Genomic DNA, 72089 nt, shown 5'->3' on the forward strand with positions numbered 1-72089 from the left:
AAAGAAAGAAAGAAAGAAAGAAAGAAAGAAAGAAAGAAAGAAAGAAAGAAAGAAAGAAAGAAAGAAAGAAAGTAAGAAAGGAAGAAAGAAAGAAAGAAAGAAAGAAGGGAAGAAAGAAAGGAAGAAAGAAAGGAAGAGAGAAAGGAAGAGAGGAAGGAAGAGAGGAAGGAAGAGAGAAAGGAAGAGAGAAAGAAAGAGAGAAAGAAAGAGAGAAAGAACGAAGGAAAGAAAGAAAGAAAGAAAGAAAGGAAGGAAGAAAGAGAGGAAGAAAGAGAGAAAGAAAGAAAGAAGGAAAGAATGAAAGAAAGAAGGAAAGGAAGGAAGGAAGGAAGGAAGGAAGGAAGGAAGGAAGGAAGGAAGGAAGGAAGGAAGGAAGGAAGGAAGGAAGGAAGGAAGGAAGGAAGGAAGGAAGGAAGGAAAGCACGCCGTAATATGTTCGTTCCAGATAAGGTACCTCGTTAGTGTTACTCTAAGGTACAGTCTTGGCCAGAAAACCTCAGGCCGCTGTGAATGGGCATAGAGCGGCTGCGTTCCGCAATCGTGGCGCTGCCAACGCCGACGTGAGTCGCCGCTCCCTTGCTCCGAGGATAAGGAGGACGACGGGAACATGCCCCTCAATCTCGGGCGTCCCTTGATAACAGCGCCCGTGAAAACCCAGTGCAGCTTTCGTTCTGCCTGCTGCGGGTTGTCTTACGGCCGCCGCGCAACGCCGCTTTGTGCGAGTAAATGCGGCGGCCAGGGTGACTGCCAGGCACTGGAGCACTTTTGGAGCAGCCGTCAAGGTGTATACAACGCGCTATAGCACAGAAAACAAGAGTGATTTTTCATTACGTTTTCATTTTTTTTTTATTATACGCTTATTCACAACGGATTGTCCACTTTGATACACTTGTTTTATAAAGAGCAGGATGAAAAAGTAAGGGAGGCGTTCATCATCTCCTGGCCGTAGTAATCACGTAATCGTTGAGGTGATGTAAATTATCGCAAGATTATACTCTCGTGGCTGTAGTCTCCATTGCGCGATTCGAATTAAGGGTTATAACTCATGTTACCGGGGCGCCCAGTGAGCACATGATCCACTTGCACCTCAATATGTGTGCTTGGATATGTGTGTACTGCGCATTTATTAAAACAAACCGCAGCGCCGAGCGCAAATATGCAGTGGTTTCTTAGTGGGAAGTGCATGTGCTCTACGACGTATCGCGAATATTGTGTATTACGGTGGTTAAGTAACCTTTCAGCAGGGAGCCCTTTGTAGTCGAAACTAGGCCTTCTGCTCATGTTTTCATGATCATGAACGATGAGCAAATGGCCCACATACCTCAACGCAACTTGGTGCCAGACATGGGTGCGCTTAGACAAGTCAAGGTTATATTTTAATCTTGTGTCTCCACTGCATGCAGTAACTGATTGAAAGCATGAACCTTCATCTGTCGGCTCAACACAATACGCAAAATATCCATCAGGATAATGCGAAGGATTGGGCTTCTGAATGTGTAGGACGTGAATATCATAATAAAGAATCTTGGCGATTAGGCAATTCTGAATGCCACAGCGCGTTTCAAGGACACGTGCTCAGTGATAATCTTATATTTGTATAACTTTCAACTTATCTGTTAGTCATTCTGTTTTTCATTTCTGTGTGCCCCACCCCTTATGTAATACCCTCTAACGAGGGTCTTTAAGGTATTAAAGTGAAGTGAAGTGAAGCTCTCTATTCACCGCATTTAGTCGCGCAAAGCGCCGTTGCACGGCGGCCGTAAGACAAACACGCAGAAGGCAGAACGAACGCTGCGCTAGGCTTTCGCGGGTGCTGTTATCAAGGGACGCTCGAGAGTGAGGGGGTGCTACCCTTGCCCTCTTTATCCTTGGAGCTAGCGAGCAGCGGAGCGCGGCGGCCAGCGCCGCGATAGCCGGAGCGCTGCCGCTCCTGGCCATTCACAGCGGCCTGAGGTTTTTTGACCAAGACTGTACCTGTAATCTTGAACTTCTGAAAATGTCGTGCTGGGAGACAACAGGAGAAAGACTGGCTGTTTCGTTAGTCATTCCCGTAAATACTGTCTTGTTAGCATTAACGTTCATCCCGCAGTTACTGATATCGCGTAGGTTAGCGTTGGGTAAAACCTGATATTATGTACCCTGAGTTCCATTAAGCAAAGCACAATCGTCAGCAAACAACCTAATTTGAGCAGGATGAGTGATGACATCAGTAATGTAATTTATAAATATAAAGAACAATAATAGCCCAAGGACACTCGTTCGTGGGACACCAGAAGTGACTGAAAGTTGGTTAGACCAATGACCATCGATGCTTACACATTGACACCGGTTAGATAAATAAGAAGACACCCAGTTAACAGTGAAAGAAGGAAGAAAGACTGCTTGAAGTTTGTGAGTGAGTTTACAGAGCATAAATAATTTAAAAGCTCTGCTAATATAGGTGCACTTAATTTCATACTTCCTCAGCACATACCGCCGACCCGCTACAGGTGGCGCTTCATGGCTCGCTCATATTGAGTGCTTACTCGAATCCGGAAAATTTTATGAAAACCATTCTCTATCATCGGTGATATTAACATGCATATGTTAAGATACGAATTAACGGAGCTTTAAAATGTGATTGCGTCGTGCGGTTGCGTAATCAATATAGCTGGACCAACTCTTCGGGCGTCATTACATTGGGCAGACAGGAAGATGCTTCAATGAGAGGGCGAGAGAACATAGATTATGCGTACGCAACAAATAAGGAAGTAACCTAGCCAACCATTGCAAAGCATGTGAAACAGAGCAAGAGAACGGATGCTATCAAAAAATAGATAACAGAGAATTCTTAACATCAGCTCAAGGAAAAACAGAGCGTGAAGTCATGGAGGCGTATTTTATAAGAAAAGCTGGGAAAAAGTGCGTCAGCGCACCTTCTATTCATTTACTTGACAGTGAGGTTGAATTCCTTCATGGCTATCTGTAGGTGTGAACCCTGTCTTAAGACTGCTTTCCGTAAGCACCCTTTCTTGTTGTCAACTGGAATGGTCCCGGATTTCTTCTGCTTTTTCTTGCTTCTATTCCTTGGCGTTTTATTGGCTTTTACTTCATTTGTTATTTCCATTTCCCATATTTGCATACCCCATTCAACCCCCCCCCCCCCCCTTGTTGTTTTAGCGTGGAGCCCTCTACACTCGTGTTTTATACTTCTCGTTTTATCCTTTTCAGTTTCGTTCTTTCTGTCTTTCTTCATATACATATATTTTATAGTTTCCTAGTTTTTAAATTTTTTTTTTTCATTTTTCTATATATAGTATCACAGCCCTTGTCTGTTTTCGGCCTAATTTTCTGCTATCTTTTACTCTCCTTGCCATGCTCATAAATGTAATTTCCCCATTGTCATTCTGCCTTTCTTCACCACACGTTTGTCTTAATGTGGAGCCTTGTACACTCCCTTCATCTTTTAGTCGGACTATTTTTATCTCCTCATTCTTGCGGAGTTATTTGTTTAGCTCTTAACCTTGACAAGCTTGAAAAGCGCATTTTTGCAGTATGTTTCAGTACGCGATGTCTCTTTTCTGTTCGTTGGTTCCCCCGGCACCGTGTTTTCCCTTTCCTATCTTATCGCAATTTTTGCTTATTTTTCACACGCTGTAATCTTTATTGTGCTCTTCTTTGCGCATGCTCATAGCCTGATGGTGGTGATCGCCTCCTATATATTAGACGTGGTGGCATTTCGAAAATAAAGTTGCAAGTTAGCGCCCGTCCTGTCCACTTCTGTGTCGTCCGTGTCCTTTTTGCGCTATGTTTTCTAAGTACTAACACCCGTCTCAGTGGCCAAGCAGCTTTAGTGTTCAGCTGCTTGCTCATTCCAAGGTCGCGGGTTCGATACCGGCCGCGTCTGCCGTAGTTCCACTGAGGCAAAACATAAAAACGGCCGCCTACTGTGCGATATCAATGCACGGTTAAGTGTTCTGCCTCCATTACATATATGTAAACCAATCGCAATTCATCAGAGTCTATATCTACACGTTTTCTTGCAACATCGGTGATAATATTTCTCTTTTCTCGCAATGCGTCGCATGTCCCGTAAGGCACATATTGACAATGAGGTAGGTGGGCTAAATTATTCCGCGGCCCTCCACTATGGCGTCGCTCATAATCGAAGTGTTGCTTCGGGACGTTAAACACCACAAACAACTAATAATTAATTACGCCCAGTTGTTCTACCTCCATTACATAAATGTAACCCAATGCAATTCATCAGTCTATATCTGCACGCTTTCTTGCAACATCGGTGATAATATTTCTCTTTTCTCGCAATGCATCGCGTGTCCCGTAAGGCACATATTGACAATGACTTCAAACCGATTTACTTCTGAGCTAGCTGTCGCGATGCAAGGGAACTGCTTCAACATAGAAAATATCAATCAGATATCGTTTAAAAAATTTAAAGCCCTAGTCATCATCACAATCATCATCATCCAGACTATGCCTATCGCAGGGCAAAGGCCTCTGCCACGTCTCTCCAATGAACCCTCCCCTTTGCCAACTGCAGCCAAAGTATCCCCACAAACTTCCTAATCTCATCCGCCCACCTAACTTTCTGCCGCCCCCTGCTACGCTTGCCTTCTCTTGGAATCCACTCCGTTACCTTTAAGGACCAGCTGTTATCTTGTCTTCGCATTACATGCCCTGCCCAAGCCCATTTCTTCCTCTTGATTTCGACTAGGATGTCATTAACCCGCGTTTGTTCCCTCACCCACTCCGCCCGTTTCCGGTCTCTTCAAGTTACACCTATATCACTTTTCTTTCCATAGCTCACTGCGTTGTCCTTCACTTATACTGTACCCTTTTCGTTAGCCTCCACGTTTCTGTTCCTTAAGTGTCTACCGGTAAGATACAGCTGTTGTATACTTTTCTCTTCAGGTAGATTGGTAAACTACCATTCATGATCTGAGAGAACCTTCAACATGCGCTCCACCCCATTCTTATTCTTCAAGTTATTTCCCGCTTATAATCCGGATCAGCGGCCACTACATGTCTTAAGTAGACGTATTCCCTTACTACGTCCAGCACCTGGCTACCAATTGTGAACTGCTGTTCCCTTGCGAGACTGTGAACATTACCCTGGTCTTCTGCATCTTAATTTTTAGACCCACCGTTCGGCTCTGCCTGTCTAAGTGATTGATCATGCTTTGAAGTTCATGTCCTGAGGGACTTATCAAGGCAAAGTCAGCAGCGAATCGCAGATGACTTAGGTATTTGTCATTAACTCTTATCCCCAACTGTTCCCAATTCAGGTCTCGGAATGCCTGCTGTAAACAGGCGGTGAATTGCATTCACGAGGTCGTGTCTCCCTTCCGGACACGCATCTTTACTGCAATTTTATTACTTACTTTAGGAAGGACTATGGTAGCTGTACAGCCGTTATAGATATCTTTCAGTATTTTCACATAAGACTCTTCTACACCCTGATTCTGCAATGCTTGCGTGGCTGCTGAGGTTTCCACTGAGCCAAATGCTTTCTCGTAATCAATGAACCCTACACAGTGTTTCACCTAAGATTTTACACGACTTTTCAATACAGGCTTTTTCAGTTAGAAGAGCGCTTTTTTTTTTCGGCATAGCCTTATTAGCGGGGTAGTACGTCAGAATGCAACTGAGACGTTTGAACTAGCAGGCTGGTTAACTAATATGGAATCGTTAAGTTTTTAACTATTACTGTTAGGCTCCTTAATTACTAGGAGGCGCATAGCCCACCGTAAGTAATATCCATATCAGTTTTTAGGATTTAGAAAACGTAGTTACCCTCGGCGCTATGGCCCAGCAAATTCTGCCTAAATCGCGCCAAAATACACGTGCTTTCGTGAAGGTTGCAAGCAAAGCAACCCCTCCAGTGCACGTAACTCGTCGAAAGAGACAAAATTTGCTGAGCCACAGCGTTGAGGGTAACTGCGTTTTCGGAATTCTAAAAACTTATATGGATATTACCGTGGGCTGCACGCCTGTCAGCAATTAAGGAGCCTAACAGTAATAGTTAAAAAAGTTTACTATTTCATATTAGTTAACAAGCCTTCTATTTTGCACGTCTTAGATGCATTCCCATGTAATACACCGCTGGCAATGCTATGCCGAAAAAAGCGGTGTTCTAACTCAAAAAGCCTATTTTTGAAGATTGTGTAAAGTCTTAGGTGAAACACTCTTTACATACGGGTTCGTTATATTCTGCTCATTTCTCTATCACCTGATTGGTAGTGTGAATGCTGTCTATTGTCGAGTATCCTTTACGAAAGCCTGCCTGCTCATTTGGATGATTGCAGTCTAAGATTGTCCTCATTCTATTTGCGATTACCTTAGTAAATATCTTGTAAGCAACGGACAGTAAGTTGATCGATCTGTAATATTTGAAGTCCTTGGCGTCTCCTTTCTTATGAATTCAGATAATGTTAGCGTTCTTCCAAGCTTTTGGTACGCTCGAGGTCATAAGCAGAGGAGGGCCTCCTCACGAGGGTGAGCCCTGATAAGGGCGTCCTCCTCATCCTCACCTCATGAGGATTTCACTCGATGAAGTGAGGGAGGATGAGCGCATGAAAACTAGTGACGACGAGGGTGAGGCAGGAAACACGTGAGGAGATGGCGTGGAGCGAGGGAAGACAAGGTGAGGTGAGAGCGAGGGAGGGAAGCCATGATGAAGTGAGGGCGAGGAAGGGCACGATCAACACCCTCCAGAGGGTGTTGGCAAGATGCGGGGTCTGAGGGCGACGGTGGTGGCCCAAAACCGTACTCCGGGCTAACGTTTTTGGTCTGTGCAGCCCGTTATGAATTCCCGTTTTAGAACCCTATTTCTTAGGGTGAACGTCCGCGTAGAAGACGTCGTTTCTGCAGTCTGGAGTTACACGAGGCGAACACGAAAGGCGGCGAGCCGCAAGCCTTGTCCGTCGCCGCGCCCGTGTTGTAAATAAAAGAAACAAAGGAAGCGCCCACGAACAGCCACAGCTAAGCTTCGAAGGGAAAGGAAAAACGCAAGGAACAGCGAAGAAGAGGTAACGACAGCCATAAAACAGTCGGACCACTTAGTGAGCGAAGGCTTACGGAGTCTGGAATAACCCAGCGAGCGGACTGCGTGACATTGACTGAAGGAGTGCGCGTTGATGAGGAAATATGTGCCGACGTGCGGCAATAGTTGCAACGTAGTGATAATAAATTTGGCCATGTCTGCTCGAACCGACGCGCTTAACGTGAAAGTGGATGATGAGGTGGCTGTCTCGAGTTCGACCCATCGCGGCGCTGATGTAGCGTCTCTCGTTGTTATCATAGTTGCGTCACGCCGGCGCCGCCGCTGGTTATGCAATACTTCTAGCCATTCGGCCTCTTGAGTGGGAGCTGTGTGTTCTGCGACTTCAAGGCTCGTATCAGGGTTATTGTACGCAGTTCTTCTTCGAGAAAATTTGGCATAACAAGAAGTGAGGCTACCTGATGCAACTATGTTGTTGTTCTTCGTTGACCACTTGTTTGCTGACCCGGCGACACATGTTGCAATGGCCGAAGAGGATGTTTTCTTCAACAGTACCCATTTATCTACAGTTACGTTACAAAGTGGTCGGCAGGTGCACCCAGTTAAAGTTACAAATTCAAACTCTCAAGCAGGCCGCAGACCACACCAAGCGGGATCCGCGTCAGCCTCCGACTATTCAAGAATCAAACAAACAAGCCACAAGCTTAACACTGCGGAATCAGGTCAGAGCCCGCCACCAGGCGAGGTATCTGCATCCTGCTCTCAAAGAGGTCGGAATCCGCAACAAACCGGATATCCACCAGCCTCTGAGTCACGACCTGATCGGACCGCCTCGTTCGGTCACCGCAACGCAACTGCCCATTAACTTTCTCTCGGGCGCGCGCATTCCGTCCATTGCGCGCCAGTTTCTCACTCCTAACTAATCACTGGTCTTCCTGCTCTCTCGCGAAAAAATTAAACATTACAAAAACAAGGCAAAATCATACTGCACACGCGCCACTTTCACCAGCCGGAGTTAAGATAGAGAAATCCCCGCTCGTGCTTGGCACCTCGGGTCGGCCAGTGCCCGAGCACCCCCAGCTCGACTTGTTTTTCGGCCGGACGCGAAGGCTCGGGTACCCAGCATGCGGTCTCCAGAAGCCTTCTCCGACTTCAAACGCAATGAGGGCATCCTCTGGAACAGTGTGATCGCGCGAAAGGCGATAATATGCGGCCCATTGAAATCGCGTTATTTTCTATTGAAATTCACAATTTTTTAAACTGTACTGTGAATATCTGCACTAAAACTGAAGCTATTAAAGACTTCCCGAGTCCAAAATAATATGCCATTTGGAATTCAACAAAAATTTTCGACATCAAATTTAGTCAAGGCGATGGCAATACTTGATTAGTATCTAATTCGTTATTAGATAAGGCTGATCAGTGAAGGTATCGAACATCCCTTCATCGTGAACAAGGACGTTGAAGAAACTACAGACGAGGACGATGCGGCACTGACAACTGAATATGCGGTTTTTCAAATAAATTCTTCAGTTGTCAGTGCAGCATCGTCCTCGTCTGTATATTTCTTGGTTTGGTTTGGTTTATAGGGTTTAACGTCCCAGTAAATTTTCACAGGTTCTTTATCTTCCTCGCACCAGGGGTGCCCCGCCAGAGAAGGTTGGTTTAACTCTCAAGACTCAAGCTTGATATTCGCACCAGGGGTGCCCCGTCAGAGACGGTCTCAAGATGTGTTGACACGCAGGGATAAAAAAGGGAATAACTGAAGATTTATATACAAATATTTACAGAATATACAAGTTAGATACAACGGCAAAAAGACAAACAACCAAAAGGCGGTACTGGCTAGTACTAGGGGAGGCCCCTACTCGGCGTAGCCGAAGATGCGTAGCATCTCACCTTAGCGCAGAACCCCGCTTCCGGCTCCGGGGCCCGGTTTTAAAGCCCTAAAGGCCCGGCCCACATTTCGTAGCTTCCAATCATGTTACTCTGCTCACATGATTGGTTTACCGAAAGCATGGTCAGCCCTCCAGCTTCCGTAGGGCAAAACCCCCTTTCCATTGCAAAATAAAAGTAAAAACAAACACAAATACACATTCGTGCCAGCACGTGCGCGAATCGGTTCCGCGGGGTGGGGGGACACCCGTACTTGCCGGCGCGTTCGCGAGCGGCCGCGTTCCAGGAAAGGAGACGCTTCGCTTTGAGCGCCCCCAGCCGCGTTCCGATGACCCCGCGTACACTACCGATCCCTTACAGTCCCAAAGCGACTAAGGCTATGAGAGACGCCGTAGTGGAGGGCTCCGGAAATTTCGGCCACCTGGGGCTCTTTAACGTGCACTGACATCGCACAGTACACGAGCCTCTAGAATTTCTCCTCCAAAAAAATTCAACCACCGCGGTCGGGATCGTACCCGCGTCTTTCGGGTCAGCAGCCGAGCACCATAACCACTGAGCCACCGCGGCGGCTCTGTATTATTCTTCAACGCCCTTGTTCACGTTCTGCTGCTCAATTATACGATCATGCACCAACTAGCTCACCAACCCACCTTATTAACCATGAACCTGAGGCTCCCTTCCGGGTCATCTCAGAGCTGACTCTTGACTGAAAGAAGTTGGTCTCTACTTGAAAAAGAGTTTGGAGCTTTTGAATGTCGATGACCCTTTTGTGAATTAGAAGCTCGGAGAAAGTCGTCGAGTTTTTGCAAGGTCTTCAAGAGAAGAGCAGTGAATTGGACAGGGCACTCTTGAGTGGTCTTGACAGTAAAGAGGTCATAAGGACATTCAGATATGTAGATGATTACTGGGTAGTGCTTCCGAAGAGCGACCTAGATACTTTTGGGGCCGGAAAGAGCTCTGCAAAAAATTTTCTGAATGTCTTAAGCCACTGAAGATCACAAATGAGCTTCCTGTACAGGGCACCATTCGATTCCTTGACCTAAAACTGGTATCCTTGAATCATGTTTGCTGGATGTATGAGCCTAGGGGTTACGAGCCTCTCCTGCCCTTTTCATCCGCAGTACGAAGCTGGTCAAGAAAGGTGCGGTGAAGTCATGCATTTCCAAAACAGTGAATAAGTCATACACTTCCTTAATGAATACAAGTTTTAACCAACAGGTCGATCGCCTTCTGGCAGCTGTTTATCCGAGACACTTAGTAATCGCGCTTGCAGAGGGCCTGCACAGACTACTCAAAGACACAAAAAGTACAGCTAAGAGCGAGGGTGGTAACAAAACACTGGTTGTGCCGAATAGCCACCAGGTGTCGCATGCTCTCAGGAAGACTGACCCGAATGTGGGACTCAAGGTTCCCATGTCTGCACCTGAGAAGTTATCCCGCTTGTACAAAGCCACCTGCCCTGACAGCACTCATCATAATCATTGTTCCATTAGGCACCCGAACCCGTTTTTATCATGCACCGGAAACGTCATGTACAAGATACCGCTTTCGTGCGGCAAGTCGTACATTGGAGAAAGTGGTCGTTGCCTATATGAACGCTTACGCGAGCAAAACAGGAATGTTAGGGTTGGGGGATCCGAACATCTGGCACGTCATTGCAGTTTTCATAGTGCGAACATTGTTTCGAGGAATGCGTAGTGATAGGGAAGAATGCACATAAAAGAACAAGAGAGATAATTGAAGCCTTTGGCGTGGAAAATTTCTGATTTAAAATTGTGTAACCAGTCCTTCCTTATCACTATTAGAAAAAGAAATCGCCTTCTTGGATGCAGGAAACTGTGCGAATTTGTGAAACGTACTTACATGTGTTAAGTCTGGTTTTGGTTACAATTGGCTTAGTGTTGTTTTTTTCTTTCTACACGTCTGATTTCACATCGTCACCCTGATAACCCTTCATGTGCACCCCCCCCCCCCCCCGCCCCCGCTCTTGATTGTACCGTCATAAACTCTCTAAGCGCGAATAAAGCGTTCAGTGGAAGTTAGCGCTTGTGTTCTGTCTTTTGCGCTATGGCACCTCATGTGAATTACCCACTAGCCCAAAAAATCCCCCTTCTAAGAGAAAGCTGAACCAGCAAAGCGGTCCATGGATTCCAGTTTTCATCGCCAGATTGACCGCCTTACTGAAGCTGGTTACCCCTCGCACCTGCTTTTATCTGTGCGAAGGTAGAAAAAGAACCTCAAACTCGATCGTGTCGATGCTGAACAAGGTGGCGAGAGTAGGGAAGCGAAAGAAAAACGAAGGATTCAGGCCGTGCCTTATGCGCACAACGTATCCCATCGCTTGGAAAAGGCTGGTGACAAAGGAGGCGTTAATGTCGTTCTAACAGCCCCAAAGAAACAGAAAAGCCTCTGCCGGCATGTGAATGCAGATCAGCCAAAAAAGCACCAAGGGTGCACAGTAAACCACCATAATCGCTGCGCGGAATGCGCAGAAGCCGTGGTGTATTCAATACCTTTAAAATGTGGGAAAGAGATGTTGGGCAGACGGGCAATTGCACCAACGAGAGACTGAAGGAGCACAACTTTAACGTTGATCAAGCCTGCAGCCATTTAGATATTCATGTAAGGGATTGCCTGTTCAAAACATGTGCCGCGGAATTCAACCAATGTAAAGTGTTGAATAAACACACCGACTTGTTGGTCCGCGAGATTATTGAGGCCGCCGAGATAGCCAAACGAAGGGACCAATGCGTAAGCAAGCCGTCCATAATGCCAACAAAAAAGGAACTTCAGCTGCTGTGCGAGCAGTAATCTTGCTCTGAGTGTGCAGGACGACCTGTGTATCATGGTGTGAAATGACGTGTCTGTGACAAGTGTGTGGTCAGTGCGAATGTAAGATGTGTGCTTTCCAATTAAACGTTGTTAAAAATTATCGCTCGTTGTGCGTGCTTCTCTTCTCGTGTCCCGTCTACGTCCTGCGCTTTTAAGATCTGGCTGCATGTATACAATGATAAATCCTCGAGACGAGACGATTTTGCCGATGTATACAGCATGTTTACAGCAGCCGAGAGTTAAACTGCATGCCGCCATCTGCCAACCAACTACGTTGCTAGGTTCAAACCAGCGTTGCCAGATTGGAAAGTGGCGGCGATACCAGAACCTCGTAAATTTTTCACCAGATTTCACCAGAAACTAAAATTACATTAAAAAAAAAAACAAAAGTCAGCCTTCTTCGAACACTCATTTTATTAATAACAAAGAATCATTTCGTTTAGCCTTCAATCATCACTTTTAGCGTCATAGACGTCTGAACGGAACCTGCGTAGCATATCGTCTGTGATGACGAATTTCACGCAGCACATCTCCCTAAGGCCAACATTGTGCGAATCCGTACAATGGCATCCAAAGTTTTCAGTGACATCTTGTTCCGGTACTTCGTCTTCACACACGTGACTTGGCCGAAGACCCGCTATACCACCTCATTGGACACTGGGCTCGAAAGACAGGCCAGTGCATACAATGCCAGTTCTTTGTAGGGTTTTTCCCCCAGGGCGTTCTCATGGTAGGCGACGGAACCTCGCCAGGCACACCGATTGATTCGCACAAAAGCGCCCCATCCTAGGAAACGATGAAATAAGTAAAAATGTCAGCAAATTCCTGGAGCTCGTGGGCAGTTCGCTGAAAGCGCAGCAGACTGAGGCTGCCACACTCAGGCGGCGGCAGTGGGTTACCCACGCGCCTTTTTGGCTCGCGAAACCTGCACCTTCTGCGGATGATCAGTGCCGGTAGTTGGTTGTCTCGGCAGAGTGGTTTTCCCCAGATACCACCAGTTTTTGTCTGGTGTAGTAGTTCGCCTACTTCGACACCAGGAGGTCTAAAATTTCACCAAATTTTGGAAATCTGGTGGCGAATTTCACCACATGGCAACGCTGGTTCAAACTCCGTTCTTTCTAAACAGCTGGCAATACATAAACAGTTGTGTGATGGCGGCGTTCATGCGTTGGTTACCCACTGACATGCATGGGCTCAATGCGCAACTTTCCCTCTAGAGTAAGTATATTAACTCTATGGCGCCGGCACCGCCGCACAAGGATATAGTGAGCTAACAAGGGCGCAAAGACCGGGCCGTGCGGGCGGCACGGGTCAAACAGGAAACGCGGTACCGCAGTCAACATTTTCATCATGAACCGCGACTATGTCAGATGATCAGAGTGTAGAGTAAAACTTGTATAAGTTATACCTCGTAAAGCTGTTGAATTCCTATTTTTTTAGCCTTGTTTCCCGGAATGAAATCCGCTTTCAGCTCAATGAGGTATCAAAGAACTGGCTGCAGCACAAAAATATTTCTATAAAATTCCACTGTCAAATAAAAGTAGGGAACAGGGGAATTCTTTCCTTCACACTGTGCGTAGTGCAATACAGTTGTATCTTCTTCCTATTTTCTATTTTCGCTGGAGCTGCGATATAGGAAAGTGGTGGCGCAAAGTTCGGGGGGCAAAGCCAACCACTGCAGTATTACCATGGTAATAAAGCAGCAGCTCAACCACCTTGGTCTGAATCATCACTCGCTCGCCTTGCATTGTACTAGGTGCTAAAAACCAAAAGTTGTACAGCTCTCCAAATAATGGGAACATCTCTTGATTTATTTTTGTCCCTGGTGAGACGTGTGACTGCGTAATCGCCCGCCTGGTATTATGAATCAGAAAATTCTTGCAGGCATGGTGGGGATTGATACCCAGCGTTTCGGTAATGCTCAGACGTGCAAGCAAAAAATCATGGGTGGTTTAGCAAGGGTTTAGTCACAAATTATCATGCGCTAGCACCCTTATCTCTGGTTTTGCATGATTTGTCTTGCCTTTCTATGCTTTTGCTTGACTTGAACTGGATTACTTTTTTTTGGTAGATCCTATGATGTAAGTTTACGTGATATCCCATCATCTTAGACATACTGCAGCAGAATTTATCCTCCTCTATATTCACAGCTCCCTTGGGAATCCAAGACTCGAGAGTCCGAGATTCGTGGTGTTAGTTGTTACCATTGTTCAGCCCAAACGCTGCATTTTAGGCCACCCGTTTGAGTTTCATGTACCTTGAATGTTTTATATTAAGCGAAAGCATAAGAGATTCACCGCAGCAGAAAGTCGGCATCGCACTGGGGGAAGACACTAAAGAAATAGAAAAACATCATAGCGAAGGAGCGGGATTCGAGCCCGCGGTGGCGCGAACAGATCTATTCCGCTGGTCGCTGCTTCAGACCACAGCGCCATCCCGCAGCTTTTTTTTTAAGCATGGTATTTATTGCATTGAAAATATATTCTGTTTACTTTAGCTAAATTATTTACAAAGCTTTCAGGAATCGATACGAAAGACACCGCAAAACGACCGAGCAACAGAACACTAGACGCGAGGCAAGCCTGAGCACATCACCAAGAGGGTGTGCCACTCTAGTTTGAAGTCGGTCGGTTCACACCCTTCCCTCAGATGAACAATCATTTGGCAAAAATCTTCACATCCTGCCTGCACGAACTGTTGTTGTTGTTGTTGTTGTCCTCTAAATAATGGCGCGTACCCACTGCGGGGGATTGGCCAAGACACAGGCGGCAACTGATATGTACTCAGAATGTTAAACAAGTAAATAAATGATAGAGAAAAAATAAAGTAATAATGATAATAATAATTAGGAAATAAATGAAAGATATTAAGCTGTGTAATTGAAATAAGCTAAACAAATACTGTGAGATCGGTGACTGAAATAGAGAACGGGGCTAAATATTCAATGTTTTGGAAAGCTTTCGTTGCACATAAATATTGATCATGAGAAAGAGCAGAGCTTAAGACGGCAGCCGTTTAGTGTTTGTAAGGAAGTTTTGCATGGCGGAGAGCACATTCCAGTTACTGTGCCCAAGGGAGGAAGCCCCAAGAGACAGAGCAACCCCGGCACGAACTGCGAGGCTTTCGAGCTGGGCTTGCGATATCGTTGTCTTCTTCTCCTACCCGCGTTCACGCGCGTTAAACTGGCCGTCTCTCCGGCTGTAGTTTGAAAACGTGGTCTTCATCTTCCATCTGTGCGCGTGGAAGCGCCATCAGACGAGCATGCAGCAAACCGCACGAATGGCGGGAGATTAGAAACAGTGAAATTCAGAAGGCCCGGACTACTCAGGTCGCTGTCAGGCAGGAACTGATAGCCACCTAGCACGGATCATCTGCGTTTTACCTTCTGACGAAATAAATGTTTTGTAATCCAATACTATCGCAATGCCATTGGGTAATGGTAATTAGGCAACCTACAGACTCCTTGTTCTGAGCCTATTCTGTGCTTACCACTTATTTAAATTGTCGTAGTCAGTGCTACTGCATTGTTTTCTGAATATTCTTGGCGTATATTAGTTGTTGTGCACTGACGAAACAGCAGGCTGACTCACTTAAGCAGTGCATTTAGTTAACAATGAAATGTTATAAGGGCAGAGCACATGTATGCCGGCAGTGCGTGCCAGAAGTAAAGGCAGGGTGATAATTTGGGGCTCAACTTGTAACGGTCACGGTTTTGTCGCACGTATAAGCTCAAACAACACACACGTACACACACACCAATATAAGCAACCACCTTCTCGTCCAATAGGGCCTTGAGGGCTTGTCTTATATATCTATTACTCAGTAATATTGTCAGAAGTTGCCGACTGCACAAAATAACTCGTTTCAAAATAACCAGTAGTGAGGGTGAGGACGAAGGAGGGCCAGCAAATTTTTTGAAGTGGGGGTGAGGGAGGTACGGATGGTTTTTCAAAGTGAGGAAGAGGGAGGTCCATGGATTCAAAAGTGAGGGTGAGGGAGGAAAAGTAAAAATGAGGACATGTGCCCACCTCTGTTCATGAGGCATTGCGTATACAGGGCGGCTAGTTTTTCTAGCACAATCTAGCCTCCGTCCTTCAAGAGTTCTCCTGTTACCTGATCCTCACCAGCTGCTTCCTCCCTTTGCATTGCTCCTAAGGCTTTTTTTACTTCCTCTTTCGTTGCTGGCAGGATTTCCCATCGCTAGGCGCTACTGCCTCTCTCATTAACGTGCTGATTACATTGGCTACTGTGCAGATTTGTGTGGAACTCTTGTGTAGAAAACAAGGGAAATGGTATCCAGCCTCCCGTCTAATCTGCAAACAATCGTGCAATGAAGAAGAAACATGATAAAACAATTCAGTAGCAACAATGACGAAAACAATCAGCACGTGGAAGGAAAGGAACCGAGCAAGTATGACACAACCACCTGCTCAAAAACCAAACTAAAACAACCTAGGGCGACACTGACAGAAACGATAATTCTTTATGAAAAATGGACACAGAAGGCGTGCTGACACACTTATCTGGCTCCGTACTCGAAATGGCACGAGGTTCGACAATTTCTCTTTCCTATTGCCCCTTTCTTCGTCCTATAATCTATGAGCGCTTTAGTTTAGGATAGCAGTCTTTACAACTGCGACAGTGAACGGGCAGGCAAGGTCCTCCGGGCTTACTCAAGGAATGCGCATGCTCTTGCAAGCGAATGTTTAAACATCTGCCACTTTGGCCGATACAAACTTGACCATAGCTGAGGGGAATCTTGTACACCACCCCCGTTGCTCATCAGACATACTTTTTCGAATGCCTCATGCCACAAATTAGGGGCTGTGAAGTGTGCTTCACCCCAATTTGCGGATTTCAGGAAAGCTTGCAGGGCGGCGCAGACATGACCCCATCACCGCCATACCTGCCTCAGATCTTCAGGTTATGGGAAATCTTAAGAAGATATGGTAAGAGTACATGCTTATTTCGGCTAGCTGGCTCGTGGGAAAAGGTGTCTTTTTTTTGGCAGTCCTGCGAAGCTTTTTGAACAGAGAATCGGCCACAGATCTTAACAGTGAGCCGGAAAGCCCACCTTTTCGAATCGCTCAACTTGAAGATAAAAAATTACCGACGATTACGTTACTTCCTAATACGAAATTTGAGCGCAGCAAATAAGCTGTTTCACCTTTTCGATAGTGAGTCAACCCCAGCTGCGGAGTTGGTTTCAGGGACAACGCCGCCGATGCCGACACAAACAATATGATACCCTCGCTTCCGCAGCGCTAAGAACCAGGTCTAGCCGTGGGAAGGTGGTCACGTATTCGTCGACGTGCCGGGGCCTACGTGAAATAACCGGCGCGTCGGCAACTGAAGAGCACCCTATCCGCCACACAAGAACAGGGGGGGGGGGGGGGGCCTTTCCTCCTCTTTCTGCATGGCGGCGACGGTGTTCTATGCAGTCACGTTATCTTGACTCTCTAGAGGCGTCAGCGGCATCCAGCGGTATCAGTCGGTCGCTGCTAGCGCTCGGGGGATGAAAGGGGGGCGGAGCTGGTTACGAGGCCGACGACAACGCCGACGACGACGCGAAACCCAGGAACGGACGCCAAAGAGCTGCGCTCTAAAACTGGGATGCACTTTGTGATGGCATGATTTCGAAAGCGCAGATCTAAAACATGAAGACGCCAAGGGCCGTTTGACATGCTTTGAATGGGATAAGTCTAAGGGTAGTAAAACTTTCACGATTGTTTGCAGATGACACGCGAGACTGATCAATGCAAGCGCTGCTGTTCTTCAACAAATGTTCAGTTGTTAGTACTCTCCTGTGTTGTTGCCTGCCTCTGTCCCGTCCTGTTTTGCGGTTTTCCTCCTCCTGCAGTCATTTGATTCTGCTAACCAAGATATTCTGTGTTATAAACTGTACAGGTTGGGAATTGTAGGCGTAGCATTAGACCTCCTTAAAAGCTGTTTGCCTATAAAATGCTAGTTCGTAAACCTCAATGGAGCACATTCATAGAAACTAGAAATACATCTTGGGGTACCATAATGTTTCATACTAGGGGTCCCGCTCTCTTTTTGACACATTCGAACACACAACCTCCGAGGCCGTGGGCTCGGACCTCAACCACGGCATGGCTGTTTTTTCTTCTCCTTCATAATTAATTCTATTTAAGCGGCAGAATAAACACAGTATTATTCTCCTGTTAATCAATACCGCAAATTAAAAAATAATAAATATATAGAAACATTCCTCTATGCACCTCGGTTTCGCTGGCTTCCCTCAAACATATGACAAAAAGAGCCCCCTCATATTCCTTTTCCTTGTCTGCTCAATATATATATATATATATATATATTGTAAACATTTATTGGTAAACAATATTTAGGCAAATATTTAATGCTAGTCGACGTTTCGGACAGAGCCTGTCCTTTTTCAAGGCTGAAGATACAGGGCTCTCTTCTCTTCTTAAAGGGTTTCCATCTGTACAGGTATCGCGCACATGAACTAAAACAACAAGCAAACGATGCGGGACAGAAGAATGGCTAAAAAAAAAGAATAAATACAAGAAATAAAAATACAAGAAAACTGAACGTAAAAAAAAGAAAAAACGGAACTGGAAAGGGTCGCAAACCCACGTTTGCGATCGCGGGGAGAAAAAAACAAAAAAAAAATGGCTGAGGCTTTACTTGGTTAAGCCTGGAGAATGCGAAGCATCATCGTGTCGCGTAATTTGGAGGCGCACAACCACAGCGACGGCGCGAGGTGGGCCCCCGTTTCTCCACTGTCGTGACGTCATCGTGTCACGTGGTGTGGCATCATCGTGTCACGTGATTTGGAGGCGCACAACCACAGCGACGGCGCGACGTGGGCCCCCGTTTCTCCACTGTCGTGACGTCATCGTGTCACGTGGTGTGACGTCATGTATCACGTGATTTGGAGGCGCACAACCACAGCGACGGCGCGAGGTGGGCCCCCGTTTCTCCACTGTCGTGACGTCATCGTGTCACGTGGTGTGACGTCATGTATCACGTGATTTGGAGGCGCACAACCACAGCTACGGCGCGAGGTGGGCCCTCGTTTCTCTACTGTCGTGACGTCATCGTGTCACGTGGTGTGACGTCATGTATCACGTGATTTGGAGGCGCATAACCACGGTGAAGGGCTGAAGTGGTAGCTAAAGTAGTATGCTTCGCATAAAAGAAAAAGGCGGGAGGGAACCGCGCCTCTTTCTGTTGGGTGGCGGGCGACAACGTGGGTGGCGGGCGACAGCGCCTCTTCCACCCCCTTCCAGTTCCATTTTTTCTTTCTTTTCTTTACTTTAAGTTTTTCTTGTATATTTATTGCTTGTATTTATTCTTTTTTTGAGCCGTTCTTCTCTACCGCATCGTTTGCTTGTTGTTTTGATTCATGTGTTCGACACCTGTACAGATGGAAACCCTTTAAGAAGAGAAGCAAGAACCCTGTATCTTCAGTCTTGAAAAGGACAGGCTCTGTCCGAAACATCGACTAGCAATAAATGTTTACCTAAATGAAGCGTTTCTCAATTTCATATATATATATATATATATATATATATATATATATATATATATATATATAATATGACATTTCGAAGAGTAACTACACACCTGGTATCTATTTATTTATTTATTTCGTGTACCCTCAGGGCCAGAGGCATTATTATTTGCTGCTGACGCTAGTTTATTTTTTACCGGTGAGCATCTGCATTACGTGCATCAGGGAGCAAATATTTGCATATCTGAGGGGTCTTTCTGGCCTCCGGATAATTAGTTTAGTGATTTATCTTGGGCCCCACATAACCATTTACTGGCCGACCTTGTTCGTTCTGTATGCTGCATGAGCCATATAGCAGCACTCATCCCTTACTGGCTCAGAAAATAAAATTGTTATATACACATTATATTTTACTTGACTACTATACGAAATATTAGTATGGGGCAGTTCTACTAAATAAAATTACGACAGGCTGCTTCTGTTGCAAAAACGCGTTCCACATATATTTGAAAACTCTAAATGCCGGATCAATGAACTGCCAGTCCAACCACTGTTATTGTACTATGATTTTTGCCGTCTTGCACTGTGAATTACTGGTAAGATAAGATATTAATCCACAAGAGAAAATTTTACATTTAACAGACAGATATGCCTTCACAATACAGCCTTCGAACCCATACACATCAAACAAAAAAAAAACTAATTAGGGAAACAAAATCTTTATTGCCAAAGAGTAAAGTTGCTGAACCATCATGAATTCTTCGTCGATCTCACGCTGCCATTTAAGCTCAATATATTTACAGCCAAATCGTCCTTGATGACCACCGGATACATTCTATGTACAGCCGATCACTAAATAAGGCGAGGAATGCGACTCCCGCCAAAAGCGGCAAAACTGCACCCCCACGCCACCTTTCGTTGCCCTTCTGTTGTCGTCGCGTTGGTGACGCTCATTCGCGTCGATAAACTCTCCCAGCCGCATGTTTTTGCACGCTTCCGGCGAACAAGCTGCTGATATTCGGCGCCAGGTGCGAGACGGCGCTGTTTTTCAACCATCCTGTCGTAGCTCCCCCTCCCTTTATGCGCAAGATGGCATTCACTACAGTGGTGCCACTGGCAAGAGATTAGGGGGTAGGATAGGTTGCCAGGCAACAGTTCTTTGGGGGGGACCCAGAGCACTGTGGGCACCAGTGTAGACAAGGACGGACCGAGGGAAGAACCGAGATCAAAGAAACATTCCAACTAGAAGAAATAGACGTAGGCGTCAGTGCCAAATTAATTCATAGAGTATAATAACCTGCAAGGCGCCAGGAATAGACTGAAATGGGAGGAAATAGAAGAGTAGCTAAGGCAGGAGGCATTAATGGTATATGGGTTAGTGGAAACACATCTTGGGGAAATGGAAAAAGCACCCTGTAATCCTAACTACGCATGGGAATATTGCATTAAAACAGAGGTTAGCAAAAGGGGAGATTGAATTGGGGCATTCATTCAGAAAAGTATGAATTGGCAAAGGGTGAAACAGCAGCAATGTCAGGAACATTTATGGCTGAAAGGAAAAGTGGCAGGGGAACAAACACTTCTTGGCTTTGTATACTTGTGGACAGGACCTAATGCCAAAGAGTAAAATAAAAAAAAAATGCTAGCATGTATCATAAGCGACATTGATGAGATAGGAGGAGAGGGCGGGATAATTATAGTAGGCGACGTGAATGCAAACATAGAACTGGAATGGTACACAGATTCGACAGGAAACATGCTGCTGGATATGTGTTAAAGGTATGCTACGGCATCGAAAAGTGTGAAGAGCTCCTAATATGGGAGGCAGGGAGTCTGCACTCAATGATAGATTATGCACTTGTGTCACATAAATGTAGGTTGTATAATAGGCTAGGGGTAATGAACATAGGTGAACATGGCTCCAGAAGCCTAGGTAGTGACCACAAACATATTAAGCTGAGCTTCAGAACGGAAACCATTGTAGGAACGAGGAAAGATGAACAACCGGATGGGGTCTTTTACTCGTACTCGGAAAAGCAATTGGAAGCAGCAGTCAAATTGAGCAAGTAACTTGGAGTTATACAAATTTACCTCGATTGTTTGAGCTAGAGCTTGCTACGGTTCGAGTTAGGCCAGACGGGAAAAGAAGACTCAAACCAAAGCGCTAGTGGAACGAGGACGACAAGAAGGCAAGAGAGAAAGGCCGGGAAGCCTCCAGAAAACACAGATATTCCAAGCAAATGGGAGAACCAGAATCTGAAGTGGACAGAAAATGGGATACCTTCATAAACTGTAGAAGAGAAGCATCATATTTGATCAATAAGAAATTTAGAAGAGGGCTCAATGATTGTCAAAAGTAAATAACAAGGATAGAAGAGCAGCTAAAAAATTTTGGTAACATCTCAATTCCATGCGTAATAAGACTACGCTAGAGCAGAGGATAGTTACAGTTCAAGGTGTTTGGCTAGAAGGTCAAGCTTGGTCAAGTTGGTGTGTCATTACTGTTACAGCGCAGAAGAGGAGGACGAGACGAGTGCACAGTTTGTGTGTTGAATGTTGGGTTTGTGGGGGATTTCACGTGAGATTTTTCGCCACAGTATTTAAGCAGTGGCAAAACTTCAATAAAGACCAGTTGTAAGTTCAGCACCCTGTCTGTGTACTCGTCTCACCCTCGTCTTTCGCACTATAACAATGATAAAGAGTAGAAGGTGATGAGGCAATTGAACTTATAGCAAAAAATCGTGGCAGAAAATTTTTAAAAACAAAGAAATGTTGCGCATAATTTATCGAAGGACTGTAGACTGGTTACTGCAGTAGTTTCGCCGCTTGGAGAAAGGGAGTGGCAAAGGGCAGAAAAGGTTCGTAGTAGCACGTCGACAGGACGAGATGGTATCCCGGTTACCTTAATTAAGAAACTGGGACTAAAATCTAAGTAAACATTAAGAAAAGTAGTCAGCAAAATGATAGTGAAAGGGAAAACCCCCGATGGATGGGGAGTAAGCAGGATGAAAATCGTATGTAAGGGAAAGGGGGACAAAGCTGACATAACTACCGTCCCATAGCAATGATGGCAGTGGTTTACAGGGTGGTGATGCAAATTTTAAAGGAGAGTCTGCAGGCATAGGTGGAGAACGAGGAGATGCTAGGGGAGCTACAAAATGTGAACTTATGCCTCAAGGCAGACTTCACGAATAAAAAAAAAAGCTACAAAATGTGTTCCGAAAGCAAAAGAGGTTAGAGGACAGTCTTTTTTTTTTTTTGACGCAGTGTACCGAGATTGCTGAAAAAGATCACAGGCCCCTATTGCTGGCATTGCTGGATATCAAGGGAGCCCATTCAGATTAAAATGGAAATTCCAAAGTTCCAGTTGGAAAGATTTCGGCCGGAAATGTCATTTTCCAGCTGGAAAACATCAAATTCAAGCTGGAAACTTTTCCAGCTGGAAAACAACAAATTCCAGCTACAATTTTTCCAGCTTTATATTGCATTTTCTAGCTGGAACTTTTGCAGCTGGAAGAAAGAAGTAACAAATCCAGCTCAACTCTCTTCTAGCTGAAGCAAGAAATGTTAAATAAATTCTGGGAGTACCGCAAATAGGTACAGTACCGGGTCAAAGAGAGAATTGTGACTCATCCAGCTAAAAAACCCACCTTTCAATGAACCGTCCAGCTTCTTCCAGTGAGTTAGGCAAACACATGGGTATACGAAGGTGACAACTTTATTGGAACATTTATGACTAAATAAGTGATACAGCACTATACATACGTTTATATATTCCTAATTGTCTGTATATGGCATTATATAGAATTTCGGATTTAAACATGTAAAAATGCACGGAAGATACACTGCACATTTGGCTCCAGAATGTGTCAAAACTGTTTATGCAACCGATCACAACAGTATGTCCTGAACATGTCTGTAACACTTTCGTAGCAGAGAAGTGAATAAATGCGCAAACATCGGCGCTACATATGCATTGAACCAAAACAGCAAGCTTTGATATGCTTAAAAAGTTTTTAAGCTTCACCTACAGTCACCAGAGGAGGGTCAAAAATAGCTCGCGAATATTGCATGCTTTTTTCCATTCTGCCTGAAAGAAAGATAAGCTAAATCTCTTAATGAAATGGTCAGTAATACCCGTGCCACACGCGCACAAGAGATGGCAGTAAATGCTTAAGGCCTTAAAGGGATACTGAGGCGGTTTTCGAATCAGCTAACCTTCTAGGGTTTTGAAGTAGTGTCATTGCTGATCACGTCTGTGAAATTTTTTCGATTTTGGCTAAAACAGTGGCGCAATCACCAATTAAAAACGCGATGTTTAAATTTCCCGCGCCCCGCGTGAGCGCAGGAGAGGGGAACAGCGGAGAGGGAAACCTCGTCCATGTCGGCCAGCGTGACGTCATGTTGAGGAGCCGGGGATGCTTCGGCGCACGCGAGCGCGCTTTCAGCGCGCGTTGTTTCTCGTGCTGCATGCCTTGTTCCTCGTACTGCGAGCGTTGCGACGTACAAAGCGTGTCAGCCGACCTTGAGAATCAGATTCAACAGGTACTACTCTGCGTTCGTGTCCACGAACAACTACGGCCGCGACTGTGTCGTCTTCCACTGTTTTCCGCGAGACCACAAGCTCGCAGCGCAACCGCTCGCTGCTGTGACAAAGAATTCAAGCCGACTAAAGCAAGCTTACTCTGCTCGAAACACTTTCGTAAAAGCGGCTACGGGCAGAGCTTGTCCTAGCGTGATCTCTGGAGATTTCTGTCGAAAAGGCGCGGCTGAACCATAACACAGTTCCATCGACTTCCTCGCGCATAAGAGGCGTGTCACCATTCCGAAGAAGCGCCTCTTTTAAAAGTAGAAACATGCTCACTTAGCCCCTGAAGAAACCTTATAGAGGCTTAAGCATGTGTCGCTCTCCTCAGCTTAGGTGCGGCCAGACTACCTGAGACGTGCTCAGCAAGGCTCGGTTAGTGATTTTATACTCGGTTCGACGTCTCCAAGCAAGCAAGCAAGCAAGCAAGCAGAGCAAAGCACAATAAAGCAAAGCAAGCAAGCATCGAAGCTCTTCATATGCGGCATCTCGTTTAATCCTAGCCAAGCAATTAAAATGAAAGCGTTCGACGTTGATTTCGGATGCAAATTTATGAGTGAAATGAATGCCAACCGAGTTTTTGCAAAAAAACACCGCAACCTTACTCGGTTTCTTCATCAAGTTGTGGCAGCGGGCGAGTTGCAGCTAGCTTGGCTTTTCCTCTCCCTATTCTGTTTTGCACGTGTGTATGCTATATATTCTGTTGCGAAAGCAATAAATCTAGTTGATAGTTTGCGCTCTTTCTGTCTTCTGCCTCTTCCTGTGTACGTTTGTTCGTGTGCGCAACGCCATCCCAAGAAAATAAACACACATATAGTTGGAAACTACTTCACTGAACCTAAACTGCAAATCTAGGAAGGGCGAACGTTTCCGAGGCAGCGATTAATATTTTCTGGCATCTGCTGAACGCGCCAGGAGTGAAGCGTATTTGTGCGCGTATTTGGCTTGGTTTCCAGCGCACCATGATTGCGTCACTATCTTGTGGTCACATGCCTCGCAGTGCTTGGCCACTGCGCTTCGCTAATTTTGACACCTACTTTGTACTCCTTCATCGTTCACTTGAAATACTTTCTTGCCCCAACCTGCAACGCCGGGTACTGAGAACAAGATTTACACAGTGCTTTGGGCCTTTTCTTTAGGATGACGCTCTTCCGCGCGAGCCAGGAGGCGTCCGCTGGTGGTAATTGACTTGAGTATTGTTCGCACCCCTTCCTTTCCGAGAATACGAGCCGATGTTGTGCTGGCACCTTTTACGCATGGTCTGTATCGCGTCTTTGACGCTGGCGTATGCTTGTGCTAGGCGTAGAATTTTTTGCTTGTGTCTTTTTTTGGTTTCAGGCGATACGTGGAATGAGCAAACTGTAGCATCCTTTTCTTCGGAGGTCAGTAAAAAAAATAGTCGCCGTATTCGCTTTTACAACGACACGGAAAGCTGCGATCTGCACTCAACGCAGCGCGAGATCCGCATCGGCAGCTTCTCCAGTCCTCAAAGTGACGTCACGACCTCTCTTGACCAATCACGGGCGGCGGCGCGCCGCGCGGCCTGCCCCGGCACAGGCCGCATATTTCGGCTAAAAAAGGCAATTCGCGCTTGTTTTTGCCTTAATTGGATGCGATATTCCAGTATACAGCATGAAAAACAATAGGATGCCGCTGCCAGCCCGATTTTCAGAAAAAGTGCTTCAGTCTCCCTTTAAGTTTGTTAATGCCATTATTTTCGGAGTTGGTGCTACACGTCCACTTTTAATGCCATTATCGAAAGTGACGATGACGATAACGCTTGCAAGGTAGTCAAAAGTTTCATCTTAATATCATCATCATCATCATCATCAGCCTGACTACACCCACTGCAGGGCAAAGGCCTCTCCCACGTCTCTCCAATTAACCCTGTCCTTCGCTAGTTGCCGCCACTGTATCCCCGCAAACTTCTTAACCTCATCCGCCCACCTAACTTTCTGCAGTCCCCTGCTACGTTTGCTTTCTCTTGGAATCCACTCCGTTACCCTTAAGGACCAGCGGTTATCTTGCCTTCGCATTACATGCCCCGCCCAAGCCCACTTCTTCCTCTTGATTTCAACTAGGATGTCATTAACCCGCGTTTGTTCCCTCACCCACTCCGCCCTCTTCCGATCTCTTAACGTTACACCTATCATTTTCCTTTCCATAGCTCGCTGCGTTGTTCTTAACTTAAGCTGAACCCTTTTTGTTAGCCTCCACGTTTCTGCCCCATAGGTGAGTACCGGTAGGATACAGCTGTTATATACTTTTCTCTTCATGGATATTGGTAAGCTACCATTCATGACCTGAGAGAACCTGCCATACGCGCTCCACCCCATTCTTATTCTTCTAGTTATTTCCCTCTCATGATCCGGATCTGCGGTCACTACCTGCCCTAAGTAGACATATTCTCTTACTACTTCTAGCACCTCGCTACCAATTGCGAACTGCTGTTCCCTTGCAAGGCTATTGAACATTACTTTGGTTTTCTGCATGTTAATTCTTAGCCCCACCGTTCTACTCTGCCTGTCTAGCTGATTGATCATGCTTTGCAGTTCTTGTCCTGAGTGGCTTAGCAAGGCAATGTCATCAGCGAATCGCAAATTACTCAGGTATTCTCCATGAACTCTTATCCCCAACTTTTCCCATTCCAGTCCCCGGAATACCTCCTGTAAGCAGGCAGTGAAGAGCATTAGCGAGATCGTGTCTCCCTGCCTGACACCTTTTCGTATTGGAATTTTATTGCTGACTTTATGGAGAACTATAGTAGCTGAGCAATCGTTATAAATATCTTCTAATATTTTCACATAGCACTCTTCCACACCCTGATTCCGCAATGCCTGCATGACAGCTGAGGTTTCCACTGAGTCCAATGCTTTCTCGTAATCAATGAAGGCTATATATAGGGGTTGGTTATATTCTGCGCATTTCTCTATCGCCTGATTGATAGTGTGAATGTGGTCTATTGTCGAGTATCCTTTACGAAAGCCTGCCTGATCATTTGGTTGACTAAAGTCCAAGGTTGTCCTGATTCTATTAGCGATTACCTTAGTAAATACCTTGTAGGCAACGGACAATAAGCTGATCGGTCTGTAATTCTTCAAGTCCTTGACGTCTCCTTTCTTATGAATCAAGATAATGTTACCGTTCTTCCAAGCTTCTGGTACTCTCGAGGTCACAAGGCATTGCGTATACAGGGTGGCTAGTTTTTGTAGCACAATCTCTCTTCCGTCCTCCAGCAAATCTGCTGTTACCTGATCCCCACCAGCTGCTTTCCCTCTTTGCATTGCTCCTAAGGCTTTCTTTACTTCCTCCTTCGTTACTGGCGGGATGTCCCATTGCTGTGCTCGACTGCCTCCCTCAGTAACTTGATGATTACATTCGCTACTGTATAGATTTGTGTAGAACTCTTCGGCTAATTCAACTATCTTATCCATATTGCTGATGACATTGCCCTGTTTGTCTTTTAGCGCATACATCTGGTTTTTACCTATGCCCAGTTTTCTCCTCACTGATTTTAGGCTACCTCCATTCCTTAGAGCATGCTCGATTTTCTCCTACACAGAACGAAAAGTACGAAAAGTACACAGAATGCTCAGAGAGTCTAACTCAACACGGCGGCCAGCGAGGCGCTCCACTTTCCGGGCAGCTGTCGTCTGCTGCCTTCCTCGCAGCCCTAAGTAGCCCGCGGACTTGCAGAGGCGAAAAACGAACGCGTTGCTATGGCGATGTGGGCAGCTTTGTATCTGGTGGGCGGAGCTTCCAGGCCGCCCGATAAAAACGTACGCCGGACTGGAGTCCGCAAGTAGTCCCGGACAGTCCTAGACTGAAAATAGAATGGGCCCAGTGACGCACCGCTACCGCGGCATTCACGCGAGAAAGTGAGACAGCGTCTGCTAAGATCCGAAAGTGCACGCAAGGTGATTACCCGAGCTCTGCTCCCCACAAGACGAGGCGATTCGCAGCCCGCGGTCTCGGTGGCGATAAGCTAAGGCGATAAGAGCGGGTTCCGGAGTAGGGGCAGTGTGCTTCACAAGAGGCAAACAAGGTAGTACATGCATTGATGCTCCGTCGGCGCCTCGCAGGGTAAGTCGAACCATCGCTGACAACTGCAGTAAATTAGCACGAAACTGCGGCAGTACCTAGAGTGTTTCGAACGCGTTTAGTTGCAAGACGTAGATGAGTCCAGAGGCAACAGAATTTCGAAACACGTGAGTTATCTGCGGCATAAGCGCGCCTCCAGCCGTGCCAGACAAAGTGGCTTATACACACTGCATAGTGGTAGAGCCGTCCTCGCGGTTCTGGCTTATCAAGGGAGCGGTCTGTGCATTTCGAAATGCCCGCTCGGTGCACAAGGCGCGGCCATCCAGCCATCAACAGCACCACGACATAGACTCCGGCCGAATGCGAGGCAAGCGGAACAAAGAGAGTCGCGCCGGTTGGGGGCCTGCGCATGCGCCTGGCGATTTTGAGCTTTCGACCGACTCGGCTAAGTGGCGCTGACACGCAGTTTTTCTTGTCCGGCGCGCTCCGTTTACTGCTGTCCGCACCTGTACGATCTTCGGCCGTTCTTCTCGCCTGCGTCACAATAGCCGCCTCCGGATTATCTTCTCATAGTTACCATCTCCGCTCCCACTACTCGCTGTCTCCTGGCCGTCATTCCCAGTCCCCGATGCTTCGGCGCCAAACCGCCGCCCACGCGAAAGACTAACGTCCGCAGTTCCGGAGGCAAGAACTGCGCCGCCAGCGACTCACTCAAGACCTGCTTCCGTGCCTGCCAATATTATTACCGTGTTCGTTGAGGGAGTCGCCGTCGAAGCACTTGTTGACACTGGCCCAGCCGTTTCCGTTCTCAGTCACACCTTCTGTCGCAGGCTCAAGTGACGACGCCTCTTCCTGTCGTTTCTCTTCGCCCCGCCAGTGCTCAGGACATTCAACCATTAGCAGCCTGCGCCGCCCGCCTGCTTATCGGGGATGTTCCATACACAACAGAGTTCATCGTCCTCGCACGCTCATCTCACGACGTCATCCTTGGTTGGGACTACCTCTCCACACATTACGCCGTTAATTACTGCGCCCGTGTGCTCGGCTTGAGTTATCGCCCCTGGATGTATCTGGTGGTGCTTCCGCTGCTGTGGTCGTCTCAGAGGACACAGGCGTTCTGCCTTTCTCTTCAGTGCTGCTGCCTCTTTCTCGTGCTGCTCGCTCCGATGCAACTGTAATTTATACGCCTCTTTACGACGCGCTGAACAGAAACCTGTTTTACTGCCTCATGCTCTGCTGGCAATTTTTCGTGGCTCAAGCACTATTTAAGTGACCAACCCGTTCTTCTGCCCTACCACTTTACTCCGTGGTCAATTGCTTGGTAGTGTTGCATTGTTCGATCACGCCGCAGCACACCTCCTCATTGATAGCACGGCCGGCCTGAACATCAGCGCCATTACGCCTGTTCCCATCACCAATTCGTTTTCTCTCGATATTTCTCAGCGATCTGACGACGCAATCCTGACGCCTACCCAACGAGCCCAACTTGTCACGTCGTACACCGCTTTAAGGCCGAGATACAAGCGACGATTTTTTTAATTTTTTTTGACGAAAAACGCACGTCAGAGAGCGCCGCGGCAGCGCTACGAAGAGAATTCGGTGGGAACGGTTATATGGAGCGAAGAACCGGCGGACGCCGCCTCAGTGTGGGCAGACGAAATGAAAACATTTTCGCCAAAAGAAAATAAACAAATGAGCTTTAGAAACCATTCTTCATTGGCCGCCGCGGTGGCTCAGTGGTTATGGTGCTCGGGTGCGGACCCGAATGACGCCGGTTCGATCCCGGCCGCGGCAGTTGAATTTCTTTGTAGGAGAAATTCTAGAGGCCCGTGTACTGTGCGATGTCAGTGCACGTTAAAGAACCCCAGGTGGTCGAAATTTCCGGAGCCCACCACTACGGCGTCTCTCATAGCCTTAGTCGCTTTGGGACGTTAAACCCCATAAACCAAACCAACCGAACCAAGCCATTCTTCATTGCTTATAACAACTGTGTACAAAGGAAACATTCTAAAAATCTGTTTACAATAAACGTTAACCACTTTTAAGAACGTTTCGATATTTTTGCGCTTATTTAAGAGGAGCGCGTGCGCTGGATGGCTACACTGTGTGCAGACGAGGTAAATGAGGTACAGAGGCGAGCTAACTTTTTGGCCTGATCCTTCGTCCTGTTGACTTCGTTTATGTTTGTGCGGTGATCAACCTTTCGCTACTCGTTACAATCGCATTGTGTTTCGGAAGCACTGAGAGAGGATATCACAGATTATAAAGAAGTGCACGCAGCTGCCCAGACTCGGCTCTCCAGGGGGGTACACCGTCGCATACTTCCGCTGAAGAAGAAGTTACTCCTCACGAAGGAGATAGAACTTGAAGAGAAGAAAAAGGGACATTCTGGGTGCATTCCGTATGGAAGGCACGAAAATAGGAGCGCGAGTACCACACCTCGGTAAGTACAGTCTTTGTCCAAAGTAACCAGGCTGCATGGTTTACTTCTCACTCCTATAGTAGAGCCCTTAGGGCTTCCCTTAAGACCAAAAAGCTCTTTGAAGTTCTTTGAAGTTCGAAGTGAAAAAGTTCTTTGATTCAGTGCTTGAGGGCTGGCATATTAGCTTTAATATACGACTGAGAAGCAAACCGTGCAGCCTGGTTACTTTTGACAAAGACTGTACGTTTTGGCTGATTGCTAGCGACTGACCGATTGTCTTTTCTGCTTCTTGTCAAATACACATTTTTCCACCTAATTTGACACAAATCCGACGTTTTTCCGACCCTTCTGTGACAATTTTCACTATACCGTGACGACTTCCGGTGGATGTGACATCACCCCGTTCCCGTGGCTGTATCGACGTCCGCGCTATTTCGACGCAATTTCAATATTTTTGCCTATAATTATTCAACTAATTAATCTACAGTCATCAAACTTGGCTTCTAGGTTCATTTTTTCCTCCTCTATCAGAAGCAACTATTCCTCAGAAGTTCCCGAGTTAAACGCGTGTGACAAGATTTATTAACGGCCACAGTATGAGCCATTAAAGGCTTCCGCCTTAATACTCTGGTGCAGGCGGAATCCTCAAGTACCCCATCTCTCCGCTTAAAATTTTTCACTTTACCTGTTGGCCCGTGCCATGTGCATCAGATTTTCCATCGTTTGGAGAACATCAACGATCAGGCAGCTCTTGGAGCATGTTTTCAATAATTTTCACATTCTGGGTGTCAGCTGGACGTCGTGAAAATACGTTGATAACATTTAAGTAGACGTAAAATAATGCGAGAATAGCCTCATATGGGCCGACGTTGTGCTCAAAATAAGGAACCTTTTAGTCTATTATCCTGAGAGATTCCATCCCGGTGTCTCCCCACGTATGTATATTTCTGCCGCGCAGGCGTAATGGTACCGTCAGTCACGTCAGCCTCCGCGTCCGTTCCGCATGGGTCAGGTCAGGATTTTTTGGGAAGGCGTTTATTATTTCACCAGCAGCACGTGTATGCTGCGCACCGCTCCCAATGCCGCTCTACTGAGAAGAATGGTAAAGGAAAAGTTTTCCTTCGAGTGGAGACAAAGGCTGTACAACCCTTAGAAAAACAGACATTAAAAAAAAGCTGCAGGTCTTCGTGTGCTCTTACTGGCCAAGAGCCCATCGAAGGGAAATAAAAAAGTAGGACAGTAATTTAACTTTTTCATGAAATAGTGGTATACTGCTGACATTTTACTTTTATTTTTTGTCATTATTTCAGTACAAACTCATGAGGAAGGACCCGCAGATGTTCTTCTAATACTACAGGATGACTCCGCAGCAGTTTGAAGAACTGCCTAGGATTATCTGAAGGGGTTTGGAACACTGTTTCCTTTGCAGGGAGCTTCTCTGTTCTGAAGAGAGGCTGGCCATCACCCTCAGGTACTGCAGCGCTTGTGACAACACCTATTTTGTCATGAATGTTATTACTTTTTCCTTGTATGCAAGTACCTTTCCTAAAGAATGGCCATCAAACAGTGGTCGTGGTGTTGCGAGTTGCGCCATCAATGTGTCGACAGGTGATCCATGACACGTGGAGAATTATCTGAAAGTATTTGGAGCCACTTTGTGTTCCGGTGAGTTCTGCTTTTCTTACTTTACTGCTGCCTGCTGTGGAGCTTAACTAGAAAATGTATGTGTGTGTGTGTGTGCGCGCGTGCGTGCGTGTGTGTGTGTGTGCGTGCGCGCGTGTGCGTGTGCGTGCGTGCGTGCGTGCGTGCGCGTCTGTGTGTGTGTGTGTGCGCGCGTGTGTGCGTGCGTGCGCGTCTGTGTGTGTGTGTGTGCGCGCGTGCGCGTGTGTGTGCGCGTGTGTGTGCGTGTGCGTGTGCGCGTGCGCGTGCTGTGCGCGTGCTGTGCGCGCGTGTGTGTGTGTGTGTGTGTGTGTGTGTGCGCGTGCGTGCGTGCGTGCGTGTGTGTGTGTGTATGTGCGTGTGTGTGTGTGTGTGTGTGTGTGTGTGTGTGTGTGTGTGTGTGTGTGTGTGTGTGTGTGTGTGTGTGTGTGTGTGTGTGTGTGTGTGTGTGTGTGTGTGTGTGTGTGTGTGTGTGTGCGCGCGCGCGCGCGATGCATTCTGCAGAGACATCATTTCATTCCGCCATTCTAAAGAGCCATGTTAAAAGTATTGTAGTGGCTGGGATCAAATAGTATGAAAAGTGAAACGAATTTTGGCACTTCATTAGCATGCAAAACTAGATTCTCCTCAAATCTCTTCTTTTTTCTTTCTGCTATCTAGGAGCCAGGGCCAGAGAAACGGCAAGATACTGCAGATGATTCTGGCAGGCAGTGGAATTTTTCCAACTGTGTTCGTGCATGTGCAAATGACGGCGCCACCACTTTCCGGTAGCAATTTTTTCAACTGTAAGGTACGATTCAATCAGTGCATTTGTTATAACTTATCCGAAATTTGTACTCATACAAGGGTGTTGATGCGTATGTTGTGTTATAAATTTTTCAGGGCACATTCTCCATCGTGCTCATGGCTATAGTTGATGCCAAATACAGATATTTCATGGTTGATGTTGGCGCTCCTGGGCGGCACAGCGATGGTGGCGTCTTCAAAAAGTGCAGCTTTGGGAAGAAGCTCGTCCGTAACGCTGTCAACTTGCCAGTACCAGCACGCCTTCCCAAAACTCAAACAGTAGAGCCACACGTCTTCATCGGGGATGAAGCCTTTCAGCTGAGGCAAGATTTCTTGCGTCCTTACCCCGGCAAGAATGTGGAGCCTACCAAGAGGTGTTCAGTTACAGGCTCAGCAGAGCAAGGTATTGAATGACATTCTGTAAGCTGGGCATGCCTTTGTCTCTTATGAGAAGAGAAAACAAAATGCTTACCTGAACTATAGAGCATATAACGGCTAGCATTCCTAAGTGAGCGGTTTTCAGATATGCTTCACCTGGCCTGTACGCTTGGTTGCTGCAATATACCTGTGTAGTGCTAGTTACTTTATCCAGTGAAATTTATTTGTTTGATACTTCTACCTGGAGCGCAAATAACGACTACGCAACCTTTACTGCAAGGTGACAGATTATCATGGATTTACTGTCTTTATTGCAGACGCATTGTGGAAAACGCGTCTGGGATCCTGACTTCACGATGGAGAGTTCTTCTGGGCCAGTTGGACCTCCTGCCTTGGAATGCAGCATTTGCTGTCTTAGCGTGCTGTGCTCTCTACAACTTTCTGTCTGCGACAAAGTCTACCGGGCTATATTGTCTACCGGGCTATGCAGACCAAGAAGATGATTATGGAAATGTCTTCCTAGGTCAGTGGAGGTCAGAGGGTGAATCCGGTGCCCTCCTCGACTTGGAAACCACACAGTCGAGGAATCATAAAGAAGCCGGTGCCGAAACCAGGAACATTTTTGTACGTTATTTCATGAAAGAAGGTGCTGTACCATGGCAGTGGGCGCACACCGGGCTTCCAGCATCTCAGAATGTGTAGAAGGTCTTCGCACATTATGCAACCTCCTGCTCAGTTCTGTCGGTTTGGTTTATTAGGGTTTAACGTCCCAAAGCGACTCAAGCTATGAGGGACGCCGTAGTAAAGGGCTCCGGAAATTTCGACCACCTGCGGTTCTTTGACCTGCGCGGACACCGCACAGCACACGGATCTCTATGTCTCAAATACATTTCACTTTGGTTGCGCCTTTTGATTAGCTGTGTGTTGCTCTTTGTATCAAATTTATGTTCTACATAGCAACAGCCCTTCGAACTAAGTGCTCACCCATTTCTGCCTAAACAGTCATGCTTCGAAGAGTATTATTTCGCTGTATGCCCTTTAATTACCTGTGTTCTGTACTTGGTAAAATAATATCCCTTAGGATTAAGTGTTCGCTGCGGCAGGAGGCGAGGCCTTGTCAGGTGTATTTGAAATGCCTTTTGCCTCGTCTGCCTTCGTAGAATGTTCCTCTTGTAATCTTTCTTGTCCATGGTATGTACCCACTTTCTACTAAATAATAATACAAAATACACCTGTTGCCACATTGACCGCTTTGAAGGGGTTAGGCAATGAATCGCTGTTGCCCTTTGCTGCCTGCTATTCTGTCCGCTCTGACACATTGTATTCAATTCGACAAAAACTTATTTATTGAATAAGAAAAGCTGCCTGAGTAGTTGGTGTTGCATCATTTTAAGCAGAACGTAGCAGCATAAGCACAGATCACTTCAAAACACGAAGACATTACAAGCCCTGAACTGAAACTTCAATTCTAGAATTGCCAAAACACTGCATATATGCTCCCAGAAAAAGGAAAGCACCCACCATGGTTACAAAATTTTTCTCGCAGCCTTGTCGGGTGTTTTGTTTTTTTTTTTTTTTCAGCGGGTGTATATGCAGTGTTTTGGCAATGCTCTGTGCTCATGATGCTACGCGCTGCTGAAAATGTGTTATTTATTCAACTTCACTCTGCGTCGTGAAAGGTATACTTTGCAATAAACTGCAAAAGTTCCATTTTCATTTCATGTTTGCGATGTCTTGGGCATTCGCGCAGCTTGTGGGCCACAATTTGTTTATACGGAGAGGCCTGGTCCCTATCATCTTTGAGCAGCTGGACACTGTTTGTATGTCATCGTCTAGCCTTGTGCAATCATCCCGGCGCTTCTTTTTTGCGGTCCATTGCCCTAGTCGAGGGGTTGCGGGGGCAGTCTGTAAGCAGCCGTTGGATGTGCTCAGCTCCGGGCTGTTTCTGCCGGAGACGAAGCTATCCTGTGTTGGTTCTATGAAAAAAAATATAAAATTGTAGAACTAGATCTCAACAAAGCATTTTATATTATGCCACAAAGAGAGTTCAGGAGAGCAAAATGACTGTCCAAGAACTTGCTCTGCTAAGTTTCTCCGTAATAAACATGCATTCCAGACATGAGCCCACATCGGCAAAGATAAAATTCGGTCATGCTGACTGCAGTAAAATGCAATGGTAGTTTTCACTTCTTAAGACCAGCTTGTGGTGTCTCTAGATGGTCCTCGCGAAAAGTTCGAGTGCATTTTATGTCTCTGTATGGCTTCAATATTACCTGGTCCTAATGTATGTGTGGACCCTTGGATGTCGTACCTTTGCAAAGAGGCAGTAAGGAACTTGAGTGCACATTCTTACCGTCACCGTCACTGTAGATGGCATTCAGCACTGCCTCAGCAGTTTCTCCACAGGCTGCTTCGTCCAACTAGAGGCTGTTTGAGAAGGCGCTCAAAAAAACATGGTACGTGCAGCTCATCAGCGTACGCTATTTTTCATACCTCAGCTTTGCAAATATTCATTCATGAACATTTGGAAGCACAGCAGCTCCAGTACTGTCTAGTATTTATTGCTGCAACTACTGTAACTTTGTACTTTTTAACTCCTTTTACATCATCCGGTTGTTATGTAACCCACTTCTATGGTGTCCAATGGAAAAATAAATGGTTTTGAAAAGTGAGCATCGTTCAATGGAGACATACCAGCCGATATCCACTTGCTCTTTCAGAAACATGAGCAGGTGAAAAAATGGCCACCGCACCTGTTTCACGGCATCTGCTCCGGAGCCACACGGGGCGCCTTCCTTCCAGGCGCGGTGTATTTTTCGTGAACGCGTCCCTAAGACTCTTCCACCACGCCTGGACATTGGAGCCTGCAAGTAGAGTTTAATAATGCCGCATTCGTTCACCTCAAATGATGAAGAGGGCTGAAAGAAAAAGCCTCAAGGGCTTGACCAGCCGTTGACCCTGTACACAGACAATAGGCGAGAATTCGTTACATATATAATAAGGCGACATCACACTGATAGAAAACAAGTAAAAAGTGAGTGATACACACCTTTCAAGAAAATAAAACCAGCCGAGCTCCTCATGTAAATGCTGAAAATAATCGAAAAGCTCGTGGATCGCCGCAGTCAATACATCAACATCATTTTCATGTAACATGTTTGAGTGTTTGGGCAGCCAATAAGCAACCATTTGTTGCCCGTAATTGGTCTTAGCAGTTTTAATATGCCTCGGTGGGGGCTGTGTGATATCAGTATTCTGTTCCGTGTTCGATAAGTTAACGTTTCAAAGTATTGAATGCTTTGAGACAGACGTTTGTGTTGAAAACCACAGACAAAGAATCATCCCCCTGGTCGCGGCGAAGCAAAATAATACTCTGTACAGCTATCTTTACAGCATATGAATTCTTTCTAAGTTACATCGTGGAGTCCCATACAAGGTGACAGTTCGTTACATAAGAGAAGAGCAATTTATACGCAAGTTTCATCGATTAAACCCAGGTCATCACCACAATGCCATCGAAAGTGAAAAAACCATCATGAATATTTCTCGCACCACTTTCAACAACAGCTGTCTCATTAACATGGTGCTAGCTGACCTTTACCTCGTCGTGGTATGGTTACAGTCTGAAATATAATGCATATTGTTGCAAAGCTTGTGTACCAAATAGAAGCCAGCTTGTTCAGACAGCGTGAGATGCGCCATGGAACAAATGAAATCTTTTTGAAGCTGCTTTCCTTGGTGCACGATTCTCGGGCACAGTTTTCGTGTGCATTTGGGCCACGATTCTCGTATGCATTTGTGGCTTCGATCGAACATAAGCATTGTGTCTTGAAACGCAGTACCCTAGATTTAATTCGTTAGCTTAGCGACGCCCGCTTCAAGCACTCTGAACAAGCGGGCTCACCTCTGTATATGCAAAAAAATTCTCAAGTAAATAAGTGTCGCAGCACTGCCGCGCGCAGGCATGTCGCTGATGAGATTCATGGAACCGTCGAAGCGTTCTATAGACCTCTACAACGGGCTTCCGCAGGCATCGTCGTGCACCACCGTGCACGATCTGTGCTCGGCGGTGAACTAGATTTCTGACGACGGCAAGCATGAAATCCTTTTCTAGCGAGCATACCAATCGTCGAAAAATGAACATTCATAGCAATGTAAACATACCTTCTCGGTCGCATCTACTTTGGGCACGACTTTGGCACACGCCAGCGCTTTTTTTTCTCAGGTCCGTGCAGTCAGATCTTCAAGAGCCCCACAATATGGGATGCCTTTGCACAGCGCTTATCAAGCGGTCGTTGTACTCAAGGCGAGTTGCCTTGGAGGACATGACCATCTCGATCAGCTAGCACTCGCGCGCGAACCTCAACAACACACCAGACCACGCGGGCGACGCGGGCGAGGAACGGAAGTGTCAGCCAGCCTGAGCGCCGATTGGCTGCTCCTGCTGGCCGCTTCCGGCGGCCGTCAGACGCCGCGCGACAAAAATATGTCTGGTCCAGATCGACGGCAGCGGGCGTATTTTTTGACGCGGGGCGTCGCATGCGCGCTGTCGGGCGAAAATCGACGACTTGCCGCCGTAAAAACGCTCCATGTATCCTGGGCTTTAATCTTCGTTCGACTGCCAGCAACTTTCCTTGGACCAAGCCACCACCGTTACCAAATGTATTGACACTGCATCCTCGAGTATGCTCTAAACAACGGAGGTCGCCTAAAAGCAGTGAAGAGGAAACTAGGTATAGGTAAAAATCAGATGTATGCGTTGAGACACAAGCAGGGCAATGTCATTAGCAATATAGATAAGATACTTAAAGTAGCCGAAAAGTTCTACACAAATCTATATAGTAGCCAATGTAGTGCGAACGTTAATGAGAGAGGCAGTAGAGCACAGCAATGGGACATCCTGCTAGTAACAACAGAGGAAGTGAAGAAAGCCTTAGGAGCAATGCAAAAGGGGAAAGCAGCTGGTGAGGATCAGATAGCAGCAGATCAGTTGAAGGACGAAGGGGGAATCGTGCTAGAAAAACTAGGCACTCTGTATGCGCAATGCCTTATGACCTCGACCGTACCAGAAGCTTGGAAGAACGCAAAATTTATCTTAATTTATAAGAAAAGAGACGTCAAGGACTGGAAAATTACAAGCCGATCAGCCTACTGTCCGTTGATTAAAAGGTATTTACTAACGTAATCGCAAATAGAATCAGGACAACCTTGAACTTCAATCAACCAAATGATCAGGCAGGCTTTTGTAAAGGACACTCGCAATAGAAAATACTCACACTATCAATCACGTGATAGAGAAATGGGCACAATATAACCAACCCCTATATATAAAGTTCATTGATTACGAGAAAGCATTTGACTCAGTTGAAACTTCAGCTGTCACGCAAGCACTGCGGAATCAGGGTGTATAAAAGTCTTATGTAAAAATACTCAAGGATACCTATAACGACTCAGGAGTAGAATTAGCCGGGCAAGTTGGTTCATGACACATAAACAACAGCGCGACAGAGGGGACAATAAGGAAGAGATACAGAACTCAATGCTTACAAGCTGAAGGTTCGGCTCTCCGGAACCTTTAACGGCTGGCGCTTTAAGGAATGACGACGACGACAGGCGCTGAACGCTCCGACGCTCGTGCGTGCTCAGGACTGATCACTGCCGCCGGTGTGGATCTGGACGGTGCCGCTAGTTGTTCGCGACGCAGCGCCTTGCAAGACCTTCTTTGTTACAGCATTCCTAGTTTTATCTGCGCCGATACCCTTGCACCATTCACAAATATAGCAAAAGACCCCACCGTGGTGACTCAGCGGCTAGAGCACTTGGCTGCTGAGCTTGAGGACGTGGGTTCGATCCTGGCTTTGGCGGAAACGTTTTGATGTAGACGAAATGCGACAGGCCCATGTGCTGTGCGATGTCAGTGCACGTTAAAGAACCCCAGGTGGTCGGAATTTATCCAGTGTCCTATACTACTTTGGTGTCCCCCAGAGCCCATGTTGCTTTGAGCTACCACTACCACATACAGCAAAAGACAATAAAAAGCAAGCTTCCTTCTGGCTATATAAAACACTTTACAACCAACTTAAACTTATTTACTAGGTCACAGAAGTACTCCCCGTTCTCAATCAAAAATAAATGCAAGGATGTGCATTTTCGTCAATTTTTACCAGTCTTTGTCTTCATAACCTTGATGTGAGTGCAAGGAGCTGTACATTGTGTGTCATAAATATATGACAGGACATAGAAGCCGTATTCGTCAGATGATCTTTTGAAATGAATTATTCTTTGTACTTTCACGTATGTTCCATCTTGCAAAACCAGGGCGAAATTGTGAGTTCTTTTATGCCTGGTGTATAGTTCTCCCCATTTTTGACATCGTGCGAGATTTTTAAAGCGAAAGCTTTACTACTTGCACTTTCAGCCTTTGGCGTGGCGCGGCGGTGCCACCACCACCGGCGCCTAACGCCTGCGCTCTCCGCTAGGAGCGCAACAGCTGCTTTGTGACGTCACACCGAAGAGAACGGCGACCGACTCGCGCCCTCGCAAGCCGCGGCGGTGCCACCGCGGCGTGGCCTCCGCGATCGAAGCGCGCTTTTAAGGCGGAAGCCTTTAATGCCTCATCGTTGTAAGCAGGAGCTGTCGACAGAAATGTCACGCTTTTCAATTGGTCGAAACGGTCGTGACGTCACAGTGCGCGAATTTCAAACGGGGCCAATTGTACTTTGGCTACTAACCATGCAACCAATTAAAGGTGATGCTCCAAGTAAGTTTGACTGAGATTAATTAACTCCCTACTTAACCAATTAGTCAAACCTTTCTAGTCAGACCAGATAAATAAATAAAACAAAGTAAGAAATTTGCCGAGCTTGGGAATCAAACCCCGGTCTCCGGATTGCGAGTCGAGCACGCTACCACTCCGTCATGCCAGCTCGATGGTTTGGAATGAACAAAGGTGCGTCTAGTGAATACGGTGTCTTCGTTCACTCCCATTTTCCTCCCTTCCCGTTACGGCGAGGTTTAGGTGTCCACCGAGATATGAGAGACAGATACATTTCCTTTCCTCAAAAACCAATTCACCGATAAAGACGTTTAAAAAAAAATTAACCGACGAGCAAGGCGTATTTGTCCGCGTTTCAGATTGACCCAAGTTGTCGTGACGTCACCGCGCGCGAAATTTGACGGGTGTCCACCGAAATATGTGAGACAGTTACTGCGCAACTTCCTTTCCTCAAATACAATTTTCGACTAGTGTCTACTGAGATATGTGAGGCAGTTAGAGTAATTTTCTTTCCTCAAATACAATTTTCATTTTGTTCATTACGGCCCCTCTTTCTTCTTTCACTCACACTTCCTCCCTTCCTGTACGGTGCGGCTCAGGTGTCCACCGAGATGACAGAGAATTACAGACCATTTCCTTTCCCCAAAAAGCGTTGCGTTCGAAGGGCAACGCACCGCGCCGAACAGGTGGTGGCGTTCTTTGGACTCCGTGGCAGCGCTACAACACGCTGTCGCGTTCCACTCCTAAAGGCGAAGCTTAAGCGTCATTAATTGGCAGTTAATGTAGCAACAAATGTGCAGTGAACAATCGCGTAGCAGAATGCAGCACTCAGGCTTTCGCCTTTCAACTTGGATTTACCAGGACACTTACCATGAGTGCCAAGCATGCCGTTGTAGCCAGTGCAGGAACAGCAGTTCTACAGTCTGCATTAACATCACCAGCAACCAAGTATATCCTCACAGCGCAGCGATTATAGTTTCACTACTAGTTGTGCATAGAATAGCCAAGTGATCACCACAGCAGCACCAAGGTATACAACAAGTTTCACACAAGCACCACAACAGCACGACTATCATGTGAGCGAGGGCGTAGCCATGGGTATTGCTTTCGCGATTTCCCGGCTTAACCAAGTTGAGCCACAGCCATTTTTTAGCCACCTGCGACATGTACGCGTTGGTGCGCTTCGTGGAAGACATCACGGACACCCGTCTGCATGTTATAAGAGCTGACGCGATCATCGACTTCATACCTGAACATGAAGGGGATTTGGATAATAAAAAAAAACATACAGTGCTTACGGGATGACCCCGAGGACGATTGAAAACAGTGGTGAGTATGTTGTGCAGATCCTGAAACTTGCAAGTAAATAAACAATGAAGTCTGCATCGTGGGCACGCCTGGCCTTGCCGCGATCGCTGCGAAAGCACCCTGTCTTCCTGACTAAGCAAGCCGCGCCACACGGACCCTTTCCGCAGCTTTCAACATGCATGCAGAAATCGCTTGTAAGCTAGCTGCAGTTGAAAACAAGGCGGTGCCGACAGCTGTAGCAGGTTGAGCCTTGTAACTATGCACTTTGGATGCTGTGAGCTCGATGACAGCTGTTGCATGCAGGCCTGCTATGCAGAACTGCATTTTCCGTTATTAGGGCCTTCGCATCTTCTCTCGCCTAGTGTGTACCGTAGTTTCCTTTCGTTCGTGTTGTTGCTTAAATGTGATTGCACGGCGGTTTAATTGTAGTATTCGCGAATTTTGGGCAATATGTACTTCGGCCGTCCTATTGCTAGATCATTGGTGAAGGAGCATGACATGTTTTCAAGCAATTCGGTGCTTTTAGGTGGTTGTTATGACTACATTTCACGCTTTTAACTCCTTGCAGAATCAAGAAAACAAATAGGGTTGGTTTGGTTGGTTTATGGGGTTTAACGTCCCAAAGCGACTAAGGCTATGAGAGACGCCATAGTGGAGGGCTCCGGAAATTTCGACCACCTGGGGTTCTTTAACGTGCACTGACATCGCACAGTACACGGGCCCTCCTCCAAAGAAATTCAACCGCCGCGGCCGGGATCGAACCCGCGTCTTTCGGGTCAGCAGCCGAGCACCATAACCACTGAGCCACCGCGGCGCCCAAGAAAAACAAATAGAAGATGAGGTCGCCCAGCGAAGAGTTCACGTTCCTCGCGTCCATAAATTTCGTCTAGAAAACGAGGACGATGAGCTGTCTGCTGTCAAGAGGACTGCTAACCAGGTGATCTCCTACTTATAAAAACTCTGTCATTTGCTTTAGTAAAGTGAATAGCAGCCTTTTGTGCACTTGGCCTTGCATAAACTTTTACTCTGTACTCTAGCACTCTGCTAACACTTTACTGCGTGCAGAATGCAAAGAAACTGCGGCAGACTCAAGCCCCGACGAAGCAGCAGAAATATAGAGCAGTACTGCAGAAGTACATCCTGCATTCGCCGGAAAATAATGCTGCTGATGCTGGTAATTCGAAATCAGGCACAAAGGTGAGGCTACACAGTATCTTGTAAAATTTTGCGGCAGCAGGCAACAGTTGATGCTGACAAATTCAGCATTAGTCTCTTTTGCGATGGTTTCTAAACTCATGACCTAGGTTTTCGAATTTTTTGCACCCGTTGGGCACATTAATTCATATATGCATATATAGTGCCGCCGGTGTACCTCTTTTTTTCGTGTGCGGTAGCTGTAAAAGTTTATTCTGCGAAAGCAGGAAATTCCCCTCTAGGCGGAGCTTCCTGACCCGCTGTAGCAGCACTGGTCACTGGATGTAGTCATGGTAGCTGCGTGACGCTTGAAATACTTGAACGAAATAGCCAACTCTTGGGCCGAATTACAGAACGCTCTAAATTGCAGGCAGTCTCAAAACCCCGCTTCCATTAGGCTGTCCTGACACGTGGTCAGGGCGTCGTCAGGGCTGCCCAATAGGAGCAGGGCTTTGAGACTGTCTGAAGATCGAGAGCGTTCTGTATTGCGACCTCTGAACAGAGTTACGCAAGAGCATGCAAAACAGGGCACGAGCATAAAAAAGTTGCTGGAAAGAAGTCGCCAAGTTTCACCCGCGGTTGTGGGTTCTCTGCCGCCTGTAAAAGCGATTATTTGGCTCAGGTGTTCATGACGAGAGAATGTAGTGGTTGAGCAAGCTCATGTACTCTCCTCGGAACGTGGTTCAGAGCCCCTTTAATGTGAGCTAGTCAGCTGTAGTAGGGTTTTAGTATTTCATAGTAAGGCTTTCCGTTGCTGAGAGTGGTTTAAAAATGGCATGAATACATCTGACATCAAGAGGATCCATAAATGTCCCACACTTCCAGGTTCTTGCTACATAGTATTTGAACTGTAATAAAAATGATGGCTTGCAGAATAGAGTGAAAAATACCACAGCCATGTAAACCAGCTGCTTTGCGACAATACTTGTGTGTGAAGACCTGGACACTTCAGACTGTGATGACAATCTAGTGTCCTCAGCAGATCTCAAGAGCGCAAAAAAGGAGGCAGAGTTTTGGAGGTCAAAATGTAAAAGCCAACACGACCACTCTGCCTCCTTAAAATGGCACATAGACTTCCTGGAAAAAAAAAATTAGAGACACTTGGAGTCATGTAATCCAATTACCTTCAATCCTCCAAGTTGTGGCAATCTGTATGTATATATGAATAAAAAAAATTATTTTTTCAGTCTAGCAAACGCTGCACAAGGTAGCAGATAGACAGCAAGGTAAGCCCGTAGCAAACCCTACCAGTTATAAAAAAATGTATTATTGCTTTCTTAAAAGTCTGCAGTTACGTGGAGCAAACAAAGCAAGTGCTACGGCTGCTATTGGTGTGTTTCGAACTCTTGCAGGCAAGCTGTAAATGGCTACTGCTGCAGCACCTCCTGTGGAAGCAATGCCTGTGCTGAGTCCTGAGCCTCGCATGGAAAATGAATTAGCAGACGTGAGCTGTAAGAATTCGAGCCTTTTATTGAGATCGCAGCATGCTGCGATCAATTGTATTTAAAGCTCTTGTGTACAGGAACCTTTTTAAACCTTAGTGCGGTTTGTGACTTCTTATCTTGATGAACAATGTCTCCACAAAGTTTGTCCAAACTGCTGTGCTTGCAGGTGCTGATGTGGATGTGCCGGACGCAGAAATCTCTCGCACACAAATGGAGACAGAGCTCTACACAAACTGCGGAAGACTCGGCATGTAAGTATATTAAGTGTACCATTTATACTGCAGTATGTTAAATACATCTTGTGAAAAAGTCAGCGCAAACTACACAAGGGACATAGGAAAGAATAACATACACGACGACGAGAGGCGTTATTACGAACCGTTTATTCGTTGCTAACAAACCGCAATGTATAGGAAAAAGGCGAGCATGCGCAGACAGAAGAGGAACAGTGGGAAACACATCACGCAATCGCGATTCTCAGTAGAATGAATTCAAAAATGCACACTCAGAATCATATAGGTGGACAGAAGTGTCTCTCGCACATCGATCAGGTAGCTTTTTTAAATGAAATGCGTCAATCAAAAGGCGAGCTTTTGAAGCGAAAAGCTTCACTATCCGCACCACAGCCCCGCTTCGCGTGAGCCGTCGGAGCCAAGATTTGCCACAGCTGCGCATGCGCGAAACCGAGTGACGTCACACGCGGCAAAAATAAAAAAAACCTCTGCCTCTCCCGTAACCGAGATTAGAGTAAGCATGAAATGTTTACTGGCATAATGCGAAGCGCACGCGGACACGACGAGGCGCAGGCCTGACAAGAATGTATATGCAGCGCGTTCGAAACTGTCGAAAGTTCGTAGAGGCGAAAGCGTTTTCAGCACCACTTTGCGTATGTGACAATGGTGATGTTACCACTGAATTACGTCACACAAAATTCATGACAAAGTAATGACAAATTACTGATTAGTGTGTAATGACTGATTAATGACTAAATACTAATAAACTGCTAATTAATGACGCTTAAGCTTCGCCTTTAGGAGTGGAAGGCGACAGCGTGTTGTAGCGCTGCCAGGCAGTCCGCGGAACGCCGCCACCCGTTCGGCGTGATGCCTCGTCCTTTGAACGCGACGCTTTTTGAGGAAAGGAAATTACGCAGTAATTCTCTGCCATCTCGGTGGACACCCGAGCCGCACCTTACAGGAAGGTAGGAACGCCACCACCCGTTCGGCGCGATGCCTTGCCCTTTGAACGCAACGTTTTTTGAGGACAGGAAATGGAGCAGTAATTCTCTGTCATCGCGGTGGACACCCGAACCGCACCGTACAGGAAGGGAGGAACGTCACCACCCGTTCGGCGCGATGCCTTGCCCTTTGAACGCAACGTTTTTTGAGGACAGGAAATGGAGCAGTAATTCTCTGTCATCGCGGGGTGGACACCCGAACCGCACCGTACAGGAAGGGAGGAACGCCACCACCCGTTCGGCGCGTTGCCTTGCCCTTTGAACGCAACGTTTGTTGAGGACAGGAAATGGAGCAGTAATTCTCTGTCATCGCGGTGGACACCCGAACCGCACCGTAGAGGAAGGGAGGAACGCCACCACCCGTTCGGCGCGATGCCTTGCCCTTTGAACGCAACGTTTTTTGAGGACAGGAAATGGAGCAGTAATTCTCTGTCATCGCGGTGGACACCCGAACCGCACCGTAGAGGAAGGGAGGAACGCCACCACCCGTTCGGCGCGATGCCTTGCCCTTTGAACGCAACGTTTTTTGAGGACAGGAAATGGAGCAGTAATTCTCTGTCATCGCGGTGGACACCCGAACCGCACCGTACAGGAAGGGAGGAACGCCACCACCCGTTCGGCGCGAAGCTACCGGCGCTTGTATGCCGGTCCTGTAGCAGGGCTTAGAGTCTCGTTAAATCTCGTATGGTGCCCGGATGTTCTCGTTTCAGTGCCCGCATGAGTGGAATTCAGTGCCCGGATGTTGGCTCTCGGTCTTGGCGTGACTATCACCACACTGCCGACAACGGGAGCTAAAAGCATTTCATGCTTAAATATTGTGGCATATATGTTGCATTTTGCACGCGTTATTAGAAATCGAAGATTATAATTCCGTGCATTATCAAATGCACAGCTCGACTGATATCTTGATAAACATTGAGAAGACACTGGCAGCAGTTATTTTTTGTGACTCGTTTGGAGACCAACCGGCGCTTGTATGCCGGTCGCGTAGGAGGGCTTAGAGAGTCTCGTTAAATCTCGTTAAGTCTCGTACGGTGCCCGGATGTTCTCGTTTCAGAGCCCGGATGAGTGGAATTCAGTGCCCGGATGATGGCTTTCGGTCTCGGCGTGATGTCACCACACTGCCGACAACGGGAGCTAAAAGCATTTCATGCTTAAAATAAAAGACAAACAGTGCGCCAGGAAACTCTCATATCACGGTGGACACCAGAACCGCGCCGTAAGGGAAGGGAAATGAACAGAAAATTGGTCTTAAGGAAAGCAAACGACACCTCTCTCACATCTATTTACCCTATTTATCGTTTTTAGCTACACGCATCACGCGTCACCATCATCCCGGTTCACTTACCCCGTACTTTGCTAGAACTGACACTTTTAAATTTTCCTTTTTCCCGCGTACCATCAGTGAGTGGAATTCTCTGACATGATAAAATGTAAGCGCATAGTCATCCTGCATGCCTTTTTTATTTTTATTTTTAGTTTTTCTTTCTATTTTACTTGTTATTTCTTTTTTACTTGTTACCCGTGTATCTGTGTTATCTTGTTCTGCTTGGATCTGTAAGATGATCTGCAGTATGAAATAAATAAAAAAAAAATCTCGGTGCATACCCGAACCGCACCGTAAGGGTCTTAAGGAAAATGAAATGAAATGAAAATTGGCTTTAAGGAAACGAAATACCTGTCTCTCATATCTTGGTGTACACCCGAAAGGAATGGACACCACAGTACATGTCTCTAAAGCAACCTTTTAAGACAGCACCGTATTCACTACACGCGCGTCTCCTCCCCCGCCTCCGTACAGGCAGTGTGTAGACGGCCGAACGCCTCCACCGTTATCGTGGCGCTCCCAGTGCATTGTGCGCCAACTGCGACAGCCATGACGTCAAACCAAGCACAACTGCAGCGTTTCGCTTGCATATCCAGGCTTAACCAGAGCTAAGCCACTGCCTAATTTTTTCATAGGCACTCCTGTCCAGCACAGCTGGTGTCCTCAAGTTGTGTCCTGCAGGTGCGGACACAAGAGGATAGCTGCAGCACAAGATTAGAGCATCTGTCCCTATTTTCTATAATTTTGGCATGCTCCCGCAGCCGTCCATTGATGCAATGGCCAGTTTGGCCTACATAGGAAGCCCCGCAAGAAAGGGGGATTCTGTATAACACTCCATCGGCACAGTTGACATAGGCAAAACCATGTTCCTTATTACAGCCCCCGTGATGACCGCCAGAAATGCGTGAGCAAAGCTTTGAAAGCTAATTGGGGGCTGAATAAAGCAAAGGTACATGGTGTCTGACGACCACCTTCCTAGGGTGAGACCAGATCATTGACACTATCATTTGACAGTCAGCAGGCTTCTCTATACCGGTCCTTTCAGCAGTCGCTGAAACCCTCCTACAACCTTAAGAAGGTGGCCCGCAGGCACCGTGTACCTCTTGACTGTCCTCTGCGCCGAGTTTTATAATGGTTTTCTTCTACAAAATCCCTAGATGGAGGCCGGGTTTGCCGAGGAAGGCGTGTACAAGTTGACAGAGTTGGCACTGTGGCAGATCATCACGCACAATCTCCCCAGGGGACACGCCCCCATCATGTATTGAGCTTGAGAGCAGGGGTGCCATCTACGCCGTGCAGACACAGGAATCTCTACGAGTGACGTCCCGACGGTTTGCAGGTGGTCGCACGTGTTTCTCATCAATGCACTGGCAAGGATAGCCGCAAGAGTATGTGGTGCCATTTTCCCCTTTGAAGACGAATGCCGACGGCCTAACATGATGACTGAACCCGCTGACCCCTGGGATCTTCTCGAGATGGTCAATTACTCTGCCAGAGCTGCCCCGGTGGCTTTCAGGGAAGGCCAACTGGTGCCGTTGTCGAGCATAAGTCGGGCATTGACCCCGCAGAGGGAACCCTTTTTTTCCGAGACAAAAGGTATCCGTTCTGCAGCCGTCGCGAGGTTCTCGGCTTTGTTGACAGTTCTCGGTTGTCGCTTTCTCCGGCCCGCGTGGCCAGAAGTACGATCATAACAGCTCCATATGTATCAGCAGCGCGAACACCACACAGGAAGAAGAAGGAGAAGAAGGTAAAGAGCGCTGAACTTCCAACTTTTATTTGAGCAAAAATTGAACCCGCACTTTTATACACATACCAGGTAAAATCCCACCAGGGGGTAATCAAGGCGTTCCATCGAATTGGGACCAACACGATGTCCAGGGCATCAAAATGATAACTACTATCACACTATTCAAAGACTTCCATGAAAAGCACGAATGACATGCGGAAAAAACAAGACAATGTAAAAACAGGCTGAGTGTGCGCGAATGGAAAAATGGAAAAACAGGGTTGAGGGCGCGAATTTTGCTAAAACCATGAGAAGGCAAGAACACGGTAAAAAGGTAAAAAAAAAAAAAAAAACAGGGTTGAGTGTGCGCAAATGGAAAAAATGGAAAAACGGGGTTGAGGGCGCGAATTTTGCTAAAAAAAAAAAAAAAAAAAAAACATGAGAAGGCGAGACACGGTAACAACGTAAGCGATGCGAAGGGATGAGCGCCAACAATTAACACGGCTAGAACTAAAATGCAGGGTGCCCCTAAAAACCAGGTAAAATCAGGTAAAACCAGAGAGAAAGGTGATTTCTTTTTCAGATAATGAGATGGAAGGGGTGCTTACGCAACCTTCTTTGAGCCCTGAGATGTAGGTAGCTTCAATGATTTCGCGTGTTAATTGGTTTTTATGTTTCTTTAAGACGGTTGCTTTCTTAAAATGAGGAATGCACTTCTTTTGGCTGTCACATACGCTGCAATGGGCGGGCAGGTTCCTCAACGGCGCCCCAGTTAGATCGTTCCTATGTTCCATTAACCTTTCGTTTAAGCATCTTCCTGTTTGGCCTATGTACGCCTTACCGCAAGCTAAAGGTATAGAGTATACAACACCCTCCGCACAAGGTACAAAAGGATCTCGGTGCCTGGTTGTACAGCCACTATTCTTTTTCTTTTTATTAACTTTGTTGCACAGGCTTGACAGGCGCAGAGGGGCTGAAAAGACTACGTCTACGCCTGCTTTTCTGCCAATTTTCTTCAGATTATGCGAGATTTGGTGCAGGTATGGCAGAACGGCGACCCTTTTGTTCCGCTGTCGCGTATCATCCGGGGCTTCACATTCATGCTTCATACTTATCAGGACTTTTTTTGCAACAGACGAAAGGAGAGATTGCGGGTATCCTGATTGCTTCAGCCTCAGCACTTGGCTCGAAAAACTGTCCTGTAACCTGTGGTGACACGATTTTGTGAGTGCGTTCTTAAAAGTTGACTTCACTATGTTCCTTTTTACAAGTTTTGAATGGGCTGAATCGTAGGGTAGGATGGGCTTATTGGCTCTTGGTTCAAATAACCAGCACACATGGTTCTCTCCGAAAAACAACTTTAACTCTAGAAACCGCATCGCGTTTTGTTCTGGGAATTCATGAGTAACTTCAAGAGGTGATATAGTATTAGAAAAAATGTGGAGGACTCGCGCTGCTGATACATATGGATCGCAACCAACTAGCCCGACAGATGGTGTTATTCATAACAGCTCGTCCGCCGCCAGGTAGAGGTCTCGAAAGGGGTTACAGCTCCTTGCTGTCCTCTCAAGAGGCCGCATCAGCTGGGCAGGTCCCCTGTTTCCTGGGTGATTCTTGGGCTGATGTGTGCAGGCCAAGGGTCTCAGGTAGAGCATTAGTGATCAAGTCTGCACAATGCCCCCCCCCCCTGACAAGGTAAGAGCGCCGCCCACTCTCGAGTTGTGCCAGGCTAATAAAAAACAACGCCTTAAAGGGGTGGAGACATCAAATTTGTGGTTGGCGCGTTCTTTGTTTCAAACGTTTCTTATTGCTCCAGGAAGCATGATACACACTCGAAGGCTCATATATTCACAGTGAATAATTTATTATCGCATTTTTCGAGAACAATTTTCGGTTTCGGTTTCGGAACGCTGAGTTGGAGAGTGACGTCACTGTCTAGGATGCTCAAGTACTTTGCCTGCAAAAAAAGAGGCAGAGAAGAGGCTACTTTGCCTGGTCCGGTGGGCCCACAAAGTTGCGACGCACCTACTGCTGCATCGTCTGCTTTCTCACACACGTGCTGACCAGCGCATGAAAACAAACAACGACACGGCTCGGATTTTGACGACACAACTCGGATTGACGGATCTGATTCCCATGAGGACATCGACTTTTTTTTATGGCAGCAGCGAGGACAATGAACGCGGCTCCATTGAGAACCCTGACAATTATTTTATATTTGATCCGCTGCCCCATGTCTGCGCACTTTCAAGACACTGCCCAAGTCTGTGCAATTTCCGCGAAGCGCTATAGCGCATGCCAACGAGAATCTTTGTGTGCACACTGACCTCGTCTCGACTGGATAGACCGTGTCTGGCGCAAGAGACCAGGCACTAGCTTAGGGCTCTGCTGCATGCTTGTTCTGAATGTTTTCAAGGGCCACCTAGACCAGCGTGTCAAAGAAAAGCTCGCTGCTTGCCACACGGATCTTGTGGCAATATCGACTGAAACGTCCGCTCAACTACACCAACTGGTTGTATGCATCAACAAGGCCATGAAGGAGCGCATTCGGGCGCTCTAAATTGAGTGGCTAATGAATGGCTGCCACACCTTCACAGCCAGCAATAGGCTGAAGCGTGCTTCAATCGAGGAAATGGCCTGGTGGGTGGCCGAAGCTTGGCTTGGGACTCCGTCAATTATGGTTGTGAATGCATTCAAGAAACGCGGATTTCTAATGCCATGGACAGCACTGAGGACAATACGTGGTCGGAGAGTAAGAAGGACCTTCCGAGAGCGACAGTGAACAAAGTTCAGGCGAATAAAACCCGGTTACCACCTGAAAATATCAAAATGTCATTTTTTTTCTTATGTGGCAATCACATGCATGTTAGAAGTGGGCTTGAAGTTTCCTCTTTTCTCGGTCATGTAAATTGGGCATCATTAGATTCAGGGGCATGTTATACTCGGGTAGACACGGTACATACACAACCTTCCTCAACACAACCTGTGGGAAGTTGCTGACACAGATTGCCACCGCCATAGAAGATGTGCCAGTGTGTGACTCATCGCGCACTTTCATGACTGGTGCCTTCCATGCGCCTAGCTCGGTTTTTATTAAAACATTAAGTTGGGCTAGTTGGTAACAGCTTGAAGGAATCATATTCTTAGCGGTAAGAATATGATTCGGTTTTTATGTAACTCAAACCTCGAAAGGCGGTTCCGCACGAGCGCTGCCTTGTCCACTAGTCCAAATGCACTTGTAAGCGGCGGTGGTCGTGGAGGCAAAGTTGTCACATGCATAGCACCGAAACTGCCACTGTCCACCAGCTCATCCACAATTTCAAGCAGATTCCCTACATAACCTGCAGCAGGCACACACAAAGCAAAAAACAACATACCAAACTTGATTCGAAAAACAAAGCATGAGTGTCTCTCCTGCTGTCTCTCCTGCTGTCTCTCTGCTTTCTTCATGTACCCAAGGCAGCAGTGCAGGTATTTAGTTTAAAAGTACCCAAACTGCTGTTACAAGTTGAAAACAAATGACCTCGAAGCTTCCTGCTCTCCTCCAGCATCCTGCAGAAACAATATGCTGCTGCATGGCACAGAAGCAGTTTGTCTAAACACGACACTGAAAAATAACTGCATCTCTTTAAACCTTGCACTTTGCAAAGAGCTGAGCTGGAAAAGTCCCCTCCCAGCGAACCATAGATTAGTCGACAGCAAAGTGAAAATGGCTCGGAAAAAGATGATGATGATGATAGCACAGTGTTTTGTCCAACTGTGGATGCCACACTGAGCATCATTTTTTACCAAGGCCAGTAACCATGATCGGAAAGAAAAGTTTTTAGAAATGTCATCAGCAGGGCAACTTTATGCGCTCAATGAAGCTTACGAAAAAGGGTGACTGCAGGCATGCGGGCCACAGTTTGAGGAATGTCTGCATACTGCGGCTGCCAGAAGCATGTACTTTTATCACAAACTCTGAAAAAGTTCTCACAGTGTGTTTTTACAGTGCTTACTGAATGTGCGAACAGGTGTGTCCTGTACACTAGTGCGATAATGTGCGTGTTTTTTGTAAAGCTGTCATTTACACGCGGGTGCAACTTATACACAGCAGTAATTTCAACAAAAGGATGGTATAAGACAGCCCCTGCTAGCGTCGACCTGTGTGGTCCCTCATGGTGTACAGTAACGCTGGAAGCAGCTTGTGCATGCCACACCTGCTTCAAGGCTATCAGAGCAAGCAATGTCATTTTTCGTATAATGTTTGGTGCACGCATCTGCAGAAAAAAATGGAGATAGATATGCTGTTTAAATTTTAGGCCTTCCCTCTGCAGTATACGCACCAAAAGTTGCAGGCGCTTCGACTGGGTATGCCACTGGGTTGCCTTTTCTCTCTTTGGGGTGTTTCACTGCCCACTGACGCCTTCCCATGGCAGTCCTGCGTTGCACCATGTCCGCATTCTCATAGTAGTGCAGAGCAGCCAGTTCTGACCTTCGCAAAGAGATGCCGAATATCAAAAGTGCACACCACAATCTACACAAATGCTAAGGAGAAAATACTTTGCGCCCAGTTGTGCAAAAAGCATGCCTACATGCACGCTGCAAGGAGGGCAAGCCTTTTAACACTTTTTTGTTAAACAGATGAAACGCTTTCTCATACATAGTGGAGAGCCCGCTGCTGTGTGCCTCAGCCCGGTGCATTTGTCTCCTAAATTCAAGCCATTTTTTTCTTTTGTCTGTTGCTTTACTGCCGCACATGACCATACACATCTTGCAGCTCTCAGCATCGGTGCATCTTGAGCAAAACATGTTTCTCACTAATCACTGCTCACTCTTTCATCACCCTGCTAGGGCTGTACAGCAGCATCTCTATGACTTCTTTATAACATATATGACTGTCACTGCAGATGTTCATGCCAGAATGTTATTCCAGAATTCAATAAAATTGAAAGTCATTTATTGTTAAAGGGGAAGCCAAAAGAGTTCTATAAAGCAAGTGGGTTATCGGCATAGTAGCAAACCCAAGAAAAAGTGCAGTACAGAATACCTCGTCACATTTTCCAACTTGCGGTCACATGGAATTGCACTAATTTCACATATAGCTACACCAACTTCCACGGTTGCAAGTTTCACAATGAGAAATTTCGAGTATACTGTCCACCCTAATTTTTGTAAATAGATAGTGATAGCTCTATGCATGAACAACGTGTACTTGTACAGCAACACATGTGCACTCAACACACAAGTCTGGCTGTTTATGACATTTAGCACACAATTATACCAATGCACTGTTGAGGAGTATGTGAAGAAACTGATATCTTCATACCTTGCCAGCATTCCATGAAAAGAAAATGTGAAGCTCTTTGGAGCAAACCGATTTAGTACAGAATGGAATGACTCCAGATTTGACATTTGGCAAGCTAGGGACACCTGCTTGATCTCTGCAAGCAGGCGATGGTTTTCAACAACGCCACGGAGCTTCTCAAAGGCATCAGTACCTGGTGGCATAAAATTCAAGGATACAACGTAAATGCTAGCAGAAACATTTTGAAGCGTTAATGTCCCAATAAATAATAAATAGTAGAGCATGAGAAGGCACGCACTCTTCTGGCTTGCAATGCATCAGCCGAACAATTTATCAAGTTTGAAAGTGTCAATAATGATTGATAATGGTTATTCTTCCTACGTAAAAGCACTGAAAGATATCCCTTTGACACAAATGGCAAGTTAATAAGCTTGGTAGAAGTACCTGAAAAAATCCACTTTCTGGGTCAGAGGTCTCCATGTAGCAGTCGGCATATTCCTCACTGTGGCCACAGTGCTTGATCTGCACGTGGTTCAGGAGTGACCGCCAGATGGCTACCACGAGCTCGCCTCTTTCTGCAGCAGTCTGTTCTCTTCTAGCAGCAATTTTGACAGAAAGATAGAAGTGATTGATGATAGAAGTCACCCACTTTTCAATCACGCCACAGCCTCGTTCCCGGGGCACAGCGTGCAGCTTCTTTTTCAGCCCTGGAATTAAAAAAAAAGAAGAAATTAGGAAACTAGGCAACTATTCTGGATTGCTCTGCTTAAAAGCAACTGGCACACCCACATCACTGAAAAAGCCATCATGCAACTGAGAGGTAGTCTTGTGAAATGATGATTACACTACTTCGATTTATACATTAAAAATAATACAGTCAATAGCAGCGTGCATGAAAACATAATGGCAGCCAATCTACGTAGGTCACCAAATGTCAATTAGGAGCTAGCACTGCTTTGCCTGGTTAAGAACCAAAACCCACTCACGGCAGCCTGCCTTCCTGCCACCACTCTGCCAGAGGCTTCCGACAAACGTCGGCAATGTCTGAGATAGAGCACTGCCTGGCTGGCTGGCTCGCAGGCAGGCTGCCTTTAGCCTGCCAGATGCCATAGACTAACATGGCGAAATCTGGGCTCAGGGAGTTCAGTGCTAGAACAGTACAAACCTGAAAATGAACACACAATATGTATGCACAATATGATCACTCTACATGCACTGAACAGAAGGGCTATGTTTGCAGTGACCAGAAATAATAGATGCGTAGAGGTAAGCACGCTTGTCTAGAGAGTTCGAGCAGCGTACGGTGGAGCAAATCAACAAAGATTTTATTGCAACTGTTTGGCTAGACACAAAGGGCATGTGACTGAACGGTTTTTATCTCTCTGGTTGTGCTTCGAGTATTAGGGTTATTTCTAAAACTATGTTTATCCTTTAAAATTTCCATTTCTTTCTCGCGTAGAGCTCGGTTCAAGCCCTCTAGACAAGCGTGCTCACCTCTGTACTCTTTTGTAGCAGTAGGGCTGCCTCTTTTGCAGTTTACAGGACAGTAGTCCTAGATAGAACTATAAGGTAACAGCACTTATGCTTGTTAAAGCTCCCTACTCTACTAATATAACAACCTGTCTCATCTGCTGGCTGGCTTGATGTGGTTCATGGTGGCACCACAGCAACTAGTTTGAAAACACAGGGATTAAAACTACTGACGAGAGGTTTTGCGAGCAACATTAGGTATGCCTAAATATGGCATGAACAATTTTCCAGCACTGAAAAGAAAAAACTGCGGTGCTAACCTTTGGCAACATGCCAAGAATTAATGTAGTGGGAATATCAGCCCGGTGCTGTAGCATGTGGCTGCGCACCTGAGTGTGCCTGTCGGTCACTATCTCGAGCACACAGACATTCTTATTATCAATGCCCTTCAGTGCCCTCTTTAGGCCTTCTAATTCCATGGCATCACTGCTGGAAACTTGGCTGGACTACAACTGGAGGTCAAGGGAAAGAAAAGTTTAATCTGATGGAAGGCAATATTCTGTATTTGTGAAAACGAAAAAAATCTCTTACCTGCACGAGTTGCATGTCAGTTATACGATTCAATGAAGTGTCCAGCAGTAAGTGTGTGCCGTACTTAGCACTCTAGCCAGGGGAATCTGCACGGCTGTCACCTGCTAATTGGGCTCCAGTCCTGCTTACACAGTTCACCAGACTGCTGTTCGCGTTCCCACAGCTGAAATAAAATTATATATTAAAATTACACACACACACACACACACACAGATAGAGAGAGAGAGTGTGTGTTGCAGGAAAAGAAGTAAGGCAAAAAAAGAAAAAAAAAGGAGAACCTTGAAGAACCTTATTTAACAATACAACGGCGCTAATCGGCATAGTAGTACCACATATAATTGGCCATTTTCTCAGGTGTGGGTGCTGACACACTTTAGAAATTTATTTTCATAATTAGTGGCATGCCCATCTTAGTGTTTAGCATTTTTTGGTCAACACGGAAACATTACGACAAACCATGCTCACCTTGTGCACAGCAGGAATCAAAGCAGGCGATCGTATGTGCGCTTACTAAAGCATACAATTCCAGAACTCTTGAATAGCCGCAGGACTTGCGTTGGGCTTGAGCCTGTAAATAGAATTGAAGCGGCCAGAGCAAGGTTCCCCATGGCAAAGTGCCTCTTCTTTGGCTGGCTATGCCATCTCAAAATATGGCCATCTTGGCATGTTGACGTGATCACAGCGAGGGAGCCAGAAACCTGCGCAAGAAAGAAAACGCACCCATAGAGTACCCTATATATGCCAAAATTTAAAGATTGCACCTCCTGTTTCATTTAATTTATTTTATCCGTAAAGGCCCCACGGCATTATGTAAGTAAGGGGTACAACTGATGCGAATACGCGCATAAGAAAAACACACGAACAGTGAACACAACACTGCCAACTGTTCCTTACACCGAATTCCCTTCTATTACCTTTACTAGCATGACAGTTGAAAAATCCAACGTAGCGGTGTTTCAGCGAAAGTCTCCGACTCTGCATTGTATATGGAGAAAATGACTCGCGAACTTAACGAGTCATGTCGAGATGTTGTCGTGGTGCCCATAAGAGACATTTGTCACCTTTTAAACATTGTTGTGACGGAGTATATCAAGATGCCATCGTTCAGTGCTGTGAGAGAATTGGTTTTTCATGTACCAGAAATGCTTACAGGCTCCAGGGAGGCACGCCACGAATTTCTCGTTGCCTGCACGTCCCTTGGATTGCCAGCTCGGCAACTGGCCACTGTGGTTCCCATGCGCAGGTACTATTTTTTTCAAGCACTCACTGATGTGCTTGCTTACTGGAGAGTAATCGAACAGCTCGTGGAGAGCACACCTAAAGGCGAAAAGCTCTAGAAGGTGCAGACACTACTCTCTAACCCTAAGGACATGAGTACTTTTTTGCAAAGTGCGATTAATCGGCCAAGAACGTTCTGCCAATAATCACAATGCAAAAAGCCTTCAAGTCTGAGGAGGTGCTTGTCTGCTACGTGCACTCAAGCATAGTTCGTCTAGAGTCCTCCTCGTCAGTCAATGCCTCCCTGAACAGCAAGAGTTTGTTGCGAACACCGACACACTCTTACACTCGATCAGCTCTGATGTCCGAGAAAAATGCGCGCTCAGCTTTCATGAACACTCGCTCTTTCATGGTCTGACCTCTAACTCAGCTGAAGGTCAAAACTAGGCACCCAGTGATGACCGAAGCACGAGGTCCCGTAGGGAAGCTTTTGCTTCAAAACTCTTCCCCATTTACGGACGGCATGGCCGTCGAAAATGACGGAAGAAAGAAGAGGTGTGCCGCATACACAGGACATCACTCAAAAAAGGTCCATTCCAGAAAAGCATGCTGTTTGCTCTAAAAGACAAAAATTATTTCCATACCTCTACTGATGACTCTGCAGGGAGCTGGCACTTCCTGCAAAACTTCACAAGGTCCAGGAGGCTTTCCTCGAACACAATGATCTTGCGAGGACATGGTTCAACAAGAAAACTGTAAACTAAATGCATGTTCCGTTTAACACAATTGCTTTGTTTCCGTGCAGCATCCTTTACACCTTTCCTTCAGATGTCGAGGCTTTTAAGAGGTGCTACTTGATAATTAACTTTCTAAAGTGAATATCTCGAAAACCTTTTACAGTTCAAATACCTATTTTGGCCAAAAGTTTGCATATCTGTAGGCCATGCATGGAAAGAAAAATCAGCTTCAAGCCATGAGGCACACTTACGCTGCCGAGTTCTCCAAAGATGGCCCATACGTAGTGTCCACTGGATCATACCGAAAAGTCAGTGGTAACTCCGGTGGCTCTGGTGGTGTTGGGCAATTCGGCTGTTGGTCCTCCGAGAGCACAATGTCCGAAAAATCTCACTCGGTTTGACATTCTGGAATTAAAGGTTAGGCGGGCTATGAATGTTCACATGTTGATACTGAAGAATGTAGGAGCACAACAGCTCTGTGAAAAGCGTACACTTTGCAACAAGTACAGTCATCAAATTTATGAGCGTGAACAGGGGAGTGCGTGACAGACAGCCTCGAACCCTACTCGTGGTGATATGTGGCGGCGCTTTCATAAACAGAGTGGAAAGGGAGGTGTGTCCTACAGCTCGCCGGAAGCAGGCAAGGCGCCATAACCCTTTCCATCACGTTGCCGTCGCGTATCGCCGCAAGTAGGTCCATAGGCTACCTGCCACATACTGCCGAGTTCACGATAATAAATTTTATGACTGTACAGTAGTGGTGCTACTTCTTTAACACTTGCTTATAAAAAAGTTTTCTATAGCGAAAAAAAAAGAAGCATCTGCACTAAGCCTGTTGCTTGAAAGAACTGCACTCGAAAACAGAACTCTCTATGGCCACATTAAAACAAAAAAAAAACTACCATCAAAGTCATCAGTTCACAGATTGGTCAAAAAATAGACTAAATCACACTCCCAGGCCAAAGCTACTCACAAATAAATTATCCACATCAGTTGATACTTCTCTTGAATACATTATGGAATTAAAGTGGCAACAAGATGTGTACTGTCGTGAGCAAAAGTAGTATACAACACACCGCCACCGGCAGATTTTCCCGGAGAGATTTCATACTCACCCACAGTCCGGGTTGAACCGTCTGTCTGCACACCAATGACACTTGCACAATGCACTGAGTCTGGACATCGCGTCTACTGCACTCAATCCTCGCTGTGGCTCCGAGTGGTGGTGATATGTGCAGATGATGACCAAGTGCTGAACCGAAACATGATTATCAGAGAAGTCTTGAAGGCAAGTTTTACGCACAAAGCACACGCCATATGTGACATGCCTGCAGTTATCACGTTAGTGATTGGTCCATCAGGCACACTGTTCACCCGTTTCCATGAGTACAAATAGATAATTCCATACATATTTCCTGCCAAATCGCACATGAGCAATTATGAACATGCCAAGAAGTTTTAAGATCAATGACACAGCACCATTAATTTTCTAAGTGGTTTAGCCGACGTAGGTGTACCGATAAGCGTACTTGTTAACCAACGACCGTCTCTACGATTTTGAATTCCATTTTTCGGCACTGCACATAACCGTGCGATTGAGTCTTACAACGAAACAGATCAGCGGAAATGTAATACCTGTGCTCGAAGGTTGCTCTTCCATGGCCGTTTCCTCGCAGAGATCAATGCCATCGCTGCCAACCTCAGCTACACACTGCGAAAAACATCAAATACGCCAGCATTACCGCCACTGCCAATGAAGATGCCCGCAGACAATCGGATCTAATACAATTCTGACGCTTTCGCGCTGCTGCTCCGCTTACAGGCGGTAGGAGACGTTGTGCAGCAGCAGGATACACCGTCGGCACGGCACCGGAAATGAGACAACGCTTCTTCGGAATCCCGAAACTGGCCGCATACTTGTGCTCGTACGATTCCGAGCAGAAGTTCAGAGAGCAAAGCATGCTCAACTTCCCCGGCGTCCAATAGTGCCGCCCAGTAGCCCGAACAAAGTCTGTCCAGGCGTTTCTTTGTGCATCGTCCCGGGGGAATTTATGGAAACTCGCAGGGTCTCCGCATTTGCTGGGGCAGAAGTCCACCACACAGTAGTACAAAGGCATGATGGTCGTTGCGCGAGCAACTGTCCAGATGACTTCAACTAGAGCACGATCGCACGCTAATATCGCCTTCGCGGGTTCGCGTGAGGATGCAAAGCACTTTGCGAAATTCTAGTAAGCATGGCGAGTTCGGCAATACGTTCAGAAAAACTAACCGAGAGAGTGGCGGTTCGCAGCAAATGAAGCTCGCTGGTGCGTCAACTGCGCTCACGTGGTTCGTCACTCGTGCCTCATGGCTGCGTCTGTGCCCCACTCATCATACGTCACTGTATTTTCGTATGACGTCGCTAAAACTTTGGTTACTCTACCAGTGTAGCGACGTCAGCGTTGATTGCGCTAGCGATGGGTCTAGATCTTGAGAGTGAGCTTTTAGGCAATCTTTGGAACCGAATTAAAATATTTGTTAAACGTTTGTTGTGTCCAACGCCTGGCTGTGAGTGTCCTTATGTACACAGGAATCCCATAGCAGGCTTTTTATAGCCTCAAAATTTGGTGGCTAGACTATCTCCCCTTTTGGCCCTTCTGGCGGTCTGGTAGGGTGAGCTGCGGACGTGAAATATGCGGGCGATTCATTGGCACCGCATCTTTCAATTTTCAGTTAGGTTGGCGGTTGGGAGAAACTACACCTACCGTTGCGATCCACAGACGGACGGCCGCTCGATGAGTTGCGAGGATACAGTTCAACTACAATACATATCATAACCTCAAGCGCTCAACTATACATAACACACAACATACATAACCTACAACAAAACTTCGTGCCGGGCTAGTTGGTAGCACATAGTTGAAACTTGGTTCAGCGCAAAAGACGAACACAAAGAAAGGAAACGACACACAAAAAGCGCTACTAACAACTGATTTATTCATGGATGCAAGAAACACATTTATAGTCGTTCACACACATGCGCACATTCGGGCGGCTGCAGGCTACTTTAACAGTTTTACATGGCTAAAAGTTATCTAAGCTCACCTTATGTCTCTGAAAAAAGCGCGGGTAACAAGGTAAGGTAGGTAACTCGGAACATGAAAATGACAAAAGGAAAAGATATGGAAGAGATATGAATGAACAAACTTCGAGAATCGACAGACGACCAAAGAAACGGGCCAGGGCGTTACATGACGTTGTCTAAAAACACGTGCTCAGTAGTTACATGACGTTACATGACGTTTTTACATGACGTTGTCCAAAAACACGCGTTCAGCCTAAAAACTTATGGAATTGTCGCTTATGCACTGGCTACCCTTTTTATGAATATGAAAGGCCTCGAAAAGAACTCTTGCTTTTGTGCTTTTACCTTATCTTGTTACCCGTGCTTTTTTCAGAGACATAAGGTGAGCTTAGATAAGTGTGAACCATGTGAAACTGTTAAAGTAGCCTGGAGCCGCCCGAATGTGCGCATGTGTGTGAACGACTACAAATTTGTTTCTTGCATCCATGAATAAATCAGTTGTTATTAGCGCTTTGTGTGTGTCATTTCCTTTCTCTGTGTTCGTCTTTTGCGCTGAACCAAGTTTCAACAATACATAACCTACACACCGCAACTATCCGCTACAAAACCTCAAACGCTCAAATGCTGTCATTAAAGAAAAAAGTTTTTCACAAAAAATTAACACCTTTGAGAATGGGAGTTACGCCTACAGAGTGTCTGAAATATCTACGCTATCTAGCTGACAAAACCTCTGCTGAGACCATCAACATTCTCAATTTCATTTTCCTTTCGATTGCGCACTTCAAAATTATGCTTCTGTAGGGCGCGACTCCAGCGCACAAACGTCCATTTTATTGGAGACATGTCGCGGAGCCATGTCAATGGGCAGTGATCGGCCTCGATGACGAATCGTGAGCCAGCCTAGCGACATTCAAGTTTTTTAGTAGCCCACACTGAACATGCGCCCTCCTTCCCCGTGGCTCTGTACACTTAGCGGGTCGTGAATTTCTCGCTTATGAGTAACACGGATTGTTCATCCCCACTCTCGTCATGCTGATTCGAAAAAGAATGCACACAGTCATTCCCTTTCAAATAAAAAAAACCTTCAAAGCGGCTTCATCTACAAGTCGCCCTTAATAAGCTCCATTTATTCTAAGAGCTACGCCCTCTAAACTATGCGGCTTTTTTTTCACTAGTGCCCATGATTAATTGAACGATCGGCTAATCAAATAATATGACAATCAATGCTAATCAATATCAATCTCTTTTTAGGAAAAAATGATCCCACTTAATATTCCCACGCAATGAAACTCGACTTCTCGTTAATGCGAGAAACTTCGCGACACATCTAAACAAAAACTTGGTATCTTAGCCTTATTTACGTTCCTCCAGTTCATTTCCAAAAGCACTAATATCAGAACAAAAACAAAAATCCACTCTGTGGCTTTTTTTTGCTGCAAACCGCAAACAGAACTGCAAAATAAGATGGTCCCAACTGCCCTTGCACTTTGACCATCTCTCGCAGCAACCATTGCAACCCTCGTGAATTTCGCAGTGCACTTCCCTTTGGCTTTCAGCCGCGCCAATCCGGGTCGCGGTCTGACTGCTCTTAGTGCGGCGCGGAGGTGACAGAAGACACAGGAGCCAATCCTGCCTCGGCTATTGTTCGCTCCACCGCGCCCCTCCGAAATGGTGCGACAGCCTAGGCGGGGCAAGCGCAGACGGCCTCGGCCACTGAAGGCTACCCGTGACTAAACTAGACAGCTGGTTTTACCACTCGCACCATACCCTTGTCTTTGCCAGCCTTCCGCAGTGAGGCTTCCCGGAAGGCAACTTCGACAGTGCCAGACGCACCTTTCTTCTCCAGAGCCTGCGACAAGTATGCCTAGATGGCCTGTCTGGTACTGGAGTCCCGTGCATACCTACGCTAAGTGTCGGGAGGTCTAGCGCTTCCTGATATCCGGGGCAGCTTGGCCCTTTTTCTTTCCGATATGGTGACAGGAGGGCGTTGTCTGGCTCTTACCGCAGGCCATTGTACCTTAGAGCACTTCGCATTTCAGCTGTTCCTAACTGCAGTTTTGCTTTTTTTTGTGCTTTTAATTTTTGAGCCATGCACGTCTTCCACTTGATCAAAAGCCGTATTCCGGGATTCTCGATGTGCTATGGGTCTTTAGGAGCTAAATTCACCTTCTCTTGATTCGCCTCGAAGAACGTCAGCTCTTTATTATTGGCAGACTGAACTTCGGTGTCTGCTGACTCAGTGACCGCAAGAGTTGGGCACCTTTCCTAACGCGTTCTCATTAAGGCGCCTTTCTCTTCAGTCAGTGGCTTTGGCTCGCGCAGACCTACGGCCTCTAACTTCATGCTTTCTTCGTCCGCACAGTTCAGAAGCTACTCGCAGCTAGTCTCTGCTTCCTCGACGGCCTGGGCATCACTAGGCGCTATTTCCGCAAATGCAGTGCCTCCTCCGCTCCTGCCCCTTTTCTCGCTGCAGTGCGTCAACACTACCGAATCGACCGACTGAGCTACTGACGACTCATTTTGGCCATTATGCTTATGCGTGTGCTCAGCCGTTTCCGTCCGGTCATATTCCTTCAAAATAAATGGGTGTGGTTTGAGTTGACCCATTACTGTTATCACGCTTTCTGCGTTCGTGTGCTTCTGAAACGAAACACCATTACTGTCCATCTCGTGGAGAGCCTCGCTCACTGCATCGTGACTGACCAACAAAGTGACGGATTCTCGTGCCGTTTTGGCATCTATTTCTAGAGTCGGCTGTTCCCCCTCTGTTTCGTGCCAGTTGGACGCCCTCTCTGAGACTTTCGTGGGGTTACGATTTTCCAACTTAGCCACGGCCTGTTTTTCCCTGTCGACTTCTCGCTCTGGGGTTAGCTCTTTCCCTTTTTCCAAAGTCCCGCCTTTTATTTTCCGGACTTGTGCTTCAAGCAACAAAATCTCGAGGAACTTTTTCTCTAACTCCACTTCATCTTTCCTTTTTCGTTCCTCCAACTCCAATTCCTCTTTTCTTTTCATCTCGTCCCAGTGCTCCACTATCTCCTCGTCCTCAAAACCGAGGTCCTCTATCGCACTGACAACCTGCTGTTTCTTCACTGTTTTCCCACAATCAATCCCTAATTCTCGACGTAAGGATACCCCTTCCATCTTACGCACCTTTCGCCAGTCCATGACTGCCCTTAAGTGCTCGCTAGTAATGTGATCGCTAGTCTCTCAAGGATTTTGGTGCAAAGCAAGGTTCAAATCCGAACAGGCTACTACAACCAACGTACACTACCAGGAAGAGCAGCACAAATGCTGAGCCTGGCAATATTTAAGGAGAGAACCGGAGCCAGGACACCACGAAGACGATCTCACGGCTGCCAAGCAATTGTTCGATTAAAGGTAGCAGGAATGCAGCTGTCATAAAAAATAGGGAATTGCGGAACTACAATAAGTGGTAAGATCAATATGGAAAGGAGTGATGGTTCCTGGTGTGACTTCCGGCAGTGCGGTCCTGTGCATGAAACCAGAGGTTCAAGCAAGGTTACCAATCAAGCTGCGCGAGGCAGATGATCTTGGTTTGGTCGCAAATGGCAATACAGCAACACAGGAGGGGGGGGGGGGGGGGGGGGCAGGGTGGCTTCAGGTGAGCGTCATTCAAGGCAGAGAAGCTTGCAGTAAGATACAATTTGAAGATCGATTGAGAGAAATGGGGAAAAGAATTGGGCTAGGAAAAGTTTGTTATTTGTAAATGCGGAATGTCGACACAAAATGGAGAAAGCGAACTAGAAAACAGACAAGCAAATACCTGGACAACAGTTTGGGGGCAAATCAGGAAACATTGTTTAAGAGAAAGGTTAAAGAAAGAGAGAGGGGTCTGTGGAAAACAGCGATGCAGACGAAATCTGCGCTGGAAACATACAGAATGTTTCTGCAAAATAATATCTACAGCCATTCTAGGGGAAGCTATGTTGTTAGAGGCCAGGACGGAAGGACTGCGGACTAAGACATACGGAATCAAGCACAAAGAAATAGACACGTTATGCGGGGTGTGTGGAGAGGAGGAGGAAATAGCTGAACTTATGCTTTTTCGTAAAGAGCTTCACCGTATAGTTGAAACCAACGCGACTGATTTATTCAAAGCTTCGGGTTTAAGAACAGTGGAGGACAAATGAATTTTGCATGGGTAGAAATAACCAATATCTGGTGGTTGGCTAAGATCCAAACAATAGTCTGTATTTTACGAGTCATGGTTAGTTGGCGTTAGCCGCCAGTCGATTTAAAGGGTTCAGCCTTATCCATCCATCCATGTCGCGGGCGCAGTTCGGCGCAGCACGACGGGCACTTAAGAGTGCGCTGTTTCCTTTGCAGTGATTAGGCAGATAAACTTGTAAGGGAAAAAACGGCAGGATAACATTACCACATATTAAACGATTGAAGAAATAAACGTGGCGGCATGCAGGAAAAAAAAAACTAAATTAAGTCTTGAGAAGAAAAGAACTAAGAAGTCGTAAGAACAAGAAAACAAAAAAGAACACTTGCGAGAGGTAACGGAGAGAGCTCAAAAGAAGGAAAGGCCCACTCAAGTTTTACCCTCCACTGATGAGCCTGGTAGGTGGTGCTTCGGGTGAGAAGTTGTGGCGGGGCTTCGGCGCAGTCTGTGGGCTCCGGTCGCTGCTCTTGTAGCTTGGACGGCGGTGTCCACGGTAGGCGTCAGTGCCACAGCGTTGGCGTAAGGTGGACGGCGCCGTTCATGGCACACATCAACGCTGCCGCAAGACCCGTCACACCTGTTGGACCCGGGCGCGGCCCCCAGGTCAGGTAGCCCAGGGAAGCAGCGGTGGAGATGGAGGCGAGTCGTGTTCATAGGCTGCCAGCCACGGGAATGGCAGAAAGGGGACAGCGGCTCCTGGGTCTGGTGGCTCACGCTGTCCACGGCGGGCCGTCCAGGTCTGGTAGCCCGAACTTCTGCGGCCGAGGAGAAACGCCGGCAGGTCAACAAGAAGTGATCTATTGTTTAGGGTTCGGTGCAAAGCGCGCATATAGGGGAGACCACCAGATCAGATCTATGTAGGTAGAAGTTTAACTGAGGCGCGCGACCGTGTAGACGCTTGAAAGAAATGTCAAGTTTGCGCGATCGCCATCCTTTACTGCACCACGGGTAGAGAAGATGCCGAAAGTCGGGAGAGGAGGTCAGTGCTGATGCTGCAAATCCTTTCAAGAGCAGATACCTGCGAAACCTGGCTGCAGTAATATATGCGCAGGGCGGAACAAAAGATATGCCTGGGCCTTGAAGAGGTGTCTTCGCCAGGGTATCAGCAGCCTCATTTAAATGAATTCCTATGTGCCCAGGTACCCAAACCAACCGTAACGAACACACGTGGGCTGGTATCAAGCATTTGAGTAGGCGGAGTGCCTGAGATCCCGTAGACGAGGTGAGAGAGGAACACGGAGATAGTCAATCCATCGTAATTATGACAGAAGGCAAACAGCTGCTTAACTTGCGCAAGGCCAGGACAACTGTTAATAATTCGGCCAAATAAATGGGGGTGTATTAGGAAAGGCGAAGGAAGAATGGCCAGTCAAGAAAGGGAGAGAAAATGCCAACACCGGCCTTTTCTTGACTTGACTTGAATTACTATGAGGTATTCTTAGGGGGGGGGACACTGGTCCCGACGTATGTTGGCCAGGTGGTGGCATCACTCTTGGGGACCAGGGGAAGGGGTAGAGGGATGTAGGGGGAGGGGAAGGGAGAGGGATGGTCGCCGCCGCGATGGGAGTGGTCCGTGACCTCGCAGGGTGAGAGGGGTCTTGAAGGCGCGCCGCCGCCCCAACAACACCTCGCGGAGGGGAAGCCTCGGTGCACTGGGATTGTGTGCAAGCACCGGGCTGGGGGGGGGGGGGGAGCCACGATGCACTGGGATGGTGTGCAAGCATCGGGCAGGGGGAAGGCACTCTCCTAGACCTTCATGGGGCTGGGAGGAGCCGAAGATCTAGAAGGGTCCAGGTCAAGGGGCTGCAGGTCCAGGTGGCCGCAGGCCTCGGGCTGTAGGTCCAGGCTCCTCGGCCTAGAGGAGGATGTCAAGGCCTGTCTCCTTGAGGTAGGCCAGCAGTATCCGGCAGGCGGATAGGAGGTTCCGGGCCGGGAACAGCAGCTGGTCCTCCGTGTCTGCTGGCAGGCCGAGGGCACGGTAACCTGCAATGAGACGGCTACGGGGCAGATCAAAAATAGGACATGCACTCAACAGGTGTCCTAGGGTGCCTGCATCCCCGCACGATGGGCAGGCAGGAGTGGAGGCCATTCCAACTGCAAACTTTCGTGTCTGCGTCCTTGAACAACAGATCCGAAGTCGCAGCAGAAGGGCACGTTCCCTGCGGGGGATCTTGTCTGGGAGCCGGTACAAGGGCCTGCACGCAGCGATACGCCTGTCAGGATGATTTGTCCTTACCGCCTGCCTCAGAAGCTGCCGGGAAAAGCCATGCGGGCCACTTTGGTGGTCACTGGCCACCCATCGTTGTGGGCCGCCTTGGCGAGGGAGTCGGCGTCCTCGTTGCCCTGGATGCCGGTGTGGCCAGAGACCCAATGAAGGGACACCTGGCAGCCAGCATCCGCTAGGGCGTGCAGATGGGCTCGCAGGACACTCGTCGATGTCTGCGAGATGTGGGGCCTGCTCAGGAGCTGGAGGGCAGGCCGGGAGTCACACAAGACAGCGACGGGGCCAGGTGGTGAGGTGGACCCGATGAAGTCCGCTGTCAGGTGGAGTCCCGCCAGCTCAGCTGCCGTAGAGCTGCCCGGGAAGGACAGTCTGCAGGACCGGGTCTGCTGCAGTTGGGGCACTACCAGAGCAGCTGCTGCCTGCCCTGTGGCTGGCAGGACCGAGCCATCGGTGAAGAGGAGGGTGGTCCCTTTACACTCTTCCAGGAAGGCTGCAGTGGTCTGCCGTAGTGCTGCAGCAGGGGAGTGACGTTTCGTCACTCCGTCAAGGCCCAGGGTGACCTGCATAGGAGGTCGGGTTGGGAGGGGGGGAGAACTGGGAGACCCTGGGGAGGGCCTAGTGTCTACACGTAGAGAGCGTGGAGCTTCCCCATCTTGGAGTTGGAGTTGGCCTGCAGACGAGCACGGAGGGCCCCGCCATCACGAAGGTGGGCGAGCCGGTCCGTGTGGGTCAGGCCCCTCTGCAGGAGCAAGAGGTTCAGCGGGTAGACGCCCGCCTCTGCCAGCGTGGCCGGGACCTGCGATCGCAGTGGAACACCCAGGAAACGGCGGATCCATTTCCTGCGAGAGAGTTCCATGCGATTAAGGCGGGTGCTCCGGAGCGTGACTAGGGGGAGGGCGTAGAGGATGCCTGTTGTCGCCGCTGCCTCGAAGAGTCGGATGGCCCAGCTGGGGGTGCAGCCGTTGCCTCGGGCAAAGATGGATAGGACTGCTCGGCCGACTGGGTCCATGTGGGACAGGAGGGCCTTGTCAGCAGGAATCCAGGAGAGCCGGTGGTCGATGGTGAGACCAAGGTAATTCACCTGTGATTTCCAAGCGAGGTTAGTGCCGTCAATCTTGAGGGTAGCAATCCGAGCCGTGGCTCGTGCTCCCCTCGGATGGAAAAACAAGGCCTCCGATTTCGTGGCTGAGAGAGACAGCCCCTTCCTTGGTCGCCAGGAACTGCTGCACCACGTTGAGGGCACGCTGGAGGGCCTGTATGGCAGAGGTGATCTGCCTCCTCGGAGCTCGGACCCAGAGGGCGACATCGTCCGCATACACAGAGCAAAGGACTCTGTGGTGGCGGTCCCGCTGGATGGAGCGAGGGAGGCCTGCCATGACCAGGTTGAAGAGGAAAGGGCTGAGGACCGAACCCTGAGGGACCCCGGTGGTGATGGGGCGAGGACTGCTCAGGGTGCGGCCAACCCGAAACTGCATAGAACGGTTGGAAAGGAAGGAGGTTATAAACCGTCGGAGGTTACCTGTCACCCCCAGCTCGTCCAAGGCCATCTCGATGGTGCTGTGGGGCAGACCGTCGAAGGCCGACTGGACGTCCAGGAGGACAAGGATGGCAACGTCTCCTTGGTACTTCGCTTCCTCGAGGGATGACACCACGTCCGCGATGGAGTCTGCGGTACAGCGGTGCCTGCGAAAACCTGTCTGGTTCTCGGGGAGGAAGTTGGTGGCCTCAGCGATCCAGGTGAGACGCTGGAGTGCCACCGACTGCATGGTCTTGCAGGCAGCTGAGGTCAACGAGACAGGTCTGTAGGAGGACAGCTCCCTGGAGGGCTTGCGGGGTTTGAGGATATGGACCACGATGGCTGTGGTCCAGCTCTCCGGAAGGATGCCGCTCGACCAGATGTCATTAAACACGGTCAGCAGGCGGTCCTTTTCCGGGGCATCCAGGTTCCGCAACATCTGCAATGTGAGCCCGTCCACCCCAGGAGCGCTCTTCTTTTTGGACCGATGGAGTGCCCTGTGGAGCTCGTGTGGGGTGATCGGGTCACTGCACAGGGAGGTCGCGCCAACAGAACCTGCAAGGACAGGAGGACAAGGGATTGGACGCTGGGAAGGAGATCCCAGTGGGGGGACCTGTACCCGGGTGGGCTGCCTTAGTGAGGTGGTCGGCCAGCTCCTCCGCCAGTACCTGGTACGACACCCCGCGGGCAATGCGGTACCAAGGACTGGGTGTCGATTGGCCGCGACCTGGAGCAGGGACCGCAGGAGCCGCCAGGCTGTCGCCGACTGCCGAGCCGAGCGGATGGATTGGCAGACGGCAGCCCAACCCTCTCGAGCACGGTGGTTCGCCTGGCGACGGCAGACAGCATCAATCCGCTGGTAGGCCGTCCAGTCCTCCGGCAGCGACGTGCTCTCCGCCTTCCACTCGGCTCGTCTTCTGGCAGCTCGAAGGCCCAAGAGGCGAAGGTCGGGGGCAGGGGCCTGCACTGTGGTAGAGCAGGACACGGTAGCACTTTGTGCACACTTGCCCAGCAGGATCAGGAAGTCCTCTGCATGGGGAATGTCCTTTGCGAGATCCCTGAACAAGGGCCACTTAGTGGTGTTATGCAGATTTCTTTTATGCGTACAGAAAGACGACACAATAAGACAAGGTAGACAGGACGGAGCGCAATAAAAGAAATCTGAGTATGAACCAACTAGCCCCACAACGCATATTACTGATCTTATGCACTTTTTCCTTCTTACGCCTTCGGGAGGAAGGGTTTATAAAAATGGGAAAGTGGTCCGAGCCCAGGGAGTCCGGTGCTCTATCCCAGGAGTAGTGGCAGGCATCCGACAGCAAGGCCAGGTCGATGATGGACGAACGACCCGGTCGGATGAAGGTAGGGGCCCTGGGCTGCAGGACCCTGAGACGACGTGGTACGGCTGCTCCAATCCCTGTAGTGAGAATTGAAGTCTCCACAGATTAGAACATCCTTACCTAGACGTGCATGAAGGGCCGTCAGGCAGTAAGGATCCCAGGGCACTCTGGGAAGGAGGTAGACAGAGGCCACTGTGGTGTCCACGTTTCCCATGCGGACACGCACAGCGCAGATCTCCAGGTGACCCAGGTCAGGGTCATCGACTTCTAGTACTGTATGGGGGATCCCATTCCTGACATAGATGGCCGTGCAGGGTCTCTCCTGGGGGTGGGCCTCGTCCAGGCAGGGGGCTTCACTGCAGTCCTGGAGGGAGCAGCAGAAGCGGCCAGAGTACCCAGTGTACCCAGGGAGGCGGGACGTCTCTGCAGGAATCCGAGTCTCCTGGAGAGCCATCATCCCGGCAATCTGGACCTGGTCCGGGGGCTCGGCCGCGAACCGGACGGTGACGGCACGGCCACGGCGTCGGATACCCAGGATGTCGACAGAGGCCTCTATGGTGTCTGCGATGTCCCTGTCAGACACCTCTGGGTCGACACCGAAGACGGCGCCGATGAAGCCGTCCGAGCGGGAGGCCTCGAAAGCCCGGACCGAGGTGGACAGCAGGGAGCTGAGACCCAGGAGGGCTGCCCTGGACTCAGGGGTGGAGACGTCCGCAGCGATGATGTTGTGCCTGCGGTTAATTCTTACCTCCATGACACCAGGCCGGGAGTACAGGAAGGCACTAAAGTCATCCTTGACAACGTCCTGGAGAGAGAAGGTCCTCTGGTGGGGCTGGAAAAGGACGGTGGCAAGAAGGGAGCGTGGGCGGGCCACAGGGCGCCTGGCCTTGCGGTTCACCTGGATCCACCCATCTGGCCCACGTTGATTCTGGCTGACTGGAAAAGAGAGAGGAGGGTCGCCACTTACCTCTGCAGAGCCATGGCCAGAGGGGGAGGGGAGAGACTCCTGGACCGGTGGAGTTGGGGTGCTGGTCCGGGAGGAGGCAGCCTGCGAGTGCTGAGTGGCTACGTTGAGCAGCTTCTCCAGTGCCGGGGACCTCTCGTCTGTGGACCCTCCTGGGGAAGAGACCTCTACGGAGGGGGTGTTTAGAGGAGAGGCGCCGGCGACGGGCAGCTGAGGGGGCACCGTATCTTGGGGGATCCCTGCAGGCAAGTCCTCCGGGGCTGTCTCCAGGTGAGGCCTGGGACGTCGAGGTTTCCTGGGCTGACGCCTGGGACCTGGGGGTAGCTCCGGGTGGGCCCTCAGAAACTCTGGGCCTTCTGGCGAGTGACTGCCGGCGAGGGAGGAGGGCTGCGCGCAGGCGAGGAGTGCCTGGAGATAGCAGGGGTGTTCAGCAGGCTCGCAGTAGCCTGGTCGCTGGTTGCCGGGGGGGGGGGGGGGGACCTGGAAGCGGTCCGGGAGGTCCGGCGTTTGCAGGACTCGCTGACCCTTGTTGGCCTCCGCCAGAAGGGCTCCCACCCGTAGGCGGAGGTGGCGGAGGAAGAACGCCGGATCAACGGCCAAGCTGGCAGACCGCTGGTGGCGGAGGGTGCGCCTTGGGCTGCGCGGGGAGTGGCTTGTGCCAGGGGCGGGCTCATCGCTCACAGTGTGGTCCCCCATAATGGTATGGGGATCCCCTGCGAGTAAGGAGCGCGGGAAAAGCCAACAGAAGGTCAAAAAGAAAACAAAGACAGAAGGGCGGAGTAAAAGAGAGAGAAAGGATTAGGAGGAGAGGGATGTGAAAGAAGTGAGGAGGAGGGAATAAGAGGTGAGCGTGAGAAAGAGACACAAGAGCTACCAGAGCAGCTGTGCGCTCTTGCGAGAAAAGACGAGGGAACAAGAAGGAAAGGGAAGAAGAACTGCAAGAGCAAAAGTGCGCTCTTGGGAGAGGAACGAAGCAGAGAGGGAAAAGACAAAGAACACCAAGAGCAAGTGTGTGCTCTTGGGAGAAAGGCGAATGAAGTAGCGATGGGAAAGAGACAGAATAACTAGAGCAAACGTGTGCTCTAGAGAGAAAGGCGAATGAAGTAGCGATGGGAAAGAGACAGAATAACAAGAGCAAACGTGTGCTCATGGGAGAGAAAGAGTAATGAGGTAGCGAAAGAAAAACGACAAAGAATAACAAGAGGAAATGTGTGCACTTGCGAGAATCGACGAGTGAGCAAGAAGGAGAGAGAAGAGGACTGCAAGAGCAAAAGTGCGCTCTTGGAAGGGAAAGACGAACGAAGCAGCGAGGGAAAAAGACAAAGAATACAAAGCGCTGATGTGTGCTCATAGGAGAAAAGCGAATGAAGTAGCGATGAG

At 47.8% G+C, this 72089-nt stretch overlaps 1 protein-coding gene and 1 pseudogene across 1 annotated transcript; one reads left to right on the top strand and one right to left on the bottom strand.

Annotated features, from left to right (window-relative positions):
• Nucleotides 1–27852: 27852 nt before the first annotated feature.
• On the top strand, nt 27853–34580 carry LOC149357167 (uncharacterized). The gene is made up of 6 exons (XM_089577890.1): nt 27853–27894; nt 31585–31745; nt 31842–31939; nt 32594–32723; nt 32816–33122; nt 33415–34580. Exons 3-6 carry the CDS (start codon nt 31890–31892, stop codon nt 33444–33446), a joined length of 519 nt encoding a protein of 172 aa, XP_089434016.1. The 5' UTR covers nt 27853–27894; nt 31585–31745; nt 31842–31889; the 3' UTR covers nt 33447–34580.
• A 12432-nt stretch (nt 34581–47012) lies between these two features.
• Nucleotides 47013–56065, bottom strand: LOC149357168 (uncharacterized; annotated as a pseudogene).
• Nucleotides 56066–72089: the final 16024 nt, after the last annotated feature.

The sequence above is a fragment of the Amblyomma mixtum genome, chromosome 3 (assembly GCF_055824585.1).
Source record: "Amblyomma mixtum isolate Tamu chromosome 3, ASM5582458v1, whole genome shotgun sequence".
NCBI lineage: Eukaryota > Metazoa > Arthropoda > Arachnida > Ixodida > Ixodidae > Amblyomma > Amblyomma mixtum.

Excerpts from the sequence above, each read along its gene's own strand:
- LOC149357167 (XM_089577890.1), top strand. The coding sequence starts at position 31,890 with ATGACACGTGGAGAATTATCTGAAAGTATTTGGAGCCACTTTGTGTTC. Across the intron at positions 31,940-32,593 it reads TGGAGCCACTTTGTGTTCCG|GAGCCAGGGCCAGAGAAACG; the intron begins GTGAGTTCTGCT and ends TCTGCTATCTAG. Across the intron at positions 33,123-33,414 it reads TACAGGCTCAGCAGAGCAAG|ACGCATTGTGGAAAACGCGT; the intron begins GTATTGAATGAC and ends TCTTTATTGCAG.